Below are 72,089 nucleotides of genomic sequence, written 5' to 3'. Positions count from 1 at the left end.
TAAGCATGTAAAGTGTATATATATAAGACCTTGATCTTGGCAAAATCAGAGTAATCGATGGGCAAATTTTTTGTTTTTCCGCTACCTCTGTTCATCGATTTACTAACACCAATGCCCTAAAAAATTGTTGTGCTATTTTTTTTCCCTAATTTCTGTGTCTTGCAAGACTTGGCTTCGAGGAGGATGATTGGCTCGGGTAAATAGTGAGGTGGTCTTTATTACATGTCCCTGCTACAACAAACAACTACCTCTCACTAAGTCTGTCAACCCCCAAACTTATGGCACATGCACCTTGGTCATCCATCTCAATTTTGCCTTCAGTTAGCTTCTTCTTTCTTATCTTCCAATAAAATTTCCTTTGATAATAATTGCAATGTTTGTCCTATTGCCAAACAAACTCGATTGCCATTTCCTTGAAGCTTTATAACAACTAAGTCTCCATTTGAATCATTGCAATGTGATATTGAGGCTCCTCATAAGGATCCAACTCATTCAAGGGCATTGTTTTTCTCCTTACAATTGTTGATGATTTTAGTAGATGCACATGGGTCTGATGCAATATAAGTCTGAAACTCAAAAAAATCTACAATCTTTCGTTACCTTTGCAAAAAGTCAATTTCATGCATGTTGAAGCTATTCGGGTAGATAATGATTATGAATTTGTTTCAATGAAAAATTATTCCAAAACACATGATGTAGAATAACAACGAACTTGTGTTTACACTCCACAACAAAATGGAGTTGTTGAACGCAAACGTCATCATATCTTCACCATTTCTCGTGCTCTTCTTTTTCAATCCAATCTTCCTCTTATTTTTGGAGGTGAATGTGTTTTAACCACAATTTATCTTATTAACCGTCTTCCCTCACCATTACTATCCAGTAAATCTCTTTTTGCATTGCTCTACCATCGCCCTCCATCTCTTGATCACTTGAGGGTTTTCGATTGCTTATGCCATGCCACCATGTTCATCCTACTCATAAATCTGACCCCCGTGCCAAGCAATGCATTTTTGTTGGATACCCAACTGGCCAGAAAGGATACAAACTTTATGACCCGGTGACACACAAATTTTTGTAAGTCAAGATGTTAAATTTTGTGAAACTACCTTATCTTTCCCTTTATATGCACCCACATATTCTCATAATTCCATATACCCACCTAACTCTCAAATTGTCCCTTTGTCATCCTTCGAAAATCTCACTGAACCATTTTCAAATGCAACAAATCTACAAGAAAAAATCACCCAAACCACCAAACCCACCACAACGGGCAACACTTCTTGTTGTGACGCCTTCGACTAGGTTTCTCTTGCTGCGGTGCCCAACTTGCCATCTTGCGGCACTACTTCAGAAAACTCACAAATTTTTCCACCAACAATTTCTCCTCGCGAGAGCACTAACAAAACATCTCCTAAGACCGACACTCCCCTCTCTAATTCCACAGACTCCATTGATCCTCCCATTCAATCCTTACGCCATTCAACCCATTCTAAGCAACCCCTGACATGGCATAAAGGCTACATTATGTCTTCTCAAGTTAACCATTCAACCTTGACACCAAGATCTGTAAAAGGTACTCGTTATCCTCTTTCTCATTTTCTTTCATATTCACGATTCTCTCATCTACCTATTGTTCTTTTCTAGCTAACATTACAAGTCACAAAGAGCCTAACTTCTATGCTCAAGCTATCCTCGATCCTCATTGGCAAGACGCTATGAAAATTGAATTAGAGGCATTAGAACACAATAACACCTGAAGTATGGTGCCTCTTCCTCCTGGTCCTAAACCCATCGGCTGCAAATGGGTTTACAAGATCAAGTATCATTCAAGTGGTGCTATTGAATGATACAAAGCTCGTCTTGTTGTTGAAGGCTATATTGAAGTTGAAGGTATTAACTATGAGACTTTCTCTCCTACAAGCAAGCTCACTACTCTTCCTTGCCTTCTTATCGTTGTCATTGCTCGCAATTGGTTCATTCATCAACTTGATGTTCAAAATGCCTTTCTCTATAGGGACTTACATAAAATTGTGTATATGGAACCTCCACCTAGTCTTTGCTAATATGGGGAGAACATTGTATGCGACCAACAAAACTCTTTATGGTCTTAAACAAGCATCAAGAAATTGGTTTTCTACCTTTTCAGACTCTATTTAGCAAGCTGATTATCTATAATAAAAGGTCGATTATTCACTTTTCACCAAAGCTAAAGGTACTTCTATTACTACAATCCTCATTTATGTTGATGATATAATTCTCACAGGCAATGATCTTCAAGAAATGGAACGTCTTAAAGGGTTCCTCCTCATACACTTTCGCATGAAAGATCTTGGCAATTTGAAATATTTTCTAGGCATTGAATTTTCTTGATCAAAGAAAGGAATTTTGCATGTTTCAAAGAAAATATGCATTAGATGTGTTAGAGGATTCAAGACTTTTTAGTGCATGCTTTGACAATTTTCCAATGGAACAGAACTTGAAGCTTGCTCTCATGGATGGAGTAATGTTGAATGATCCAACCAAGGACAAAAGATTGGTGTGTAGATTGATCTATCTTACTGTCATGAGACTTGACATAGTATACTTTGTTCGCACATTGAGTCAATTTATGCATGAGCCTAGAAAGCCACATTGGGATGTAGCTCTATGAGTTCTTAGATATGTCAAGAGTATGCCTAGTTAAGGTTTGCTATTTCCTTCTACAAACAAACTTGCTCTTAAAGCGTATTGTGATTCAGATTAGGTAGGTTGCAACATCACAAAAAGATCAATTATGGGGTATTGCATTTTCCCTGGAGATTCTCTCATTTTATGGAAATCCAAGAAGCAAACAAATGTCACAAGATCGTTTGCAGAAGCCGAATACTAAGCCACGGCAAACACTTGTTTGGAGTTGACACGTTTACATTACATTTTACAAGACTTGAGGGTTACATAGTCAACTTCCACACCTTTATTTTGTGACAATCAGGAAACCTTACATATTGCAGAAAACACATTGAAATAGATCGCCACATTGTCCGAGAGAAATTGCAAGCCGAATTGATTCGTCCTTTGTACATGCCTATGCACTTACAGTTAGCGAACATTTTCACAAAAGCTTTGGGAAAGGACCAATTTTTTACATTACGTAACAAGTTGGGATTTCACGATATTCACTCTCAACTTGAACAACTTGAAAGAGGGGTTGGGGGTTGGGGTTTTGATGGTAATAAGACTATTATTTAGTTTCCATTCATTGTATTTATTTGTTTCCTATTCAGTTTAGGGCATATTTCTTTGATATAGGATCACGTCATATTTGGAATATAATTATCAAATTAAGGCATAGGATATTATGCTTATTTTATTTCCTCATGTGCATGATTCTATGTATATTTTGTTACCCAGTATATAGGATTGCTGTTATTAATGCGAATATCACATTACCTTGTATAAACTAGAATTAGGCCTATATATTGTAACACTTTTTCATTATTCAATACATACACAATTTTACAATTCTTCTCTTTTACTTTTCTCTACAATTTAATAAATTAACCCAAAACTGAAACTTCTTAAATTTTCCGTGCTTCAAACAACATAAAATGAGAGTTTTACACTAAAACTTTCAAGTCATTTCAATTCAAAGACCCTTTCAAACAAGTTTTAATTCATAAAACATTAATTATGTATGATAGAATTCAGAATTTTATGTTCCACTTTGATTTTTTTTAGCAAATAGAAGAAAAATAAATGAAGATAAGTGACGAATAGTTGATGAGAAAAACTCAGACAAGAACCCAAGAATTGGGGATTTTCATTAATTGAATTTTGTTACTGATCATGTGATTTTATGTAAAATGGTTCTAAGGCTAAAACACACCGTTTGGATATTATTTTGCTAATATACAAAATAACCCAGGTTACTCCTTAATCATTACATTTCCCCTTAAACTAAACCACTCGTAACTGCTTAATCAAAAATCTGCTCCTTGCTCTTTATTCAACATTTCCCCTGAAACTGTACATTCGTTATACTTTCCTAGCTTCAGTTTTGTCAAAATTTTATCAGTGATAACTTCATCTTTTAGCTTTAACTTGGCACGCCGAACAAAAATTATTTCACAGACATGTTTTAACTCTACTAGAATCAGATATCAGTCACAACCATTAGATAGTTTAGATTTCATCTTCAACTTCTACTCTTTACTTCAACTTCTAACACCAAACATTATCAATATGCTAAAATAACTTCAGCTTCAGCTTCTACTGATGACTTCAACTTCCAACACCAAAACGCTAAACATTATCAATATGCTAAAATACTCAACATGGTTCAAACTTCTAATAGTCTAGTCACAACTTAACATATACTCAGTACGCTTCAACTTTTGTTCTTGACTTCAATATGTTTTGAATTGGAACATAACTAGATATCAGTCACAGCCACCTGATAGTTTAGATGTCACATTCATTTTTTCCCTCAATAAGGTAAATCTGGTGCTAGGAACAACTTTAGTTAATATATCAACTATTTGATATTTTGAAGCTATGTACCGAACATTCAATGCTTTGTTTGTAACAAGCTCCTGCATATCAATTTCAATGTGCTTTATCCTTACATGAAACACAAGATTTGAGGACAAAGCATCAGCACTCATGTTATCACACCAAATTATAGGACAATTATTAATTACAATGCCAAGTTCTTTGAACAGTTTTTTCACCCATACTAAGTGTTCTATACTCAGCCTCTGTTGATGACAAAGCAACAACCTTCTATTTCCTTGAAGACCATTGAACCAGATTACCCCTAAAGAACACATTATAACCACTTGTTGATCTTCTATCAATTGTATCACTTGCCCAATCAGCATCAACAAAAACCTCCAAAGTGAATGGCTTCCTTTTTGTAAAGATAATACCATAATGTAAAGTGCCTTTAACATACCTCATATCCTCTTGTAGGCTGTCCAGTGAGCTATAGTTGGATTTTGTAGAAATTGACTAAATTTGTTAACAGAAAATCCAAGTTTGGTCTGGATAGGGTTAGATATTGTAGACCTCCAATGATGCTTCTGTAAAGTGTAGGTTGATCAAATAGGTCATGGTCTTCTTTCCCAAATCTCACTCCAGTAGCCATAGGTGTTGAAGGTGGTTTAGATTCTCCCATTCCAGCCTTGTGTAGCAACTCTTGTGCACACTTGGTTTGTGTAAGCAACAACCCAAAAGTATTTCTTTGAACTTCAAAACCAAGAAAATATTGCACTTCCCCCAAAGTTTTAAAGCAAAGCAAACTTGTTGTTAAGATCAGTCACTACTTGTGAAATAAGTTGACTGTCATTTCCTGTCATTAGGATGTCATCCACATAGACTAGGAGATACATTACTAGTGAGTCTTTCTTAAAGAAGAATAGGCTGATATTTGAAGTAGGATTGACAAAACCCTAATCTGATAATGCATTTTTCAATTTATCAAACCAAACTCTTGGAGCTTGCTTAAGACCATAAAAGGCCTTATGTAACATGCACACCAATTTTGTATTAGAATAAGAGACAGTAGAGAATCCTTTAAGAAGCAACATGAACACTTTTTCTGATAGCTCCCCATTCAAAAATGCATTATTTATTGTTGTATTGGCTAGTTTTGGTGTACTGCCAAAGACATCATAATTCGAATTGTTGTTGCCTTTACAACTGGAGAGAAAGTGTCAAAGTAGTCTAACCTACGTGTCTGTTGAAAGCCTTTGGCCACCAACCTAGCTTTGTACTTTTGAAGAGTACCATATGAGTTTAGTTTAGTTTTAAATACCCACTTACTTCTAACTACATGCATCCCTTCTTCATAGGGTACTAACTCCCAGGTCTTGTTCCTCAAAAGAGCTTGATACTCATAAGGTACTAACTCCCATAGCTTGTTTCCATTCAGGTATATATAAGGCTTCATTAACTGTTTTGTTTCTCAGAGAATAGTACTAGTGGAAAGTAATGCCTGATAAGTAGATTTAGAACACTCAGTTTTGGATCTAGTCAGCATATGGTGAGAATTAGTAACTTGCTTGGATGAACAAGGAAGCACTACTTCTAAATGAATTCCAGGAAAACGGTGTGTTTTAGTAGTTTCTGCATGATATTCACTCTAGACCAATAGGAGTAGGTTGAGTGGATGAGCTACTATCAAATTTATTGAATTCTAAGGGTAAGGGATTCATAGTATCATTTGGTGAGGCTGCACTGATTGGATGCGAATCTGGTATTCTCGAGATTGGTGACTGAACAAGAGTAACATTAGAGATTAATTTAGTTGGTGATAATGAATGTAGTGTGTTATTTTGTGAGTTTAAGTTGTTAGAGTGTGAACTTTGTATCTGTGAGGTTGGTGACAAGTTAGGAACACTATTTGAGGTTGATATAGAATTAGGAAAACACCAAGGTTTAACAACACCATGTACTGGATTCTCACCATGATCTATAGACTTCCCAAAACCCTGAGATCCAAATCCAAACTTGAATGGAAATCTGTCTCATTGAACTTAACTTGCTGGACAACATACACTTGACTAGAAGATGCTAAACACAAATAGCCTTTATGAGAGAGACTATAACCAAGAAAAGTACACTTTTCTGTATGATAAGGAAGTTTGTATTTTTGGTATGGTCGAAGACACAGGTAGCAACTACGACCAAACACCCTAAGGTTAGTGTAATTTGGCTCCTTATGCAATAAAGTGTAATAGGGTGACTCGAAATCAAAGGGTGAAGAAGGCAACCTATTCAACAGATATGCGGTTGTACTAAATGCTGACCACCAATATTTTAGTGGCATGGCAGCATAGGCCAAAAGAGATAACCCATATCCTATTATTGCCTTATGCTTCCTTTCCACTCTCCCATTCCATTGGTGCAAGTAAGGACAAGAATATCTAAACATTATTCCATTCTCCTGTAGATATCCAAAAAAGGATCTAAATTCTCCACCCCAGTCAGTTTGCAAACATTTCAATCTTGCATCAAATTGTTTCTTCACAAATTTATGAAATTGAACAAAGGTAGTAAGTGCTTTAGATTTGAGTTTCAAGGGATATATCCAGGGATATCGATTAAAATCATCCAAAAAGATGATGTAATATCTACATCCTTCTCTCGACATGATAGGGGCTGGTCCTTATAAGTTAGAATGTACTAATTCTTTTGGAAACTTTGCTTTAGAAGAGGATACAGGAAAACTACACTGCTTCAATTTCCCAAACTGTCAAGCTTCACAAAATGAATCTTTATTGCTACTAATAGAATGTTTTACATGCAACTTATTCAAAACAAACTGAAGAGCTTTAACATTGCGGTGTCCTAGTCTTGCATGCCATAAGAAAAATAAATCTGAGTGAACATTATTGGTTTTAAAAACATCTTTATGAGAAACAGGACTGGAAAATATTAGCTTCATTAGTTGCACAACATAGATCAGATGTGATGAATTATACATAAGAATGAGTGACATTGCTTGATAGTTCCAGCTAGTGAAGACCACCTTTACTCTTGCTTGCAACAAGACAACTTTGCTGCTTTTATCCTTCACCAAGCAATGATCATGATGAAATTAAACTATGACATTATTGTCCTTGGTAGTCTAAGAGATACTCAACAATTTTTTTTTTTGCAATTTTTGGAACACATAGTACGTATATTCTTAAGTTGTAGAATCCTATGTGAATCAAAAGAGGGAACAAGTAACATACTTATGTGGGTTATAGGAATATCACCATTGCCAACTTGTACTTTAGAGCTCCCTAGATAACTTATCTTGAGAACTAGGTTGGAAGCATTTGTTATCATGTGGTTAGATACCCCATAATCCATGTACTAAGATTGGTCATGTACTGTTTCTGGAGTGGCCGTAGCTTTATAAGAAACTCTTGAGTTTAGCAATTCCCCGTTCAGCCTTAATAGTGTTGGCATTAGATGTTACAGCGTTGTTTGCATAAGATGAAAAACTAGGTTGTCGTCTATTTTCTGTAGGCTGGAAAGTAGAAGTGGAGTATTGATTCAAGTGTGGTCCAGACTTGCTAGAGTAATCATGAAAGCTAAGAAGTGAATTACTCAAGCTACTATTAGGTACATAATGGCCAACAAACGAAGCTAGTACATGTTCATTAGGGACTCCTAGAAAATTGGCTTAAGAGGGCACTTGAGGATTAAAAGGTGAGGCTTGTATTGGTTGGTTATAAGCTGAAGGATTAAACCCCTAGAATTCCTTATCGAATTGATGGTAGCATTGTAGGGTCGAATGGCCTGTTTTACCACACACTTGACAGACCAATTGTGGCTTGAAATAGCCTCTGCGCCTTCCTCTACCTATCATCATATTATTGTTAAACTGATGAACACCTGTAGGTAAGAAGTGAAAACTAGTTGGGTAGACAGTCCTATTCAATCAACCTCCTTGGTATCTAATGTTTCCAAAATCAAAATTCCTAACTGGAACTCGTATAGGCATATTAGCTGAGATATTTTGACTTTGCTGGTAATTCATTTCAGGAGATTGAACATTTAAAGCTCTTGATTTCAACAACTATGATGAGTTTTGAAAACCAACTCCTGAGACATTTTGAAAACCACCTCCTGAAAACTATTAAGATACAGGATCAATGGGTCTTTGCTTAGAAGCCATCAGTGTGGAATTCAATTGTTCATGAAAATTCATTAGTGCACTGTTTTGTCTTTCCAGCCTCATTTCATGCTTGTGTAGCATGAATTGAGCTTCTTGAAGGGTAGCATTGCTATTATTAAAAGTCAAGTTAGTCACCACAGTGTCATATACAGGACCTAGACCATCTAATATGTACAACAATTCTTCGTCTCCAATTTTAACTCCACTTGCAGCTAGCTCATCTCCTAACTCTTTCATTGTTAAGACATACTCATTGATACTCAAGGACTCCTTCTTAGTAGTCTACAATAGGTTTCTCAAGTGCAATGTTCTAGCCTTTGAAAAAGACTGGAAATGAAGTTCTAATGTGTTCCAAATCTCATATGAGCTAGTGCATTTAGCAACATGCCTAAATATGAACTTAGATATAGTCGAGAACAACCAACTTACTAATAACTGATCTATCCTCTTCCAAACATGGACTTAAATACCATTTGGATATTATTTTGCTAATATACAAAATAATCCAGGCTACTCCTTAATGATTACATTTTCATACTAAACATTGCTTAACAATACACAATATGTATGTAAGTGAATTCACTATTATATGACATCTTATTACTGCAAAATTAAAATTAAAAATTTGAATTTCTAAATATATATTTTAATAAATAGTGTCTTTGAAAAATGTTATTGTTGTTCACAAAAAATCTAGAAATTGTAGGACAATATCATAACTTGAAAATTCATCAGAAATAGCCTAATTTGAATTTTTCGTTGAAAGAAATTTTGGTAAACTTCTTCATAAGTCTTATGTAACATACAAATACAATCAAAGGCAAATTTCAAATAAAAATTTCCTACTAACTATTTGTCATATAAAAATCTATGAAAATCTTTATTTAGGCATTAATTTCACAATATAAGCATGCCCAATTTATATCAATATATTAGGCCCTCCTATTAAAAGTCCAATAAACTTTAAGACCCATTACAGGCCCAAGTCCACAGTTGTTGTCAACCCAAATTATTTAATAATGAAATGTATTTGGCAATCCTAGAATGATCACATCAAACCCATTAGGATATCTCATTGGACTATATGTTTACCAAGTTTTGATTAAATCAAAATATAATTAATGTTAGCCCACAATTAGGAAATTTTCTAACATAACCAGTATGAAACAAAAGTGGAATCCAAACTAAAAGTCAATCAATAGAGTAGGGCTTGAGTACCACCTACTATTGAAGTTTTATACATTGTACTTGAACTTGCTGATGACATGTAATGGCTAGTATATGAACTTCCTTCAGTTGTATATTTTGCGGATAAGATTACCATTAAGTAGGATATTATTAGCTTTCACGTCTCTATGTATGACTCAAAGTCTAGATCCCTCATGAAGATAAGGTAGGCCTCTTGTTACTCCTAAACATATATCATAACATGGTGACCACAAGGTTCAAACTTCGTTTTCCTACTTCTCAAAAACCAAATAAAAGTTTAAACGGTGATTTACATACCAAAAAATGCTAGGACTCCCAAGAGAAACTTAGTACTACATATATGTTATTTGCATACAAATAATACTTGATCAAGACTATTGTTTTTCAGATAGTCATAAACAAGGATTTGTTGTGCTCTCTTATTACAGTGTCCATGAGCTCCATGAAGTACAAGAAGGTCTACGAAAATCCAACTCAAATACAGTATAACCTCTATAAATTAATAACCTTGGGACCATATAAATTCTATGAATTAAAAGAGGTATTAATTAATCGATAAATTAATAATTTATTAATTTATAGAGTGTATTTATGATTTATAACCTCTATAAATTGTTGCTAACAACACTAAAATCCTGCTACTGATGAAGGTGAGGATGATGCAATAGCTTTGGAGCCTGTTACGTGCAAGGAAGCACTCAAAGCATCAACAACACTTTATAATTTTTTATTGTAATTCAAGAATTCAACTGTAGAACTTCTAGATGCAATGAGAAAAATTAGAGATGAGATCCAACAAGATTTAAATTTCAAGAGAAAACAAGTTAAAATAGAGTCATATTTTAACAAAATATCATAATCAATTAGCAAATTATTTATTTATGATATGAATGAGACCTAGAGTTATGTAAGGTTTTCCATAAAAATATTATTTTATTAATTTATTGAAATTACTATTTTAACAGACTAGCCCAAATCGGACCACAAAAAATTATTATATAATAAAGGTTGTTAATTTATAAAGATTATATTGTATAAGCAAACAGCTATTGAAACTGAAGCTGTTGCGTTCATTAACATCATTATACATTACACATAAACAAATATTCATTAATCTTGTTTGTTTCTTCCAAAATAATACTATTGAATCATAAGTTAGTTAAGTCAATTGACTTCATCAACAAGTCGTTGTTCTTTGTCCCAATTGAGTTCACTAGTCAACTATATGTTTTTCTCATTTTTCCATGGTTTATGATTATTCCACGTTCATCAGTTTCTGGCCAAGCTTGGGAATCTTTGCTTTATAATCTTTTTTATGTTTTTAAGACTTAAATTAAAATTAAATTTTTTATCGGTGCTATTTTTTAAAAATAAAATAGGTAAAAATGTAAGTTTGACACACATGGAAATTTATAAAAGATGGATTCAAAAAGCAAATAAATTCAATGAGTTTCGGGTTGCTATAAAAACAATTACTTTTTTGATAAGCTGCCAACAAAAGAGTATTTAGTAACTCAAATTTACAGTTGATTATGTTAAAATTAGATTGTGAAATAATCTATTTATAAAAGAATTTTAAATTGAAGCAGGTTTTTGCATTGTTTGGAATGCAAAAGTTGTTTTTGAAAAGTCAATTACAAAAATACCCTTCTTATACACAAAATCAACTTAAATAAAACTTAATTTGTTAAAAGAACTATTTAGTAATTTATTTAAAAATATTAACATAATAGGAGGTTGTCAGGTGAAGAGTTGGTGAAGGATGATCAACAGAAGTCAACATTTATAAATACTTATTTTAAATAATAATAAAAAAAAATATTTTGGTATTTTTACTTGTGTTATATACTCTCTTAAGCTTATTATTTCATTTTGGTTGAGTCATAAGTAATTATGGGACAAAACTTTAGCAATCCCAAACTAAATCTGATTCCGTTTAGACGGTAGAAAACGAAATTGAAAAAATTTGATCCAATCGTTAAAGAAGTTTAAAGTCTTTAAATGTAAATTTCACCAAACAGTATATTAACTATGATTTGATATATTTAGAATTACATAATATAATAATCTTGAAAGTGTAATTTGTCTTTAAATATCATGTTCTTTCAAAGAAAAAGAAGATAATTTATGAGACTTTAATTATGTGAGCTGATTTTTTTCAAGAAAGCAACCCACACAGATACACCAGAAAGGGAGAGTGAAAATGAGGCTGTAAAACCTGAAATTTTCTGGGTATTTTGTCTGAAAATAGAACATGAACAGAGGAATTAAAAAGAAAAATATGCAGAAAGTTTTTACTTTATTTCCTGAATTTTTTTTTTTTATTCCGTTTTCGTACTTGTTTTCTATAGGTTTTCTTTTCTTTTTTTCATCGGTTTTACCAAACTAAAATACAACTTCATATATTTCCATAAGATGGTCAAAATGATTTTTGAAGGTGAATTCTACCCAATATGTGTATAACAATTGGTATCTAAACAAACATCGAAATGGGAGTTTCTCATTGATGTTTGGGTAGCTCCTGAGCTGGCCCTCGGTGCGGATGGGGGGCTATGGCCGTCATTGTCGTTTGCTAGGTGACTTGGACTGACCCTCGTGATGGATGGGACGAAACGCTGTGGACATAGAGCGCGAAAGCTTTTGGATTGCACCAACTCAATCAAGTCTCACATTATTAAGCTAAGGCTTGGTAATTGGGCTTATAAACACTTGGGCATCCTTCCTTCTGCAATGGGATTTAAACTAGGTAAATAGGCCATCATGAACATTTGTCGCAAAAACATGGGGATTGGAACAATCCAATTGGATCCACATAGGCCTGGTACCATTCCTTTCGAAACCGGTTTTTAAGGGTTTGTGTTACCCAAAATGTACATAACATTAGTACAATAAGAAATCAAAGAATATATACTGAAGAAACTTCAATAACTCAATTCAATCAAGTAAAATTCATGGAGAAGTCCTTTATTTCCATTTCCTGGTGGGCTTTAGCCCGGTGCTTGTTGAAAGAGCACTAATTCAAAATCAATGCCCTATATTCTTTACTTGAGATTATTTGTCTTACATTTTTAGCATTATGAAAAACACTTTGTGAACTAATATGAAACAAAAGTGTATTGAAACTGAAAGTCAATCAATGAAGCAGGGCTTTAGTACTACTTACTGGTGGACTTCTATTCACTGTATTTAGACTTGCTGATGAGCTGTAATGGCTAATATCTTCACAGCTTTCTTTTGTTGTATTATTACTAAAAAAGGTGGTCACATCACGAAGTGTCCGAGCAAACAAGTAGCGAGGCTTCGAAGTCACTGTACTCACTTCCGTATCACCACAAAGCATTGTAAGGAGTCACTACACTTGACATTGATGGCCTCGATGAGGGCAATGTCTGAGTACACAAAAGAGCTACTCTTGTCAAGCGTTTTACTTCTTCCTCATTGAATTTTGATAATTTGAAGTCCACCCGTTTGAGTTGACAATTGTTCTCATATAGGTACCAAACCTGGGAAGCATAAAATACATAAATTATGATGTTAGTGATTAGATCAGGCGGAAAGATAGATTAGGTAATGACATGGACATGAAATTTGACTCATGTCATATCTTCTAACAGTGACAAATTGGACTCATTTCTACTGCTGGAATTATTCCATTTTTTTTTTCTTCCATGGACTTTAGAATTTATAACTAACATATACCTATTTTCAAGAGAAACGATTCATAGGGTCTGTTTTCTTGATGATGCAAACCAAAAGTACAAGAATAGAAGCCATCTCGGACTCCATAAAGAAGGGAACTAAAGTATAATAGAGCACAGAAATGTCATTCATACCCAATCAAGATACATCTTCTATTCTTCCAACACTACAAGAAAAACTACTTTTTGCAACCAATTTTTTTGTAACTAGGCAAAAATAGTTGTAGATACCCTATATTTAGTAACTAAATTTCAATTAGTTGGCCAAAGGGAATAAAATTCTAGGGCCCATTTATTCTCGCCTTTGACGTCTAAAATTAATATTTTGCGACTAATTTGATTTGTTGCCCAAAATATCACATCAGCGACTAATTTATTTGGTTGCCAAATCTTGCGCAAACACAATTGGCAACTACAACAAAGGATTCTGCAACTAAAATTATGGTTACAGAGAATAATTATTTGCAACTACTGAATAGTTGCTAAATTAGATGCAAATATTTATTAATTACTTTGTAACTATTTTTATTAGTTACAAAATAATGCAATTACCGAAATATCCAAGCTTCTGACAATAATTACAAAGGGCCCATGGTACATTTGGCAACTAATTATTTTGTGCATATTACAAATAGTTGCAAAAACTCATGTATAGCAACTAAAATATATTTAGTCGCTAAAAGTTGATGAATTTTTTTGACCCCAACTTTCCCGGTGAAATGAAAAAATATTATTTTAATTTGTGACTAAAATTATTGTTGCATAACTAGTTAATTAGTTGCAAATTATCTTCTTTTGGCAACTAAGATTTTAGTTACCAAATGTATGGTAAATTTTTAGCGCCCTATGTTTCCGCTTGAAATAAATTGAAATTTTGGATATGTTATTTTGGCAACTAAAGATATAGTTGTTAATAGGATTTTTTTCCAACCAAAAATGTTAGCCACTAAATATTGTTTATTAAAAATAATATATACTACTAGTAACCAAAATCAATTATTGTTTGATTCTACTTTTGCCCCTTATATTACCCCATTGAAGGTAACTTTTTTTTTTTAATTTTTTATTTTTTTATGTCAAACCTCATTCTTTTACGGATGGTATTTTAATTTTATTGTTTGATTTTCAATCCGTTTCTTCACAACATTTGTTTTAATTTGTTTAAGCATATGTTGTTAGTGACGTTCCTAAATGGGTGGCTTTAACTTCGTAATGGGTGAGCAAATTCCGGTGATCGGAAAAAGCAAAGGGAGATTGAGCAAATGGGAGGTGAGTAAAGTTTGATATTTCCCCTTTTTGTTGATTTATGATTCAATTGGTTTAAAGAACTCTCTTTGGATTGTTTTGTCTATGATTTGGTATAAATTCATGAAAACAAAACTAAAATAGGGAGATTGATTTCAATAAATTGATGTGGGTAGAATATACATATGTTCCTAAACAAAATTTGGTTAAAGATGTGATTTTGATATAAGGATTCACTGTACAAAAATCTGACCATCTAGAATTCCAAAAATTGTTTGTATGTTTTGGGTTTTCGTGTGAAGCTAAATTTTGGATATCCTGTTTTAGACTTCTTGAGGAGTGTTTAGAAATTTATTTCACTCAAAAACTCGAAGGATTGAATTTTATATGGATTTTTGAAGTTGCCTTGTGAATTCTGGAATTTTCGTTTTCTGCAGAATATGTATTTTTGGAAAATGATGTGATGCTTATATTCTTATCCAAATTGATTTTTAAGTTCTGGTGAATCCTATATGTGTCTAGTTTAATTTTGGAGAGTTTCATGAGGTTTGGATTAAGAGCTGAATTGTTATGAATTTTTCAAGTCAGTAACCCCAATTCTGGAAACAGGGGACATATTTGAATAAGTTGAAAGAAAATTGTGTTTTAAATAGTTATTGATTCCGGAATGACTTGAGAAAATTATGCAAACAACTTATGTGTCTCTAGAACTCCCTGCTAAAATTATGGCTTAAAATGATGAATGAAATTTTTAAGAAAAATTCGAGAGCAACCAATGTTTGATTATGAGACATGGGGATGGAAAGAGTGTGTTCCTTCAAGAAAGGTCTTTGGAGATTCATCTACAGGGACAAGTTTGGAGAAAGATACATTTGAAAGTCAATGTTCATTTTTGACAGAGCAAGGTTAACTGAATTTTGCAATTTTGCTAAGAGAATGGACTAGATAGATTACTTTTACTTATTATAGACTAATTTGATGAAGTATTATTTTGCGCAAGTGAGTCCACACTTTCAAGGTTCAAAATCCAGTGGTGGAACCTTGTCTAGACCGATAGTAGGGAAAGTGGAGAGGAAGGTTCCAAACGAAGGAGAATATCTGTTAGTGTATGCCCAAGGAACCAATTGTGTCGTCAGTTCCAATGCATTATGTTTTATAAATATATGTTAATGTATATAGTTTGCATATACATTTTATCTTATCAATAGAAGAAAGTGTTCTTATTTCACATGTGGTTTATTGCTTCATTTATATATATATATGTATTACATGTGAAATGTCCGGATGATACAAATCTTTAGAAAATCAAAATCATCAAAGTATTCCCTACATAGGTAATATTAATTAGGCAATAATATTACATAGTAGGCATGCTGAATGCCTCCGTAGAATATCATGTGATGGTATTGGTGTGGGTGATTATAAAAGTTATATCACTAGGGCATTAGCATGGATACGCGGTTAGTGAACTGTTTATCGAATATGGCCATTTATGATGAATCACATGGACATTTAAAATGTAGTCAATGATTTATCATAAGATCGTACTAGTGTATTATTAATCCTTAGACCTAAGATATCACTGTTGGATTCTGCATAAACGCATATGGTTCATATGGTGTATAAACACGAGGCTAATCATGTCATATGTTAATAAGCCGATTTAGCCATGTGTTGTTTATGTGTGAGGACAAGTGATAGTCAAGATGGGATCAGTTGACTTGGTATAGATTGATATCTAGTTCCTAGACAAATGTCAAGATACATTGGAAAGGGGAAATCTCCAGCCAAGGTATATAAAATGTTACATGAAAGGTTGTTTCATGGTGAACGTTCCATATGTATTGAATTAAAATTAAGATAAGGATTTTGACATACTATGAATCCATTCTTAATTGGGATTAGACAGCGGAAAGATTTGATTATACAACGTGTATGATTGTAAAAGGTTTGTTGGAGTATATCTTTATTGTGACTTAGGGTTTATGGAGCATTGCTAGATGCCTACTATAATCAGTAAGAGTTTTATTCATAAAGAGTTATGACAAAACATATCGAAATAGACTGTGATATTGGGCCCACGGCTAGGCCACAGTGAACCTAAGAGGTCACATACAAAAACTAAGGAGAATGGAGAAATAGTAAAAGAGAGTTTATTATCCAAGGTTGGCTAGCACCTACCAAGGGTAATAAAGCTATTTATATTAATCATTTTCTTTATATTAAATTGATTTTATAGGGGGTTGTAATTGTAAACAATTAAGGGTTAAACTGTTATGTAAACAATTTAAGAGTTAAATTGTTAATTGTGACTAAATGTTAATCCAATGTTATAATTTAAAGAAGTTTAACAACTTCATAACAATTATGGAATTGTTTAAGGAAGTCCAAAACAATTATTGAATTGTTTACAAGGATTCCTATACAAAGAACATGATATATCGATTTTTGTGTAGAGAAAAAAATATCTCTAAGAACCCTAAATCTCTCTCTCGGCCAAATTTCTTCTTCTCTTGGTGTGGATACTCTTTTGCTTAATTTCATTTGAAATTAAGAGTCTCCAAGGTTGCTAAGGGCTTAAGGTAACATATTCTACCTTACTTATTTCAATTTGATTGAAATTTTGTTTTAAACTATGACTATACTTGTTATAGTATGATATGCTTGATTCTCCATGCATCAATCTTGCAATATCATCAGCAAAACACACTGCTGAAAGCTTATAATCTGGTGATGAAAATCTTTCAGCTTTTCCATGTCTAGTAACGCTGACCCAGGAGTCAGGATTGCCGCCGCAGTTGCTAGTGGATGACATACTCTAGCACTGTCAGGTAACTCCTCTATATCATGGATTAATGCTGTGCCTGATTGGTGAGTAGTTGCTTCTACACTGTGGCCATGAAATAGAATTTGATACGCAGTGACATCTAAAGCAACTAAGAGGTCTTTTCTTTGTTAAAGCAAGAAACTTGATGTATTTTAATTTTCCAAAGTTTCAGATATAGGGCAAGTGTGGGGTTAAGGCTATGGAGGTGAGGGGCAGCTTGGTTTGGGTTCCCGGATACGTATGGTCTCCTCTCCTTATCCTATATCGTGCATTGAGTCCTCCTCTTACATGAAAGATAGATCTGCCGCCTTTTCTCGAGGAAGCATGAGTTCTAAGGGACCAGGTTTTAGAGTTCCTGGAAATTATGTGAAGGCAATTGCTTGTGGAAGGCGACATAGTATAGTAATCACAGGTATGTGTCTGATGTAACTGGTTACGCTGCAAGTTATACATTCATCCTTTTGAAACATAAGCTAAGTTAATTCAGTGAGGATGATATTGATTACAGTTAGATTTGCAGCTTTAGGTGTTAAAACCTAGGCATTTTTCCTGAACAAGATATTAATTTTAACTTTAAAGTAAAGCACATTTAATTTAGGATTATTTCAAAATGAAATAGACTCAATGTGTGGTTTTTTTTTTTTTATTTTAATCTATCCACTTCATATGCTTCACTTCTAGATGTACTGATGTGGTTATTTCCATAAATAATTTTTGGCCCTATGAGATGCCGGAGCACTGCTTACTTTTGGTTGGGGACTCTATGGACAAGTAAGTTGTGATGGCTTGGTAACTTTGTGTGCTTATTTTTCTCTTTTTCTCTTTTCTGTAAATAATTTCAATATTTTTCTTTTCAAGTTCAAAATTTTTGCCTAGTCATCATGGATGGACCCTTGCATGATGGAGATGCAGTCTGATCTCGTTGTTGATGCCAAATTTCTTTTACTTTTCTCTCTTATGATAATATGGTAGCTGAAATAATGAAAAACATATAGCTTTTATGTCACAATGTTTTGTTAAAATTAATGGAACAAAAGGCAAACCAAAGTCAATTTTCTTCTTTGTCTTCATTTAGTCTTTTGGCAAGGTTGCAATTTGGTAAAGCTCCAACTCGATAGCCATCACCATCTCCAACTGCTGAAGACTCATCCTTATCAGCTACAGCTATTTCAAAAACCTCAACTGGAGACACTTGAGATGCTAACAAAATTGATTGTTAGTTTTTTGTTGCATAAGCAGTAGATATTTTGATATGGGGGTAGGACCATCTTTTTAGGATTGTTTGCATATATCTGTTAGATTGTGTACATGGGGTGGGCATTTTTTTGTTAGTTATGCATAGATAGATAGCTAGTGATGAAAATGTGGGTGCATACTTTTTTTTTGGTTATGCATACTTGATAGTGCATTTTGGATTTTTATTGCTCATCATGCATAAAAATCCATGTATGGAATATATATATAAATATATATATGTATGAAAATATGATATTTGATGTTAGTGTTCTGATTTTTATATTGTGATGGATTATTTTGTTGATGTTGAATGTATAAACTAGGTCAATACAAAATGCTTTTGCCACTAATTATTTTCTCAAAAAAAAAAAAAAAAAAAAAATACATTTGCAACTAATGTTTTAGTAGCAAAAAGTAATTTATCATAATTGAGTTCCACATTCAACATCTAAAATTATTAGAATTAACTATCAAATTTTGGTCACCAAAAGGTACATTCGTCCACTAATAAAATAATCGTGAAAACCTTTTGGATTCCACATTCAGCGTCTAAAATGATTAGAATTAACCACTAAATTTCGGTCACCAAAAGACACATTCGTCCACTAATAAAATAGTCACAAAAACCTTTTGGATTTCATATTTAGCGTCTAAAATTATTAGAATTAACCACCAAAAACTTTGGTCATCAAAAGATACATTCGGCCACTAATAAAATAGTCACGAAAACCTCTTGGATTCCACATTCAGTGTCTAAAAGTATTAGAATTAGCCACCAAGTTTTGGTCACCAAAAGATACATTCGTCCACTAATAAAATAATTGTGAAAACCTTTTACGAAATTACCCTTACACTTCAATGTCTAATTTTCGTGGTATTCGCAACAAATTATTAGACACTAAAAGGTACATTTTGCAACTAATTGATTAGTCGTGATACCATTTTACCACCCTTGAACAATTAGCGTCTAAGCCGGGGGGACTATTTTAACCAGCAATTAGCAACTAATTTGCTAGTAGCCAAGAAAAAAAACTTTCCTTGTCTAACCAACAATTTAGACGCCCATGCTTTCTGCAATAGCGACTTCGCAACTACATGACGACTACAAAATTTAGACATGAAAGAGATTTAGCGTCTAAATTTTACTTTGTGCATCTAATTTTGCTAGACGCCGAAAGGCATTTTTCTTGTAGAGCTTGAATCTAAGGTTGGCCTCCCACTAACAATCTCTAGAACCACAACTCCAAAGGCACAGACATCAGTCATCTCTGTAAGGTATCCACGCAAGGCATACTCCGGTGCAAGATACCTTCCCTGTCAACACAATATAGGCAAAATTCAATTTAGTAAACCAAGAATGTAAACACATAAGATTTAAAAAATTTCAGGAGAAAACTTAAAATATGTATCTTCGAGAAATCCTTACATTGTCCCTGCGACATGAGTGTTTTTGTGGCTCTTCTTATCATCATAAAGTTTGGCTAGACCAAAATCTAATATTTTGGGAATTAGATTAGCGTCGAGCAGAATATTACTAGCCTTCACATCTCTATGTATGATTCGAACCCTCAACTCCTCGTGAAGATAAGCTAGACCTCTTGCTACTCCCAAACAAATATCATAACGGTCGACCATTCAAGTTCCAAACTCCCTTTTCCTGCTCAAAAGAGTCATATTAAAGTTTGAAATATGATTTCTATATTCAATCAAGAATAATGCCAGGACTACCATGAAAAACATAGTACTGACAAATATGATACTCACTTAACAAATAATACTTGATCAAGACTGTTATTTTCCAGATAATACTAAATATCTAATATAATGCAAGGAAATCAACCAAAAGAGGAAAAAGTAAACCAGATAATACTTGATGGCCAAAACCAAAGGTCCATATGCACTCACAAAAGGAACACAGCAAGTCCCTTTCCCAGTCCAAAACAAGTGGATTTCCAAGTAGTGTTAATAAATCTAAGCTGTATTCTCTCTGAATTGCTCTTCTAGGGACTCCACCTGCTACCCTTGTTATGTCCAAGTCCTTTTCAACATGATTTCCCTGGAATAAACAGATTTAAAATTGAAATGAAAACTAGTAACAATTGAAGGAGAAAGATATTGGGAAATTGATGCAATTAAGATCATTCGACATGTTTTTACCTGAGCACAAACCTATGTGATTTATTGTGAGGTTGTTTCAACTAAAATATTCTAAAGACTTAATACATACCTGAACATATATATCAAAAACACGCCTCCCAAATCTTCTCCATCTGATATTGTGATAGGAACCTGAATTCTTAACACTCAACACAACCAAACAGAGTACAATATACCCAAGCAGAGCAATATTTCAACACAGATCAGAGATAATTGAGAAAACATTAATATGAATATACCTCTATATTGATTGATACAAAAATGGATAACAACAATAATGAAGAACAATTATGAAAACAGTATTGAATGTGAAGATAACCTAGCAATTCGAGGAGCTAGAGGCCTCCCTTCCAATATCCCACTAAAATATTCTCTACCCTTTATAATTCCCATCCCTCAGTTTATACTCACAAACGTCACACCAATTTCATTGTAGTTGCCACGTGGATAACCAACTCCCACTTGCAAACATGCCCACTCACACACCCAGCACCCTACTGCCCTTTATGCCCTTTATATTGATAGATTTTACTATTGGGAGGTCTTATCATTACCCTCCCCTTGAAGAACCACCTTGCCCTCAAGGTGGGGAGATGGAAGATTTTCACCCGACACCACACCGCTCCTCCACTCCTTTACCGCCCTCTTCTTCCTTATCTTCTGTCATTCACTAGAAAAGAGCTATTCGCCGTGGATAGAAGTTGTGATCGATCGATGGATTTGGTGTGGTACTCAAGCTTCGATAACTAGAGGCTGTCGCAACACCAAATGGTGCCTTTTCCCAAGTTTGAGGCGCTGGCAAAGAGTTACTAGAATATCTTGGCTGATCGATGAAGGGAAATGGCCTGGGGTTATTTGCAGTCTGATTTAAATTTGATTGGACCCTTGACCCATTTTCCATTGACCCAGTTTCTCTACCCGGCCCAAACCCAGCTGCATTTAAACCTTTGCCTAGTCCATTATCAAATTTCTCAAGCCCACATTCAATTGTATTTTTTCTTCCCTGTTTACCTAGCCCAACTGAAATATTTCCTCTATTAAACCCATATAGCCCAACTGGTTTAACAGTGCTATTAAGCCCAAACTTCATTTCTTCTAAAGCCCAATTGTTCTCTTCTATTTTCTGGGCTAACTACATTAATTGAATTAATAAATTGGACTGGCCCAATTTGACTTCAGCTTTTATCTCTGGTCTAAGCCCGTTTAAGAAGGAAACCCACAATATGTCTTCTTTCTCTTCATGCCATGGAGTAGATAGAGCTTCAAACTTCTGGCGATATTCTTCCACTGTACCAATCTGTCAAATTCCCATCAGCGCATCATATGATCCTTCTTCCTGTGAGCCACTGAACCGATGAAGCAAGGCAAGTTTAAAGGTGTCCTATGTCGTCACCGGAGCTCGCACCTCCATCCTCTGGAACCAATTGATTGCGTCACCCTCCATACAAACGGCCATTGTGACCAACCTTTCATTCTCGACGATCCTGTACACATTGAAATAATGCTCAATCCTAAATAGCCATCCATAAGGATCTTCCCCCGTGAAGAGCGGCATCTCTAATTTTCTGCTGCTAATTTCTTGTCGCAATCGCTCGGTGTTCATCGTTCCTCCATTAACATCTTCCTGGTTTGGTCCTTGATTTCTTGGGATTTCTGTCGACCCATTACCCTCACCCTTCTTGCTTCTTCTTCATCTTTACGCCTCATCCAAGCTAGCATTTCCCTTAAGCATTCTTTGATCATTCCCAAATCTTCCTTCATTGATGTAATTTCTTTCTCCATTTTTGTTTTTACCATTCCCCAACCTTGGCTCTAATACCAATTGATAGGAACCTGGATTCTTAACACTCAACACAACCCAACCCAAACAGAGTACAATATACCCAAACAAAGCAATATTCCAACATAGATCAGAGACAATTGAGAAAGCATTAATATGAATATACCTCTATATTGATTGATACAGAAATGGATAATAACAATAATGAAGAACAATTAAGAAAACAGTATTGAATGTAAAGATAACCTAGCAATTCAAGGAGCTAGGGGCCTCCCTTCCAATATCCCACTAAAATATTCTCTACCCTTTACAATTCATATCCCTCAATTTATACTCACAAACGTCACACCAATTCCATTGTAGTTTCCACATGGATAACCAACTCCCACTTGCAAACATGCCCACTCACACACCCAGCACCCTACTGCCCTTTATGCCCTTTATATTGATAGATTTTACTATTAGGAGGTCTCATCATATTGAAATCGGCTATTTCTACAAACAGGAGAGTCACAGTGTAGTTTCCATTTTCGAGACCTAATCCATAGTATCTTAGAGATGAAGTAGAGATTCGAGCAGTTTGGAAAAGTTCCAAGTCTTGAGTATTTGTGACTAAAGACCGAGAAAAACTGTTATACTGTGGATCACTTCTCCCAATAAAAGTTCCAACATTACTAACTCCCCATCTATTTGTGTCAATCACATAGTATGTAGTTGGACCAAGAGCTTCATTATCGTTCTCATACACAACATCATTATAAGATGTATATTCTAGACCACTACATTGAACCGCGAAGCTAGAATCTGCATACCAGTATAGTCACTTATCAAGATACAGAATTAAGAAAAATGCATGTCTAAAGTTTGATTTATAATATCTATAAAACCTTTCCAAGATATAATCATCCCAAAACAGATCCTTACCTTCTCTTTTGACCTTGCTTATTATTAATGTGTTTAACTTTTGAAACCAAATGCAGAAGTTGTACTTACAGATTGGAGAACCTCGATTGCAAGGAAAACTAAGTTGGAGACAGTTCAACCCATGCGGCAAAACACTGAAGGAAGAGAAGCAACATAGAAATTCTGTTAAACAACAAGAACTAGCATCTAAAGCACCCATTTCTATAAGTTGTCCGTTACTATTCCATTTCACAATTGTAGAAAGTTTCAAGCATTTCAATAATTTGTAAAACCAGAGAATCACCTGCTGTTAGAACTTTCTAGGTAGAAGTTGTTGGAAACTAAGTTACTGCACAGTGCACCAATAACATTCCGAATGTTAGTTTCATCATAGGGTAGATACTAAACTGGAAAGTGAAAATTTAACTAAGAATTATTTCCATCATAGGGTAAATACTAAACTGGAAAGTTAAAATTTAACTAAGAAAATGTAAAATATAGTACAGATGTTACATTACTTTATGTTTAAAAGAAATTAAGGACTTACATTTGTAAATTTATTTCTCTGATCCAAGAAGGAAGGCTTCCGAATAGATTATTGTAAGATACATCTCTGCACGGCAGGTGAGGAATGTTAGCTACAGAACACAGCTGGTAGCGAGTACAAAATTCAGGCCTTATTCAAATCACATTGATTTTTTTCTATAAGCTTTCGACACCATCTAAAACCTCAATTGTAATGACTCCTTTATACTAGGATACTCATAGAAATACATAAAGTAAAAATACATTTATATTAGCAAAAGTAAATGGGCCCAAAATTTTCTTTTATTATATATAAACATTCTTTATACCAAGTAAGGTATCATTTTACAAAAGGTTATCAAAAACAGTGGACAGTGTAGCTATTGATCCTTGCTTGTCGACGTCAATCTGATTCCGTCCTCACCTAGATCCTACAACCACAAAGAAAACAACGGGGTGAGCACAAAAATAATGCTCAGTAAGTAAATCATCTACTCGTCTGTCCCCGTAACTCTCTCTCTTACTTCTTTCCTTACACACTTCTCGTCTCATTTATTTTCTCGTTCTATGTCTCTTTCACACAGCTCTCTTTTATTAATTTTCTATTGTAAGTCACGGCCTCATCTTACTGGAGGCACGGCCGGGTGGAGTTCACAAAGCATCAACCCACTGTACGTGACTCTACTCATTCTCTCTTCATTCTTTCTCATGTTTTTCTCATCCTTTCTCACTTGAATGTCACGGCCTCATCTTACCGGAGGCACGGCTAGGTGGAGTTCACAAAGCATCAACCCACTCTTCATGACTTCCGGCTGGAGTTCACAAAGCACCAACCCATTCTTAGATTTTTCTCATTCTCTTTAGTTTTAGAGTAGCTCGTTCACAAAGTTCTCTACTCTTTCTCAAACTACTTCTCAATGCACAATTAATACATAAGGATGGTTCATGCTTAAAATTTCTTACTTAATGCACTTATGAAATGCACAAATGCAATATTGCATTAAGATAGTCATTCTGCATAGGTCACACTCCAGAAGGCCTAACTTGAGTTATACACATCGGATTGCTACGATTTTGGTCTCGTTTTAAAGTTTAGAGACAGGGATACAACTTTTATGTTTTGGTCTCAACCCAGTTCAATCAGTAAGATGCCTAAAAATCACTTAGAAAGTCACGGCTGTGACAGGATAGTTTTCACTTAGGCATTTCATCAAATAACAATTGTGCCTAAACATACCCTAATTAAATTATCATTCAACTTGTTTCCTAAACCATCCAAAATGAGAGAGAAAACTCTCTTAAATCATCACCATAACCCCACAGCACAAACACTCCCACAATACTTCTCCAATTCTTCCAATTTCATCTCAAACTACATTCTCATCACTTAACAACACTTCTCATAATTGAAGTGTATTCAATAACCACAAAGCAAATATTCATCTCAACTCAATTCTCAATAATATAAGATACTTATACATACATAAATCTCTACTCAATTTCTACTCAAAGGATTTCTCAAATCTCAACTTGGGTTGGATTTACATACCTTATAATGGAGAGATTTCACTAACACTTTTCCTTTCCTTTGATAGCTTGTCTCTTCTCTACAACTTTAATCAATAAAACCATAAGACTTCAATATACATATAAGCAAAACTTCACATCTAAAGTAAGAATCATTACCTTAGGATGCCTTAGATAAACTTTCTACCCCAAACTACTCAAAAAGCCCTCCAAAATTCTTGAAATATTGAAAGAAAAGTTGAGAGGAATTAAGGAATGGGAATGGCGATGGAGAAGAGAAAATGAAGGGTTTTCTAAACCCAAACCCTTATTAGCTCATAATTAACACATGCCTTCCCATTTTGCCCTTGCTCTTTCTTAGAAATTTCATCTATGTCCCTTAGTCAATTACAATAATGCCCTCATTTTTATTGCATTCTCCATGAAATTCTATCTTTTTCACTCCCTAAGTTTTCAACTAATTTTGAGTGAAAAGACCATTTTACCCCTAATGAAAGTTTAAGGGATTTTCTTCACATTTTTCTCAAAATAACTTTAACAAAATTCAACTAAGGGCCAACCAACCAAAAATAACAACATGCAAGCTCAATTGAGAACAAATCAAGAAACGTTCAAGCAATACAACAATAATTTAACTACATACCTCAAGTGGGGCGTTACATCACCTTCCTCATTTTTTCCCAAGAACCCCACAAATCTAAGTAACAAGCTTAGCTAGACATTTTGTATCACGCTTAGCAGACATAAGCAATGCACTTGAAAGTCTAGATTAATCAAAATGCAGGTTTAGCCTTTCGTTTGAGTGACTTTTGCTGCAAACACAAAAAGAACTCCTCCAACTAATCCTGTAACTATTACCTTTCAGTTGATACATTAATTAGTAGAGCATTCCGTTTTTGGTATACTGTAATGACGTTGATGAAAATATGTCAAAATTACTTACATATTGACAAGAGATTGACTTTTTTCTGTTAGGAGGGTACCATTTAAGTTATTATTTCCAAGAAACCTAAGTAAAATAGCAGCAATTCGAGTTTCAACATAATGAGTACACTCTGTGAAGTAAATCACACAACAAAGCAGAAATGGTAGATTACAGGAATGTCAGTGAACCCAAATTGAAAAGCGGGCTGAGAATCTATCCACTTATATTGTTGAAACTTAAATCACTGAAGAAAAGTATTAGAATTACACAATTATAAGATGAAGAAACTTGCTAACATCCAAAAAGTAATGGAGTGAAAAATAAAAAAGAGAAAAGGGAATAAATAACTTATAGATGCATCAAACTCTGGTAGTCGCCAATGTTAGATGGAACTAAATCGGAAATTTTGTTATTCCTTAGTTCTCTGTAGCATATGGAACCAACAGTCTAGATCAAAAAAGGAAGAAGAAGAAAAACACAAAAAGTATATATAAGAGGTAACTGAGCACAAGATTTTTGAACGTTGACTGTATTGCCTTACAAGATAGTTAAAGATTGCATATTCCTTATAAATGCCAAGGACAAGCTCCCATTGTATAAATTGCTTATTCTCCTAGATTTTCATTTCTTATAAGATTAATAGCACTGATTATTGAAAAACTCAAATATAATCAATGAAATATTGTAGGTGAATACTCACAACTCAGTTAGATTAGTCAGACCAGAAAAGATATATATATATATATATATATATATATATTCTTAGTCTCAAACATTATAACTACAGTGTTTGAAACTGAATTCATAATGAAGAAACCTAACACTAAAATAACTTGAGGGTGACAAAGAACAAAATAAAGAAAAAGATTAGAATAGTTTTCTCACAAGATTTTAAGATTTGACCAATTTCCTATAGAATCACGGATCCTCCCTATAAGTTTAGTGTCAGAAGAAAACCTGAGCACAAAAGAAGAATTTTTTTCAAGATCTGATCCTAGCCATTTTTCATCAGCAGAATGTATATCTATATTGGAAAAATTCCAATTAGAAGATTAATAGAATCAAAGAGTTCTTACAATGTTTCCAGGTTCCTCAGATGAGCTAAATTTGAAGGAATCTCACCCCTTACTCCAGTATTGTCTATATATCTGCCAAGGCAAAGAATATTCACAAATTCCATCACAATTCAGTAACTTGTCTCCAAATAAAGCCATCATCAATAGACGAATATGTTATACATGATACTATAATCTCCAATTAAAGCTAAGACTAAAGCCAAGTAAGGTTTTCACCTTTTTCATCCTTGTGCTAACATTATAGAGTAGAAAAAGAAAAATTTGTTGGGCTTGGGCTTCCCTCATGTGAGGATTACCCAAAAGCAGAAAGTCCAAAATAAAAATTGGAAAGAAAAAAAAAAGGTGAGAAGAGTAGGGTCGCTCATTTTTGGAGTGTGTGAGTAGCGAGAAAAAGGGCACTGTTCAGTGTTCACAAATAAAGTTAGCAAAGTGTGAGCGAGGCAACCGCACCAAGTTATTCTGGTGATAATCCAACGATGAACCTTGCTTCGTTTTTGCTCAAATTTAAGAGTGTTGTTGTTGATAGCAAGATCTTCACATCTGACAGCCAGTTTCTTGATAGCCATTTTGTGAAGTTTTGTCTCTAGAAAGACAACCAAATCAAAGAGTTTTGAGTTGTAGAATTTAAGTCATCTATCCTTCTTCAGCCAGACGATCAGATGGTTATCTTTAGTTTGATGTAACAACTGCTGAAAACTAGTACAATGCATGCAATTTAACAATAGAAAATTGGGCCCAAAGTTTTGTTTTCATTACAAATCATGTGTCTTTTATACATAAAGAGTACTATTTACAAAAATGTATTTTAAAAGACAAAATAGGAGAAACAGTGTAGCTATTCCTCATCGCTTGCCGACGCCCCTCCGACCGCATCATCACCTAGAACCTGCATCCACAAAGGAAAATAACGGGGTGAGCACAAAATAATGCTCAGTAAGTAAAACTCTCTATCTGTCTGTCCCCGTATGAATAACTTTTAATTCTTTCCTTATACTATTTCTGATTCTATTTCTGTTTCTAATAACATCATGGCCTCATCTTACCGGAGGTACGGCCGGATGGCGTTCACACAGCACCATCTCACTCTCTATGGCTATCGGGTGGAATTCACACAGTACCAACCCGTTCTTAGTGACTACCGAGTGAGGATCACAAAGGCACCAACTCACTCTCTATGGCTATCGGGTGGAGATCACCTAGCACCTACCCTTCCTCATGAATTTTGGGTAACGATCACCAAGCATTTACCCCTCTAGTCACTATCGGGTGATGGTCACAAAGCATCAACCCGCTTCTACTAACCGTTGGATGATGATCAACAAGCATCAACCCACTTATCTAATAACTAATCGGATAGTGATCACAAAGCATCTACCCTATTTAATTACTCATTGGGTGACGATCACAAAGCGTCGACCCATCTCTCTAAGGGCTATTCGGATGATGATCACCGCATCAGTCCGATTCCCATAACGGTCGGGTGACGATCACAAGCATCATCCCAACTACACTATCTTCTATTCATTCTATTGTGCATTTTTCAATGCTCTCTACCCTTAGAGTAATTTTACCCACTAAGCTCTCTACTCATAGGGTAATTGCATACACCATTTCCTTACACTCTCTCTAGGTCACTTTCCATGTACAACTAGTGCCTATGGATGTTCATCTTCACCAATGCACTTATGAGATGCCAATATGCAATGTTGCAAGAATTAAGGTTCATTACTCACACTCAAACCTCTCTTAGCATTTCATCAAACAACTCATGTGCACTATAAAACTCTATCATAGCCATGATTCTAAAACTTTCCTAGCCATCCAAAATGGGAAAAACCCCTTCACAAAGCCATAATAACCTGTCAAACAAAACACTTCCAAAAGGGTTCCATAACACCCCTTCAAATCCATCTCAACTACCTTGCCAATCCAACAACCCTTTTCTCATATTTGCAATGAATAAACAATCACAAGGCATAGAAATCTCTATTTAATCCTTCATACATGACATATTACATGTACATCACATACATACATCAAGTCTATCAAAACCCTAATCAAGAAGTTTCATAAATCTCAACTTGGTTTGGTTTTACTTACCTTGTTATGGAGAGACTTCACCAACTCTTCCTTTCACTTGGTTTGCTTGACCTTTTTCTCTACTCTTAACCAAAAGAATAAAAACCCTCAAACTTCAAATAAATAATAAACTCCCAAATCACACAACTTAAGTAGAAATCCTTACCTTAGGAAGCCTTAGGTTGATTTCCACCCCAAATCACTTCAAAAGCCCCTTAGAACTCTGGATCAAAAGAAAGAGAAGTTGAGAGGAGTATTGATGAAGATTTGCGTTTGAGAAGAAGAAAATGAGGGGTTTCTTTGATTCTAATTCCTTTTAATGAAATATAAACACACTCATTCCCATTTTGCCCTTATTCTTCTTTGGGAATTCCATCCATGTCCTTTGATTCATTACAAACTCACCCCTATAACAACATATTCTCCATGAAAATTCCTTACAATTAACTCCCCACTTTTCCTGCTAATTAGGGGTAGAAAGGTCAAATTGCCCTTAGGGAAGAAAATATCTAAAACTCAATCAACATTTTATTCAGCCTGTCGCCGCGGCGAAACTGTCCAGCAGCTCCCCCATGGCTTCAACACCTCTTCGCCGCGGCGAAGATTCTTCTTCGCCCCGGCGAAGACTAAAACACTAAACTTCTTCTATTTTCAACCAATTTCAGGGCAAACATTCAACACAACACTAAATCAAACAATATTACCAAAAACCAACTCAAACAAGAGCGAAAGAAGAAACAATAACAACGTACCTCAAGTGGGGCGTTACATTTGATCAACCTAATTTTTTGTCAGCAAGCAAAAGACGTTTGACTCTTCAATCTGGACGGTTGGTTTTTTATTTTAACAATTGAGTTTGAAGTTATACAACCTCTTATGTGTATTTCACTTTGATAAAGCTCTAAATCTGTGTAGAATACCTATTTCACTTCGTTAGAGCTATGATAAAGTTCTAAATTTGAGTGGAATATTTTTGGTGAATTGTAGCGGTTGTAAACACTTCTCATTAATGGATTGGAGAGGTTTTTTAAACGAAAGAATGCATTAACAAAAACCTTTCCTAAAAATGCATTAACAAAAACCTTTCCTACTTAAATGAATATGTGAGGAGCAAAACCCACCAAAAATATTGTACACAAATCTAGAGTTTATCACACCTTTAACATAGTAAAATATATAAATGAGTTACAAAAAGAGAGTAAAATCAAGCTGTATAACTCCAAACTCAGCTGTTAAAATCGAAAACCAACCACCTAGATTGAAGAGCCAAACATCCTCTGTGTGTTGACAAAAAATCAGGTTGCTTACCATCCGATCATCAGGCTGAAGAAAGACAGACTAACTAAAATTCTGCAACTCAAACTCTTTGATTTGGTTAGAGGTAAAACTCCACACAAATGGGTATCAAGAAACTAACCGTCGGATGTGAAGATCTTGCCGTCAATAACAATGCTCTAAAATTTGAACCAAAACGGAGCAAGATTCACCGTTGGATCATCGCCGGAATAACCTAGTGTGGCTGTTTCTCTCACTTCTGCTACTTTTATCACCCTTCTCCATTTTTTTCTCTTTTCAATTTTTGGCTTTCAGGTTTTGGGCCATCCTTCACATGAGGAAAACCCAAGCCCAACAAAATTTTACTAGGAGAACAAAATTGAGAAGTCTATATCAACTTACAATTCTTTTAATTTTATCAAGTTACCCAGCTCAGATGGTAGAGGACCAGAGAAGTTGTTTGGTCCCATACTTTTACAACCCAAAGAATAATATAATATTGCAATGCAATTACACAAGAGAGTTCATTTAGATAAATTATTATACAGTTAGGAAGCGGAGAAACTTTGAACTTACATATATGCTAACTCAGAAAGCATGCCAAGCTCTTTTGGAAGCTGCCCTGACAATGTGTTAATGTAAATGGTCCTGATCAGAATGAGACTAACAATCAGAAGTAGAAAACCTTGTATGAGTTTCAAAATAAAAAATTCAAAGCTTCTTATAGGTGTTTTAATCCAGTTAGATTGCCTATTGATGGAGACAGTGGACCTGACAAAAGATTATCGCTCAAGTCCCTATTAGAAACAGAAGAAATGGGTAAGATTTAATAGAGTAGTACTACACTCGCAAACATTTCTCACTAACTTTCTCACAAACGCGACATTTTAGGTCACAATTGGTCAACTTGTATAGGTCCTACCTGCTTAACAATGGGTCCCACCTGACCAAGCCAATTGTGAGCTGCCATATGGGGTTAATGAGATATATTTGTGATGCTAGTATTATTGGATTTAGTATATAAGAACACGATGTCCAAATCATAGAGTTAACATTATTACACGATAATGTGTTGGGCCGGGTCACTCCTTAGTGGAGAAAAGTCCAAAAAGGGAGGCAAACTTGAATAAACAGCAAATTTTATAAAAGGAAACCAAGAGAGAGAAGAAAATTTGGTTTTTTGGGAAGCTATGACCAGTCTGCATCAGATTTTTCATACATGAATAGTAACCCTATTTTGGTGAAACATATCCGAACTTTTTTCAAAGTTACAATGTAATACTAAGATAGTTATTTTTTTATGATTGTATGTCTCTAGTTCTACCTAGGGAAGTATACTCATTATTCAGTTAATAGTGGAGTTTTTTTATGGTTTTTACTCTTACATTGGAGAGGTTTTCCACATTAAAATAACACAACACCAGCCAATTTTAACATGGAAAACCTCCTTGATGTGAGGAGTAAAAATCACGCGACCCAAGTCCACTGAAAAACTCAGTAATGAGTATACAAAGTTCATCTCTAGCTAGAACTAGAGGCATACATCAACAAGATCATCAAGAACAACAATTTTGGTATTACAGTGGAACTTTGAAAAAAATCAAAGATAAGTCTCACCAAAATGGAGTTACTGTTTACAAACAAAAAATCTGATGTAAGGAATTGTTAGTGTTATTGACAATCCAACCGTTCAGATTGAAGAACCATGAGTTACAAGCATGCTGACAAAATTTCAGTTCAATCCAACCACAAATCAATCACCGATCGGCGGTTTGATGAATCTATCACAGCTTCCCAAAAACCCAGTTTTTCTTCTTCCTCTCTCGTTCTCTCTCCTCTACTTCCCTCTTACAAAAGAATAATGTTACGGACCATGGTTGTCAAATCATGTATTGAAAACCTAATTTTTCAAATCGTGTATCGCGTATCGTATCGTATCGCAGGATACGCCTTTTTCAAAAACATTAATAAAATAATAAAAAATTTCTAAAAATTAATATCATCTCCATGATTAATTAATAAATTTTGTGGTATTATTGGTTTTAAATCATGGTATTACATAATCAAAATTAATCACAAAATTAAGAATCTATATCATTTCCTCTCAACCATTCATATCATTTACAAGATCAATGTCAATATCTATAACTCTACTGGTTTTATTATTATCATACAAAATAGGCAACACATCTTCCTTTTCACTTTCTCCATGCAAAATTGGTAAATTTGGGTAGGTTTTAGTAAACCGGGTTGGGTGACCTAGATTTGACTTGAAATTTTTTTTGGACCTTTAACCCAAATTAATAAAATCGTATCAATTTGTATTGATATTTTTAAGGATATAAACAGATACGTATCATATTGTAGGATACATATCAACGTATCGAAATGTTTAAGATATACTCTCTGATACGTATCGTTAGTGACTTGTATCGAATCGTATCATAAGATACGTATCGCGTATCGTAGGATACTAACAACCATGTTACGGACACCATGTTACGGACACCAAAGACTTCATTTAACAGCAACCAAAGGCTTCATTTTATTCTAGTTTGGGCCTCACTTTTTGGGCTTTTCCCCACTAAGGAGTGACCCGGCCTAACATAATGAAGTAAAAGTTTTTAATAAATATTGTCTAAAACAATACACAATTGAAATATGAGCAGTGATCTATTGGCTGGATAGAATTAAGGCAAAAAAATAGCTCAAAGGAAAATTGTGTAATCACATGTAAATATTATAAAATATGAATATAATCTAAAATAATATAATTGAAAGACCAAAAGGAAGTTCCAAGGAAGAGGGTGTTTAACACCATGTATACACTATTGGTAATAGGAGATAAATTTCACTTCTAACACCCTCCAGCTAGCGCAAAGGAGGGGATTCATTTCCAATCTAATTCTACATCTAAATGTAAAATTTTATTTATTTATTTGGGTTTTGTAAATGAAATATTTATTTTTATGTGCTATTCCTAGCACATGAACGATTTTGTAGAATTTTATTTGATAAAATTTTTTGAAAGTATTCTATTCAATTTCACGTGGAACTGGCATTTTGGGGTTGAAATCCTATCAAATTTCATCAAAAATATTTCCAAAAAATTGAAGTTAAAGTTTCTCTGAAGTTGGGCCGAAATAGAGTAGGTCCAAAAAGAAATACAGATGTTAAGTTTCCGGGCTTCAAGTCACTGTTCTCACTTCAATATCTCCACAAAGCATAGCAACTACACCAGACATCGATGGCCTTAACGAGGCAAAGTCTTGAGTACATAAAAAAGTCCGAGTATATTTAATTCTTCCTCATTGTATTTTGATAATTTGGAGCTCACTAGTTGGGTGATTGTTCTCGTATAGGTGTCAGGCTTGGGAAGCATGAAGTATAAGAATTATGATATGAGTGATTGGATCACCGTGTAAAAAAGGTATTGGCATGCACATCAAATTTGACTCATCTCATACATTCTAAAAGCCAAGAACCCACAGGCACACTTCTCAAAGAAGGTGGGGTGGCTGTGTCTCCTCAAGATAACCAACACGGAAATGCGATGTTGCAGTAGAAAATCCTCCAAGATTCTTTTTCTTAGCACCAAGCAGGGATCTTAGCTAATTCTGAAAGACCGCCTGCAGTTCCCATAAGTTTAGCTGCAACACCACTTCCAACAATTGCAGAAAGATTTGGAGCAATATATCCCGTATTCTGCTTTCTACAAAATCCAGGATTTTCTGCTTCGCTCACATGACTCAATCGTCATTTGGAGGACCTTCTCAGGAAGTGGCCTACCACTTATGGTTGAAGCTGTAACTGAAACCACCATAATAAAAGCTGAGGGGAAAAGCCCCTTCAGATCAACAACGGTCATTACCAATCTCTTTCACAAGACGGGCATAATCAATAGGGTGATGGACAAGTAATTCAAGCTCTGGAAATTTCAACCGATTATTGTCACGAATGATAACAATTTCATTCTTAACATCCACTGATATTGCATATTTCTATCCACAATCAACAGGTATTCTGGATCATCTTCTAATATTACTCCATGATCCTCAAGTGCATGTTCAACTTTCTGCATTACATCAGTATGTCTTTGAGTTTTCTGCAATTTTGAAACATTTTACAGGTCATCATAGTTTAGAGCTTCTACATCTTCCAGCAGATCACCGTCGACCGTATCTTCCATGTTTGCGTCGTCTAGGAAATCGGCAAGAGTAGCCATAACAACAAAAATTTACTTTATCACTTCGGGGATCTTCTTTTGAACTGCTGAAGGCTATTATGTTATGTCATTGAATGAATAAGGAGATTAGCTAGGTTGTATATATAGTCTCTAAACTATAATATTATTATCATTAGAACAATCACATTTACATTTGATAAAAGGCTTGGCAGTAGAGGAGTCGATGGCGGCTCCACTGCATGGTTCTCCACATTTATATACTCAAAACACATATTATAATATCCAAAGTGAGACCACTCTTTTATATTAATTGTACAAAGGGATTTAATAAAAAATTTACACTCAAAAGACTTTTCAACTCCATCTCTCTTGAAGCTTCTTGCAAGTTGTAATTTCATTAAATGCTTATGACGGTAAATGGTTTCTTGGAGGCCAAGTGGTCTTCTACAGAGTACAGACTTCCAAGAAAAGAGGGAGGCGGCGGTGATACTCAACGCATGCAAATTGTCTAATCCGAATGTTTGCAATTTATATAATTCAAACTGCAACAACTGTTAAACATTAAAAATCTCGCAGTTATCAGAAGAGTGAGAAGAAATGGAATTTCCCTTTCTTTGCTTCTTATAAGAATCAAAAAAACCTCCATAACTTTTCTTTGCAGATTTCAACACAAACTGAGAACCCAGAAAAAGCTGACGCAACAATGATATTACAAAGAATCGAATTCCATTATCTAAAACATAAGATTAACCCGTTTGGATATTAACCCCTTTTATAGTATTTTTGCTACCTAGCCCTTGGTCCCCGTTGACAATTCTTTGTTCCAATATTATCTACTTGAGTTTATTTGTGTTACATTTCTTTTAGCATTACGAATAACACCTGTGCTGAACAAATATGAAATAAAAGTGGAATCAAGACTGAAAGTCAATCAATGGAGCAGGGCTTGAGCACCACTTATTGGTGGAGTTGTATCCTGATTACTTAAACTTGCTGATGAGATGTAATGGCTAGTATAATCACTGCTTTCTTCAGCTGTATCATCATCACTAACAAAACTGGTCACATCATCAAATGTCCATTCAGTCAAGTATCCTGGCTTGGAATTCACTGTACTCACTTCAATATCTCCACAAAGCATAGCAACTACACGAGACATCGATGGCCTCGATGAGGGCAATGTTTGAGTACATAAGAGAGCTACTCCTATCAGGCGTTTTACTTCTTCCTCATTGAATTTTGATAATGTGGAGTCCACCAGTTCGAGTTGGTGATTGTTCTCGTATAGGTGCCAAGCCTGAGAAGCATCAAACATAGGAATTATGATGTTAGTAATTGGATCAGGATAGGAGGAATGAAAGAAAAGGAATTGACATGGGCATCAAATTTGACTCATGACATATATGCTAAAAGTGACAAACTGGACTCATTTCAACTACTCGAATTATTCTTTTCTTTTTTTTTTTCCAGAGACTTTAGAATTCACAATTAACATATACCTAACTTTTCACAAGACTGGCAATAATAAAATGTTCATTGACGTTGTTTCCATGCTGATGCAAACCAAAACACAAGGCTAGAAACCATTTAATAGACTCCAATGAAAGAAGGAGAATGATGTAATAGAGTTCATTCATACCCAATCAAGAAGATACATCTTCTCTTCTTCCAAGCTTGAATCTGAGTTTGGCCTCCCAATAACCACCTCTAGAGCCACTACTCCAAAGGCAAACACATCAGTCTTCTCTGTAAGATGTCCACGTATGGCATATTCAGGTGCTAGATATCCACTATGTCAATGCAAAAGAAACAAAATTCATTACAGTATATCCAATGAATGTAAGCATTATAACTTATTAACAAATTTAAGAAGGAAATGAATATATGAGTCTACAAAAAATCTTAAATTGTCCCTGCCACACGGGTGCTTATGTGTGTCTTCTTATCATCATAAAGTTTAGCCAAACCAAAATCTGATATTTTAGGGATAAGATTACCATCAAGTAGAATATTACTGGCCTTCACATCTCTATGTATGATTCGAAGCCTCGATTCTTCATGAAGATAAGCTAGACCTCTTGCTACTCCCAAACAAATATCATAACGAGTTGACCAATCAAGATCCAAACTTTCTTTTCCTGCTCAAAAAAGTCATATAAAAGTTATGAATTCTGATTTCCATACCCAATAATGCTAATACTCCCAAGAAAAACATAGTATTGATGTATATGCTAATCACATACCAAATAATGCTTGATCAAGACTATTGTTTTCCAGATATTCATAAACAAGGATTCGTTGTGCTCCCTCGTAACAACATCCATAAAGTTTTACTAGGTTCCGGTGCTGCACAGCTGATATAGTAGCAATTTCTGCTACAAATTGGCTCTTCCCTTGGTGGGATGCTACAGACAGTTGCTTCACAGCAATAACTCTTCCATCACAAAGTGTTCCCTATTGAGTGAAAATTTCAAGTTGAATTGGTGAGAAAAATCAGTAAACACTTGACCTACTTATGCTTATTATTGACCAGATACCACATCTTGTCTTCATATAATGGACCAATGAGAACAAAAAGTAATGCTGACACCTGTATTTAGTTCTGGGAAAATAATTAATCTTAGTGCACTGCAATGTGCTCAGCACTTGTTTTGCATCAATTAGGACAATGACTTTACCTTATAAACTGGTCCAAATCCTCCCTCTCCAAGCTTATTTGCAGGAATGAAGCCTTCTGTAGCAGTCCTTAGTTCAGCATAATTGAAAGTGTATGGTCTAACATCTATCCCTAGAAGCTCTGAAAATTCACCAACAAATATAGCTTACTATCGCAAACCTGTTTATTAATCAAATACATTTGAGGGTATTTTGTCAAGTAGAAAGATCTTTCAAATTACCGTCATCATCATCAGACTGTGGCCTTTTTCTTCTTCGAACAATGAAGAAAACTGCAAGAACTGATAGAAATACAACCCCAACCCCAACAACCATCCCCACAATTAGGCCTGTTTTATTCTTCTGAGTTTTTAGACTTGGAGGTCTTACAGTAGGCTCGAAATCTGTATCAAAGCTCAGCAGTTAACTCAACATCTTATATAATGCTGGGAAATCAACCAAAAGAGGAAAAAGGAAAATAAGGATGTTTCCATTTATTTAACCTGGGGTAGCACTGATGGCCGAAATTGAAGGTCCATATGTACCATCATTAGGAATACAGCAAGTCCCTTTCCCAGCCCAAAACAAGTGGATATAAATAGTTTTCAGATACCTGAGCGTATATTGTCTCTGAACTGCTGTTCTAAGGACTCCATTTGCTACCCTTTTATGTCAAATCCTTTTAACGCGATTTTCCTGGAAATGCACAACAAAATTGAAACAAAAACCAGTAACGTTGAAGGAAAATGATATTGGGAAACAGAAAAATTTAAGGTCATTCGTCATGCTTTAACCAAGGCTAAACCTATGTGATGTATGGGGAGGCTGTTTCACCTAAAAAACTGAATATGAAACACAAACCTGAACATATATATCGAAAACAGCCCTCCATAACTTTTCCATCCTGTAGTACGAAATCAGCTATTTTTGCAAACTTGAGAGTCACGGTGTAGTTTCCATTTTCAAGGCCTAAACCATAGTATCTTAGAGATGAAGCAGAAATTCGAGCTGTTTGGAAACAGTTCGATGTCTTGAGTATTTGTGATTCTAGATGTAGAAGAGCTGTTATACATTGGACTTTTGCTCCGCTAAATACTCCAACATTACTTACTCCCCAGCTGTTTTGTCGTCACATAGTATTTAGCTGGACCAAGAGTCTCATTATCCCTCTCATACACAATATCATTATAAGATTTAATTTCTCGACCACCACAATTAACTGGAAGCTAGAATCTGCATACCAAAATCAAGTACAAAATTAAGATACTGTGTCTAAAAGTATGATCTATAATATCTATGGAACTCTTCCCGGATGAACTCATCCCACATAGACCATTGCCTTTTGTTTCACCTTAGTACTATTACTGTGTTAATTCTGGAAATCACAATATGACAAAATGCAGTTGTACTTACAGATTGGAGAACCTCGGTAGCAAGGAAAATTGCGGGGAGACAGTTCATTCATGGCAAAGCACTGACAGAAGGGGAGGATAGATTATATTAGACAGCAGGAACTAGAGCGCTAAGGCACCCATTTCTATAGTTGTCCATTATTATTCATTTTTCTATTGTATAGAAAGTTCAAGCATTTCAATAATACTAGAACAAGGATCACCTGCTGTTAGAACTTTCTAGGGTGAAGTTGTTGGCAACTAAGTTACTGCACATTGCACCAATAAAATTCGAATGCTAGTTTCATCATAGTGTAAATACAAAAAAATGTGAACAAGTACAGATTTTACAGAAATTATGTTTAACAGAATTTAAGGACTACAGTTGTAAACTTTTATGCGACCAAGAAGGAAGGCTTCCAGATAGATTATTAAGATACATCTCTGCAAGCATCAGGTGAGGAGACTGTGATTACATAATGCAGCTACTGGCAAGTATAAAATTCAGGATTATTCAAATCACACTGGTGCTATATATAAGCTTTTGAAACCATCTAAAACCTCAACTTCCCCATGTTTTTGCAAACACCACAAGTCCAAGTTACAAGCTTAGATGGTCATGTTAGTTTACATTTAGCAAGAAGAAGCTTGCACTTGAAATTGATTAATCAAAAGCAGTTTAGTCTTTCTTCAAGCGATTTTTGCATCAAACTGGGGTCCCAGAAAAACTTGTCCTGAACTATTACTTTTTCGTTGATCATTACAGTAAGCAGTCCATTTTTGGTATATTAGTGAAATGAGATTGATGTATATGTTAAAAGTACTTACATATTGAGAGAAATTACTTTTCTCTGCAGGGAGGATACCATTACTTATTATTTCCAAGAAACCTGAGTACAAAAGCAGCATTACATGTTTCAGTATAACGAGAACATTCTGGGAAGTAAATGACAGAACAAAGCAGAATTGGTGGATTCAGACTGAGTTAGCGAACTCAAATTGAAAAGCAAGCTGGGAATCTGTCCACTAGATTGTTGAAACTCAGATCCCTAAAGAAAAACATTAGAATTACACAATTATAAGATGAATAAACAGCTAACAACCAAAAGGTAAAGGAGGGAAAATAAAAAGGTGAAAAGAAATAAATTACAGATGCACCAAACTCTGGTAATCGCCAATGTAAGATGGAATTGAATCCAAATTTTGTATTCCTTAGTTCTCTGCAGTATATAAAACAAACAGTCAAATCAAGAAAGAAGGGGAAGAAAAGCACAAAAATAAATGAGGTAATTCAACACAAGAATATTAGAACTTTACAGTGTTGCCTTACAAGGTAGTTAAAGATTTCATATTCCTTATGAATGCAATACGATGAGCTCCCTTGGATAGGTCGCTTATTCTCCTACATTTTCATTTTTCACAGATTGTTAGCATTGATTATTGGAAATGAAACTGATCAATGAAATGTTGCAGGGAACACTCACAATTCAGTAGATTAGTCGAGACTGGAAAAGGATGATGGTATCGACCCTTCAAATGAGTTTCCTTGAAACTCCTACATTAACATATAAAAAAAGAAAGGAAAGAAAATTGTGAACTGTATTGGCATAGCATTCAAAGTAGGACCTTCAAGTACCTGAATACATATTCTCAATCTCAAACATTATAATTACAGTGTTTCAAACTGAATTCATAGTGAAGAAGTTTGAGCTAAAGTAACTTAAGCATCAAACTAAAGAATAAATAAATTAAATAGTTTTCTCACAAGGTTTTAAGATTTGACCAATTTCCTATAAAGTCAGGATCCTTCCTGTAGTTAATGTCAAAGCCCACCTGAGCACAATAAAAGAATTTGTTTAAGATCTGATCCAAAGAATTTTTCATCAGCAGAATGTATATCTATTTTAGAAATTTTCCAATTAGCTGATTACATAATCAAAAAGTCTTACACTGACTCCAGGTTCCTTAGATTAGCAAAGGTTGAAGGAATCTCACCACTCACTCCAGAACTGTCCATATATCTGCCAGACAAAGAATATTATAAAATCTATACAATTCAATAACTTGTCTAATAAAGCCACCACCAACTAAACGAATTACCCAACACAAGATAGTAAAATCTCAATAATAAAGCCAGGTGGGGTTTTCACGTTTTGCATTCTTGTCCACAACATTATAGAGTAGGATAAATGCTCAATATAGAAAAATTTTGCATTGAAAATGAAACCGAAAAGTCTCTAAAACTTACAATGTCTTTAATTTTGTCAAATTACCAAGCTCAGAGGGCAGAGGACAGAGAAGCTGTTTGTTCCCATATAAGTTGCTCTAATTTTGACAAATTACCAAGCTCAGGTGGCACAGGACCAGAGAAATGTTTGTTCCAACCTCTACATACCCATAAATTTAATTCTTCAGTAATAAAATCGTTAGCAATAACAACAGAGCTCATTTAGATGAATATTAAAAGGTTAAAAGGGGATAAACTTTAAACTTACAATACTATTAACTCAGGAAGCGTGCCAAGCTCTTTTGGAAGTTGCCCAGATAATGATTAATGCCAAAGTTTATCAGAATGGAATCTTAACATCAGAAAAAGAAAAAAAAATGTACGAGTTTCAAAATCAAAACTTTATATTAGCTGCTTACAGGTATTTAATTGCAGTTAGATTGCTGCAGATGGAGACAGTGGACCGGACAAGAGATTTAGTCCCACGTTCCTATAGAAAAGAAAAAACAGGAAGATAAATATTTATGAACACAAATGATTTTATGACATGATACAAATACAGTGTCGTGTCGAAAGAGTTCAAAGATATTAAATAAAATGAGCAAATGACTGTTTTCACCCGAGGTTTGACAAATCAAAGTTAATCCTCTCTGGTTGCATTTATTCCATATTCCACCCTTAAACTAAGGCAGTTTCCTTTATTTAACAGTTAAAGGTTAAATGGCCATTTACTTTTTTTATTTTCTGCAAATCTCTCATGCCCACTGCCGCTTCTTTTTCTTCTACCTCATTCTTCTTCTTCTTTAACACACTCAAAATGTGCCCAGATTCAAAGATTAAACCTTTTGCTTCATCACTTTTTCTTCTGAGTGGGTATTTTATGGACATTCTTCTCTTCTTCTTTGGCTAAAATATGCCTAGACTTCATTTTATGCCAAAACCATCTCTCACCCACTGCTGCCTCTTCTTCTACCCATTCTTTTGCATACAAATGCACCCATTTTCCTAATTCAAGGCCCCAAGTCGCGAAATTGGAGGAAGAACACTAACCAAAGTCACATAATTGACGCACATCTCCCATTTGCATCTCGTGAAACATCTCTATCGCCTCCTAAATTTCCCATTTTGCATACCAGATATCATAGCATTCCACGAAACCACTTCTTTGAGGCATTTTCAAACAGTCCTAGAAGCTCTAAAATTTCCAATTCAACAAACCATCAATCATCACATTCCACAAAACTACATTACCTTCTTGCCTCCTCTTATCTCCCACTAACTACTACCATTACCAAATTCAACAAGTTTTTATAGAACAAAAATATGAGCATCATCATTTCGCACACATAACAACATTCTAACAGATTGCTGACAATAAACTCATCATAAAAATCCAAATTTCACAATTAACCCATGAACCTGTTTTCCTTCTAAAAGCCCCCATTTTAGCGCAGGCTTTTAACACAGAAGGAAATGTATACTTATAGGTAACACAAACCCATCACAAATCATTTGATAAAATAACAAGGCATGTACTCATGTAGAGCTCATCATCATACTCTCACTGACGGCGTTATAGAGGTTTATAAGAAAAGCAGTTGGGTTCACGCATTGGGAAAACCTTACGCGCGTAGTCTAAGTCACGGTAGTCGGAGAGAGAGCAGAAGCGAAGAATCTCGGCGGTGGCAACTGGGTCGTGGATTTGGGCAGTCTTGATAAAGTGGGCGTGACTGTTAGATGTCTCATGTTCTTGCATTTTGTGATTTCTGGGAAGAGTGAAGATGGGTGTTTTGATTTGTGGGAAGAGTGAAGATGGGTGTTGGGTTAAAAGAAGAGAAGAATGGGTAGAAGAAAAGAAGAGGCGGCAGTGGGTGAGAGAGATGGTTTTTTGCAGAAAATGAAGTCTGGGCACATTTTAGCCAAAGAAGAAGAAGAAAAATTCCCAAAAATACCCACTCAGAAGAAAAGGTAAATGAAGAAGAAGAACAGGTTTAATCTCTGAGTCTGGGCACGTTTTGAGTAAAGAGGAAGATTGAAGAAGAATGGGTAGAAAAATAGAAAAAATATCTTAATAACTATGCTCTAAAATAATACACAATTGAATACTGGAAACATACACGATTGGTGAGGAAATTTAACTCCATAGTCATCTGGGATCACACCATCAACTTGCAGTGAGTAAACTTGCCTGTAATTTAAGAAAATGAAACTTAAGCAACAATGAAATGAGAAAGGTCTTTAGTACCCACTGAATAAAAAAAAACATGTAAATAGGTGTTTTTCAAAAAAGTGTAGTTTGATATGGATGTACAGAACTCGCTACGGCTCTACCCAGTTCGCAAAATTGTATCTTTTTCTACTTACATCTCGATAATGTGGCAAAGAGTCTTATTATGTAAAACAATCACATTGTGAAGGGGTTAACCGGCGGTACCAATGCTGAGGAGTCGTCGATGGGGGCTCCACTGCATGGCTCTCCACTTATATTCCATTGATTTTGATTGCAGATATTCCCCATTTTTCATATAATGCGTTCAGTGCTTTATATGGTATTAGAAGAAGAACATAAATAAGCAAGAAAAACATCTATAATCAAAATGAATATAGAAATTAGAAGCGGACCTTCATTAGGAGCTGTAGTAGCTTGAGCTGAGTTTGAGCTACATGAAGGACAAGAACCTCCAAGAGAATGCAAATCACATACAAACAAACAAATACTAAATGAAGCTGGTGCTTTCATCAACATTATAATACATACATAAACCATATCAATCTTGTTTGTTTATTCAAAAACAATATCGTTACTGATTTGCTTAATTAGATCTCTACCTCAAGTCTAAATGATAAGTCTAATCCTGTGAAGACTAGTCTTGTTCGGCGACTACTCATTAGAATATTAACAAAAGCTAGCTCTTGGTCCAGTTGACTGCACTTTGTCAACCTATGTTTTCCTTTTTTTCCTGTTTATGATTGTTCTACGTTAAACAGATTTATAGGCTGCTGAAGGGGTAAGCAAAAGCAAGCTAGGAAATTATTTCCAATTGATTCTACTTTTTCAATGGAAATTCATATATTTTTACATAAAATTAATATAAATAAGGATATAGGATTAAGTTTACTTTTTTCAATAATTCTTTCTATTCTTCCCTCTAAAATTTTCTAAATTACCGCGTTTGTTGTTTATATCTAATGAAAAATAACACCAGTCCTATAAAAAAAATTGCCAGGAACTGGTTCTGATCACATTAAAACATTAATTAATGGGTTAGGAGATAATTAACTGTAAAGAAATGGAAGTGTGCGTTAATACTGAGTTCATAAGCTGTCATCATAGGTGTAGACGTAAAAATCTACCTGTACGGAAGGGGAGTCTGATCCGTGAGATTGAGGCCACTAGCGATCTGCTGTACCTGCACACGTAGAGAAACACAGTGAAGCGAACGGAAACATCGGGTGGTGTTTGCCGTAGCCACTCCGACGCTCAAGTCGCAAGGCGGAAAGGGCTAATATAGTGAGAGCTAGGGAGTGAGAGATTACCGGAAGTCTAGTCGGGGACTGTGACTACGGTGGTGAAGTGAAGCTCTCAAGTGAGAGCTTCGGGTGTGAAGGTGTAATGTCCTTTGTGAGAGGGCTGGCCTCTGCTTATATAGTGGTCGTCTGGTCTCCCAATCCTGGTAGAAGTAGGAGTCCTAGTATGACTCTGATGCAAACCCTAGAAGAATCAGGGCCGTGGTGAGCTGTCTTACCAATGTCCGGATAGGAAGGTGATTCTAATTAGGAGAGCAACTCTGAGTAGGAAAGTGATCAGGAATAGGAAGGCGACCTTGAATAGGAGGTTGATTTGGAGTAGGAAAGTACTCTGAGGGGGTTGTGGGCTCTGGATTCACCCATGGACCTAGGAAATGGACTGGGATTAAGAGGCTCGCGCCCACGTGGTTTGGGCCGACTATACCTCGTGTCAAATAGGACTAATCTGGCTTGGGCCTCTGTAGGACTAGGCCTGGTCTTTCTTCACTAGTGGTCCTACTTCCCTATTTGGGCCAAGGACGATTTTTGGCCCTAACAGTTTGTCCCCCACTCTCTGAGTTGAGAGTATCTTAAGTCAGAGAGTAGGCTGCGTTCAAGGCGAGCTCGGTCTTCCCTCATGGACGAACGATCATTGGAGTGAATGATTTGACCGTCGCAGGTGATCCTTGATTGGACGTCGTTCGGTATCCACTCCTGACCCACAGTATGCCATCATTGCGATGTGCCTGATCGGTTTGACGGGCCGAAGAGCAGAGAACTAGATCTGGTCGTTCGGTACATCCGCGCGACTAGCATGGAGACCGTTAGAGGAGGCGTTCACTCGTCATGCCGGATCGGACAGTTTCAGGAAGTTTACTAAAAAGTTTCACTCGGTCGGGATGTTGGGAAGACCAAGTGGGTGAGGCATCTCAGCTACACGTTGTCCACTCATTCTCCATGGACGAATGAGATGTAGCTTCCGTACGGGGCCATGGTTTCCCAGGTGGTCCGGATCACTACCACGTGTATGGTGACGATCGATCCGTCGTTTCGAGAGCGGGAAAACGAAGAGAACCCCTGACAACTGGCCAATCACAAACTGCCACGTGTTTGCATTTTCTTTACAAAATTGAGGAACAGACTGTTCATCTTCCATTCGCGTTTGTTTTGTGTTTTCATCCAAAAAAATTCTCTCCCCTTTTTCTTCTTTTTTGTCCCAGTTTCTTGAGCGACGATGGTCTTTTCTACAATCATCCAAGGTAACCATTTTTTCTCTTTAGGCCGATTTGCTGTTCTGTTTTTGGTTTCTTTGTTGTTGAAACTTTTGGAGGTAGGATGAAGGTTTTTTGAACTTTTGAGTGGGTTTAAACTGGGTTTCCAAGTGTTTTGGTGTTAGGATTTGAAGAATAGGCATAGATTTGAATTTTCTGGTGGATATCCGGGAAGAATCCGGCAATTTCAAGTATTCTCTAGGTTTTTTGGTCGAGATCGGGAAGACAAAGTCGTGTTTAGTATTGGTTCGGTCGGTCTGTCTTACCGAGTGGTGAGAGGGTGTGTGGCGTGGACTGAATAGGCGATCGGTCATCCAGGGCGAGTAGGAGTTTTTAGGTTGGTGGGTTGGTGAGCAGGGCGAGTAGGTAACTTGGTTTGAGCTTGGAGGTGGGTCAGTCACCTGGGGCGAGCGAATTGGTGCTCTGCTGAACTTGGTACTAGGGTCAGTCGGTTGGAGGGGTCGACCAAGGGTAGGGTGCGATCTGGTTATCGGGCAGGTCGACTGGTAGTGAGCCTCTTCCTTCGGTCGGTGAACAAGGATGAGTAGACTGTAGAGTTGTCTTGGGGGTCGGTCGCCCGGGGCGAGCGAGTGAATACTCGGGGGATTGATTAGGCGTTACCGGGGGTAAGCCAAGGAAGATTTAGGTCGAGGGCCGAGTCGGTCGACCGGGAAGGTCGACCACAGTTGGGGAACTCGTTTCTAGGTGATAGACCGGTGCTGTGGGGCGAGTGGCAATTCTGTTTCTAATATTGTGCGGTCGGTATCCCCGGTCGGGTGGCTACTTCATACTTGGCATTTTTGGCAGTTAGGAGCGAGGCTTGGGTCGATCTGTTGGGTTGGGTGACCAAGGCAACTTGTCGGATTCTAACACGGTTAGTTCGAGCGGGGTTACAGCAGACCCAGGGGATGAGTATGAGCGTGCCCCTACTATAGTGATGATGCCTGAAGGGAGCGTCCCGGTGGGCGTGCCGACTGGAGTTAGTGTAGCCGCTTCAGGGGCGAGTCAGGCTAGGCCGAGTGGCTCGGGCAGGCATGGTAGGAGTGGGGAAGACTCCGGAGGGGCCAGCAGTCCATCTTCGTCTGGTAGTAGCTCCGAGGAAGAGCCGAGCCAGCAGGGCAGTGGGATTCTAACCAGGGATTATCCGCCCGTGTTGAAGGATAGTGACGTGTGGCGCATCCGTACATTGTATCATATCCCTGGTTCGATCAAAATCCGGACTCCGCGGTCGTATGAGCGGGTTGATTGGGAAGCTGAGGGTTGGGTCTGTGTTTATGAGAAATGGTTTCATGACGGGTTGAGGTTGCTTGTGCCTCGCCTCGTCTGGGAGGTGCTGAACCACTTCATGATTGCCCCTTCCCAGTTATGCCGAACGCTTGGAGATTGCTGATGGCCCTGGAGGATCTGTGTGTTCGGCACCAAATTGTGCTCAGGTTGCACGAGCTGCTGTACTCATACTTCCTGAAGGAGAACGATAAGGAGAAGGGCCGATATTTGCTGAACTTGAGGCACGGCCGATCTCACCTGGTGACCGACCTGCGGTCCAATGATAAGAACTGGAAAGATTGCTACTTCTTCTTAAGGGGTCAGGCCGTTTACGGAGAGAGGGGCCCGGGCGAGATCTCGATCGGCTGGCGAGCCATTGGTGAGAACTTAGTCGTTTCTTTCGTACTTTTGATTACTAAATCTTGATTGTGTTTTTTGTTTGCAGAGCTTGATTTCAATCGTGTTGGGCAGAGCGGGGACGGCTTGGACGTAGCTACCCAGAGGGTGTTAGCCATCCCACTAGAGCAGAGGGATTGGCAAGTAGTGCTAGCAAAGTCCAACCTAAGGACCAGCATTCTTTGGGCCGGAGTAGAGGCTATACAGAGAGGTACTCCCTTCCCCTCGCTGAAGCAGACATGGGATGTGCTTCTTAGCCGATACTGTAACCATATCATTTTTTGTGAGTCCAAGCTGAACCCACTAACAGTTGGAGAATTTGCACTTGCAGAATCGTTGATGAAGAAGTTGATCGTTCCAAGCGCGAGTGAATCTATCGCCCGGCGCCGAGAGAAGAAGAGGAGGGAGTCCTTGGCCAGGGAGGATAGGAGGGTAGAAGATGTGTTGGCAACATCGCCGAGTCAACAGCCTTCAGTAGGAGCCGGGTCATCCCAGGCTGCCGTTGTGGATGAGGAGGCTAGGACTATTACTATCACGATTCCGGCTACTGCGTCGACTTATTCCAACGCGACATCTATGAGTAGGTTGGTCGACTCTTTCTTGTTCCCGGCGGACGAGGCACGCCTAAACCAAATGGGTGCAGTTGCTGCCGCCGATTGGGGTGTATCCCGCGCCGTTCAGGTATGGCAGTACTTGTTCATTTTTCCTGTTTTTGGCTTTCTTCTCATTGCTGAGTTTTGTTGTGCAAGTACTCACTAGCAGTCTTCATCTGAGGAAGTCTATCATGGCGTAGGAGAAGCGGATACAGGATGTATCCAAGGCCAACACTGGTTTACGGCAGAGGGAGGCAGCATCCCGGAAGGCTGAGCAGGAGAGTCAGCAGCGCCTCAGGGATAGTGAGGCCGAGGTCGAGAGGTTACGGCGCGAATTGGTCGAGAGGACCGCGGAGGTTGAGTCCCTCAGGGAGCAGTGCATCTCCATTGCTGATGACGCCATCATTAAGGCCCGAGGTGAGCTCATGCTGGAGTTCAAAGAAGGGCAGACCTGTCATTGGGATCCGGATGAAGACATTCTACTCATGCAGGAGTTGTTGGAGGAAGGAACTGGTCATCCGAGGGGGTAGGACGAGGAGCAGGCACCTGACCTTAGTCAGTCGGGGTAGTCGGGTGTTGGGGACATGAGCGACCAGGCTGCGGGGCTGAGCACTAGTTGTGCGGACATGGCGACTGATTTGGTGATGGAGGATGAGGCTCGTGCTGAGGATGCTTAGCGCGCTCTTGTTTTTGTATTTTGGGGCCTGCGATGCCCTTTTGTCTGGTGTCTGTGCCGATTTTTTGTATTCTGAATTGGGGCGCTTGATGCCATATATACCACATTTGACTGTCCTGATTTCTAGTATTGTCTCCTTAGATGAATGAACTGTTCTTTTAGTTCTCTTCTTGTGGGTGCGTTATGTTTGTGTATGTTACCTCAGCGTGGCCCAATGGCTAAGGCATGCAGGCCTTATGTTGGGCTGGGTTGATGCTTTGTTTGTCAATGGTGTAGGAATCATTCATTCGGTCTGGCCGACCGAGTGTGTAGTCCCCTGGATGAATGACGTTGCATCTTCAGTTCAGTTTTTGGGTCGAATGGGGCCAGTCCTAAGGTGCCAAGTCTTGGATTGGACAGGGCCGATCTGAAGGTGTCATCATGAGTCGAACGGGGTCGATTCACGGGTGTGAGTAATTCATCGACCGGGGTTGATTTGAAAGGTGTCCGTATGTATCGGGCAGGGCCGATTGAAGGTGTCCGCACGTTTTATCGGGCGAGGCCGATTGAAGGTGTCCGTACGTTTTATCAGGCAGGGCCGATTGAAGGTGTCCGTACATTCATCGGGTTGGGCCGATTTGAAGGTGTCCGTACGTTCATCGGGCAGGGCCAATTTGAAGGTGTCCATACGTTCATCGGGCAGGGCCGATTTGAAGGTGTCCATAGTTCATCAGGCAGGGCCGATTTGAAGGTGTCCGTACGTTCATCGAGCAGGGCCGATTTGAAGGTGTCTATAAGTTTATCGGGCAGGGCCAATTTAAAGGTGTCCATACGTTCATCGGACAGGGCCGATTTGAAGGTGTCCGTACGTTCATCGGGTAGGGCCGATTTGAAGGTGTCCGTACGTTTATCGGGCAGGGCCGATTTGAAGGTGTCCGTACGTTTATCGGGCAGGGCCAATTTGAAGGTGTAAGCAATTCGTCGACCGGGGTCGATTTGAAGATGAGAACTTCTGAATAATACTTCATTAAATATCTGGTCATGAGGCTGACTGTCTAAGAGGAGGTGGATAGGCCCACTCATCCTTTGTTTAACAATGAAAAGAAATGAAAAACAAATCCTAAAAAAAAGATAGGGTTCACCTAGGAGTAGTAGCGTTTGAGGTGAACGGCATTCCAACTGTTGTTGATGTCTTTGCCCTTGGGGGTCTGGAGTTTGTAGGCGCCCTTCCCTGCTTCTTTGATTATCTTGTAGGGGCCTTCCCAGGTGGGGCCGAGTTTGCCAAAGTTAATTTCCTTGGTGTTTTGGAAGACCCTACGAAGGACCCAGTCGCCTATCTTGAAAGTACGGATCCTCACATTGCGGTTATAATGCCGGGCGGCCTATTGCTAGTAGACTGCATTACGGATGCTCGCCTGTTCCCGTAGCTCGTCCATAATGTCTAGGTTCTGGCAAAGGTTTTGACTGTTTGATTTCTTGTCCGCCCATTGGAGCCTGGTGGACGGAACTGATACTTCAGCTGGAATGACTGCTTCAGGACCGTATGTCAGGGAAAAAGGGGTTTTGTCAGTTGATGATCGAGCCGTGGTTCGATATGACCAGAGGACTCTGGGTAGCTCGTCTGCCCATGCGCCCTTAGCTTTCTGCAATCGCTTCTTCAATGTCTGTATGATGGTCTTGTTTGATGACTTGGCCTGGCAATTAGACTGGGGGTTGCGGGGTGTTGAGAAGCTCAACTTTATTCCCCACATGTCACAGAAATCCCTGAAGCCTGAACTAATGAACTGGGATCCATTATCGGTGACAATCTCCTTCGGTATTCCGAACCGACAGATTACATTCTTCTAGATGAAGGCTTTTACCTCTCGATCTCTGACTTGTACGAAGGCTTCGGCTTCAATCCACTTGGTGAAGTAGTCTGTCATCGCCAACATGAAGACTCGTTGCCCCGGTGCAGTAGGTAGCTTTCCCACGATGTCCATTCCCTACTTCATGAATGGCTAAGGTGTGAGAATGGAATGGAGTCGTTCTGGTGGGAGGTGTGAGATATGGGCAAACCTTTGACAGATGTCGCACTTCTTCGCGTAAGCGGTCGAATCGGTGCGTATGGTCGGCCAGTAGTATCCAGCGGTGATCACCCAGTGAGCAAGACTGCGCCCCCCTGCATGGCTGCTGCATTCGCCTTCATGGAGTTCGGTTAGAACACTTTGGGCCTCTTCTGGGCTTATGCATTTGAGATAGGGGCCCGAGAATGACTTTCTGAGGAGTTGGCCCTCATGTAGGGTGAATCTGGAGGCTCTTGCTTTCATTCAGCGTACTTCGTTCTTGCCAGCCGGGAGCTCATCGTCTGCCAGGTATCTTATTATCGAGGTCATCCAATAGTCAACTTGTTCAACGCCCATGGCTTCTACGGGAGACTTGTTTGGTGGCGGTTCCTTCCAGTTGGCCGGCCACTGCATGAATAAGAGGGGAATAGACGACTGGGAAGAACATGGGAGTGCCGAGCCAAGGTTGGCGAGGGCGAGGGCGTCCGCATGGTAGTTCTCAGCTCTAGGGATTTGTATGATTGAGAACTCTTCGAATTGGGCCTGCAGCTCTTTGAGCATGCTCAAGTAGGATGCTATCTTCGAGTCACGTGCTTGATACGTGCCTTGTAGTTGGTTGACCAGAGTTGGGAATCGGATTTCACTTCCAGCCTTTTTGCTCCCATTTCTCTGGCCAAGGAAAGTCCGGCTAGGAGGGCCTCATATTCGGCTTCGTTATTCGTGCACTTAAACCCACACCGGACTGCTCGCTGGACTATGTCTCCCTCTAGTGCGATCAGTACTATCCCAAGTCTGCTCCCATTCACATTACTCGATCCATCCATTAGGAGAGTCCACTTCGAGGGTGGTGCACAGTTCATGCATAGTAGTTTCCTTTCTGCTTGGGTGGTGGTGCTTGGGGTGAAGTTAGCAATGAAGTCCGCTAGTGCCTGGGACTTGACAGCGATGCGTGGTTGGTAGGATACGTCGAACTCGCTGAGCTCTATCGCCCATTGCATGAGTCGGCCTGACAGTTCTGGTTTGTGCAATATTTTCTTAAGTGGGAAGGAGGTGATCACAACTATAGGGTGGCACCGGAAATACGGTCTGAGCTTCTTGGATGCATGGATGAGGGCGAGGGCAAGCTTTTCCAGTTGGCTGTATCGAGTTTCTGCGTCGAGGAGCGACTTGCTAATGTAGTAGACCGATGACTGCTTTGTTTCTTCTTCCCAAACTAGCACCGCTGATATGGCTGTCTTTGAGACTGCTAGGTAAGTGTAGAGCTTCTCCCCGTCTATAGGTTTGGAAAGAAGCGGGGGGGTGGTCAAATACCTCTTCAGCTGTTGTAGGGCTTCTTCGCACGAGGGGATCCAATCGAACTTGTTAGATTTTTTGAGGGCATGGAAGAACATGTGGCACTTATCAGCCGACCTAGAGATGAAGCGGCTCAGGGCGGCCACTTGTCCCGCAAGGCGTTGGACGTCTTTGATGCACGTCGGGGATGGTATGCCGAGGATCGCTTTGATCTGGTCGGGGTTGGCTTCTATCCCTCGCTGAGTGACCATATAGCCCAAGAATTTACCTGATGAGATGCCGAATGAGCATTTGGTTGGGTTCAGCTTCATGTTGTATTTTCACAGAACGGCGAACGCCTGGCTGAGGTGTTCGAGGTGTTGTTCGGCAATCAGGGACTTGACGAGCATGTCGTCGATGTAAACCTCCATAGTCTCTCCTAAGTAGTCAGAGAACATCTTGTTAACCAGTCGTTGGTAGGTGGCCTCGGTGTTCTTGAGTCCGAACGACATTACTTTGTAACAGTAGGTCCCTCTCTCTGTGATGAAGGCTGTCTTTTCCTGGTCGTCCGGGTGCATCAGGATCTGGTTATATCCAGAGAAGGCGTCCACGAAGCTAAGGAGCTCGTGGCCTACAGTCGCATCTACCATCATGTCGATGTGTGGGAGCGGGAAAGAGTCCTTGGGGCAGGCCTTATTCAAGTCAGTGAAGTCGATACAGACTCTCCATTTCTCGTTCTTTTTCTTTACTACCACGACGTTCGCCAGCCAGTCGGGGTAGTGGACTTCTCTGATCATGCCATTGCTTAAGAGTGTGTCAATCTCTTCGTTGACGATTCGGTTCCGTTCTAGTGCAAACTTCCTTCTCCTCTGCTTTACTGGTGGGTGACCCGGATTTACCTTTAGCTGATGGACCATTGCTTCCGGACTGATTCTGGTCATGTCTGTGTGGGACCAGGCAAAGCAGTCTTGGTTTTGTCTAAGGAACTCTATCAGTTTCTCTCTTGTCTCGAGCTCGAGGCGGGAACCTATGTGGGTCTTTCTCTCGGGGTCGTCCGGGTGTATCTGTACTTCATCCAACTCCTCTATTGAGGGCTGATTTGGCTCGGTTGGAGGGGTTGGATGAGACTGTAATTGCTATGAGGAGTTGCCCTTGCTCTTGAAGGCGTTCTTGTAGCAGTCTCTGGAAGCTTTGGGGTCGCCCTTGATCTCTCGTACCCCCCACTTGGTTGGAAACCTGATCGTTTGGTGGAAAGTAGATGGGACTGCCCGCATGTCGTGGATCTAGGGTCACCCCAAGATGGCGTTGTAGGGGGATGGGCAGTCGATCACTAGGAAGACTGACTGTTTATTTACTCCGCTGGCATAAATAGGAAGGATGATCTCCCTGATAGTGTATTTCTGCTCCGAGCTGAATCCAACCAGCAGTGTAGGTCATCTGTTGATATTTGCTTCTTCCAGCCCCATTGCTTTTACTGCTTCAAGGAATGGGATATTTGCTAACGAACTCCATCTACGAACACCCTTTTCACTAGGATGTTGGATATTTGCAGGGAGAGGACTAAAGCATCGTGATGAGGAACGGCCAGGGTGACTGGTTCGTCATCTTCGAACTGAATTACTTAATGAGAGTATGACCTCGAAACCGGATGGATGGACTGGACTGGACTTCATGGTGGTTGTTGGTTCTAGCATACCTCTTGGCTGATGAGTAACTTACCCCACTGATTTCTGATCCTCCGGAGATGAGCGAGCAGAAACCCTTCGGTGTGGGTTCTCGCGGAGGGGGCGATGGTTCTTTGGAGCCCTTCTGGCTAATGGTGTTCTTCCCCTTGTCAGTGAGTAGATCACGGAGATGTCCCCTCTTCAGAAGTGCGGCAACCTCGAGCCGCAAGGCGATACAGTCTGTGGTGTTGTGCCTATGATCGTTGTGGAACTCGCACCACTTAGTTGTGTCTCTCCTTGCCTCGAGATTGAGCTTACCAGGCCACTTGACGGTAGACCCCATTCCTTTCATTATCGCTACGACCTGGGTTGGTTCGACGTTGAGGTTGTACTCTGGTATTTTGTGCTGGTTTTATCCAAAATGCATGTTATCATTTCTCGCGGGTTGGCGATCATAAGGTTTTCTGGTTCTGCCCATATTGCGTGCTAGAGGTTGGTAACGATGTTCTACCGGTCTAGGCTCTGGCTTCATGTCGCTCTGCCTTGGTTCATATCTGGAATGAGCAGCTCGGTTCATCTCATCTTCCTCCCATCTTATCTGGATGACGGCTCAAGCTAGAGCGTCTTCCATTGTGGTGCAACCCAGCTTTGTAAGTTCTTTGTATAGTTCTCCATCTGGGAGGAGGCCTTTTCTGAAAGCGTCCACAGCAGTCTCGGGGTTACATGAGGGAATAAAGATCTTCTCTTTGTTGAATCTGCTAACATACTCTCTTAATGGCTCTCCCCTTCGTTGGTATATTTGGTACAAGTCGGCCGACAACTTCTCTAGCTTCTTGCTGCTGGTGAACTGTTCCACAAAGGTGTCGGTAAGCTAAGCGAATGAATCAATAGATCCGTTCGGGAGGTTCGTGTACCATTGGAGCGCCGGGCCGGACAAACTAGAACCGAAACTTTTGCACATGCAAGCCTCTCTAAGCGGTCGGGGTATGGAGACAGTGAACATGCGCTGCTTATACGAGGCTATGTGGTCATCCGGGTCGGTGGTACCATCATATGGTTTCATGTTGGGGATGGTGAATTTCTGGGGCATGTCGGCCAGGGCGATCCCATCCACAAAGGGTGAATCGGCGTAACAATTTGGTCTGCTCTTCTTAGTTGGGATTGGCAGTCTTGGAATGCGTCTCATTACTGCCTCAACGTCGGCCAGTCTCTTGGCCAGTAATTGTTCCATAGGGGAAGGGGATACTATCGGGTCATCCCGTCTTACCGGGTCTGGTACATTTCGTTGGGTCATCCCTCGGGGGGTAGTCTGATAAATCATTCCGTCTTGCGCTCCTTGGTAGCATGGGTCTTCATTCATCCCTTCTGGTTGGATGACTCCCACTGTCACTGTTCTATTATTCTTCCCTACATGAATGGTCAGGGAAGTCGTCTGGTAGTCATTTGGTCCGTCAGGATGGATGGACTCAAGTGTTGGAGTTGGTTTGGTTTGGCCGTTCAACCCGCGAGGGTGAGCCGAGCCGGATGGGGTTTGTGTTTGGGTTGACTGGAGGTGAAGTGGGATGGTGGGGATGGGTTGATCCTGCAGATGCGAGCTCTCTGTTGCTAGATCGTTTTGATCATGAGGCTGGGATGGGTCGATTGGACAGCGCGCTGTTAACATATCTTTATCTCCGTTATTCAGGATGGAGTAGTCTAGCGCCAGTGCGTTTAACTGACGCGGCCCTTTACCAGAATCCGAGGGCCGATGCTCAGGTGTGGAGAGAGGTTGCATGGATGGGATAATGGTGCGGAACCGATTGAGGGGTGCTTGGTCGGGTAGAAACTCGAGATCGTAGAATCGACTTACTTTCTCCTTTAGCGATTGGTTCTCGACCTTGATAGAGGTGTTTTCAACTTCCAGCGTGGCCACCTTGTCCAAGTTTTGTTGCATGAGAGCAGTCAAAGCCTCCAGTCTGGCCTCGAGGCCGGAGTTAACGTTATCGGGGTTGTCAGCCATGGAATGCTCCTCCACGTAGCAAGTTTCGTCGAGCCTAATGATTGCTAGAGGCCCCACGGTGGGTTCCAAACTGTAGACATAAAAATCTACCTGTACGAAAGGGGGGTCTGATACCGTGAGGTTGAGGCCACTAGCGATCTGCTATACCTGCACACGTAGAGAAACACACGTGAAGCAAACGGGAAACACCGGGGTGGTGTTTGCCGTAGGCACTCCAACGCTCAAGTCAGCAAGGCTGAAAGGCTAATATAGTGAGGGCTAGTGAGTGAGAGATTACCGGAAGTCTAGTCGGGGACTATGACTACGGTGGTGAAGCGAAGCTCTCAAGTAAGAGCTTCGGGAGTGAAGGTGTAATGTCCTTTGTGAGAGGGTTGGCCTCTGCTTATATAGTGGTCGTCTGGTCTCCCAATCCTGGTAGAAGTAGGAGTCCTAGTATGACTCTGATGCAAACCCTAGAAGAATCAGGGCCGTGGTGAGCTGTCTTACCAGTGTCCGGATAGGAAGGTGACTCTGATTAAGAGAGCAACTCTGAGTAGGAAAGTGATCAGGAATAGAAAGGCGACCTTGAATAGGAGGTTGATTTGGAGTAGGAAAGTACTCTGAGGGGGTTGTGGGCTCTGGATTCGCCCATGGACCTAGGAAATGGACTAGGATTAAGAGGCTCGCGCCCACGTGGTTTGGGTCGACTATACCTTGTGTCAAATAGGACTAATCTGGCTTGGGCCTCTGTAGGACTGGGCCTGGTCTTTCTTCACTAATGGTCCTATTTCCCTATTTGGGCCAATGACGATTTTTGGCCCTAACATAAGGTTAATTAATTAGTTGAAATCTTGACAAGTACAAAATTTTTGATTTGATCGATGATGAGTATTATTAATATAAGAGGGTACGTTGCATTGAGCACATCCAAATTGCATTAGTGGCTCTCCCTAGTGGCCTAGTGTCTCTGTATAACAATTAAATTAAGGGGGCGTTCACCACCTGAAGGTATCTACGAGATAAACTGGGATGCAAGTGTGAGAAAAGAAGACTGCACAATTGGTGTTGGAATTGCAATTCAAGACTGGNAGATCTCAAAGATGACATGAGTCGTTTGTTTATTCACTGAAACTGCCGCCATCCAGATTTGGGCTTCCGGGTCTTTCTGTGTAGGTGCCTCTTTTTTGTGTTTGTAAATTTGCATGTTTTGGGGAATAATATATAGGTAAGTTCGTAAAAAACGTCAAACAAGAGGGGTTTGATTGAAATTTGACCAACCCTTAAAATTTTCTAAGGAAATGATTATTTGCACTTAAAAAAAAAATACCCTCGATGCACCCACCTATTTTATTGAATGGACACATTAATATATCTTTTTTTAATATAAAATTTCAAATATATATTTATAAAATTTCAAATATATATATATATTTGTCATGAAAGACTTTTTAAATTACTTAAATGTCATGAATTTGTCAGAAAATTCTTACTCATAACTTTTATCCTAATATTTATGTATACTCAAATACAAGTCAGGGGGCGTTTGGATCATATAATGTTTTTTTATCTTAGTAATAAGATTACCGGGTAGAAAGATTACCTTATAGATTACCGGGTTTAAATTATTATTGTGCTTGGTTCAATTGGGATGTATTAATAATTAATGTGCTTGATTGACAGTAATAACAAATGTCCTTAAATACCCTTTTATTATAATGCCCTTGCAATGATTACTTGTATTACTAATTAATTTGTTTGGTTTGCTGTAACAGTAGATGTCTTGATTACATTTTACTAAAATGCCCTTTAGATGATTATTGTGTGTAAATAATTAACATGTTTGGTTAATAAAAGAAATTATCAATTAACACAATATTTTTTCTTGTATTTTAGCCAAGTATTTTATTGTTAAGTTATTTATTGAGAAATTTACACAGACTATTGAAACTCCAAAAAAAAAAACCTATTGTATTTTCTGTTGGATATACATTCAACACCTGATCCTGGTATTGCAACAAATATAGTTGGCATCTCCGAATTTAAAACTCTATCTAAAACTCTTATTTTTGTATTACCATAAATTATAATTCATACATGTTTATTTCTACTTTAATTCAATTGAATCCAGGTCAATTTTTATTTTTCAAGGCAACTGAAAAATAAACTTTTTTTTTTTTGGTTTAGACCATGCTAGGAATTTAGAAACAATTTTGCATATTTGAGGAAATCTGTTAACTTTTTCCACTTATCCTGGGCCGAAACTATGTGTGAAAATTGTGAGAATTATTGGTGCATTTATCATATCACATATTTCGGAGTACCTGTGCATTTACATTATGCTGAATCCAAGTAATGTTCCAATAAATTAACTAGAAGCTGAATAATGATGCTCTGTAAACCTGTGAACCAATAATAATACATAATTTTGCACTTCACAACAGTAAACATAAACACCACCATTTTTTACATGAAATCCATTTTACATCCGCAACTAATTATAAATACTCAATACACAATAAATATACATAAATGAATAAAATGCAGGCTATGCTACTGAACTTCACACAACAGTTTGTCACAAAAGGCTATAAATTCAGCTTGTGTAAAACAATCATGCGTCATTTGTGGACAATAAAAATCAACAACAATAACCCACATATTATAATTGAATAAAGACTAAACAAATCAACCTGATAATTTAAAAGACTGCAGTACTTACAAAGTAAGGATACCCATCATTGATTGAAAAATCTTCTGGGGCAGCTTCCACAAACTTCATTATATAATACAATACGAAATATCTGCAATCCATCTGGTTCCGTTGTTGAGGGACCTAGTGAGTGCATTTATCGGTCACAACAAATACATGAAATACTAAACATATCAACCACTAATTACCATCAACCAAGACAATATGCTGTTTTATCACCTGAGGCACTAGCAAAGGCAATTTGTCAACCAATGCTGGATGCTGGGGCATTGTTCCTGATTCATAAATATCCCTCACAAACCTGCATAATTAAGCTTGGACAATTTGAAACCCATCCCAGTACCACATCTCCAACAATACAATTTCATCATGTGCTAAAATGTGCTTGCAAATAATTGTGAAAAAATCAAAGTTTACAGTCGAATCAGAGGTTGCACCGTCTTTCCCTTTTTTGATCCAAGCGAATCAAGCAGCACCATGCATCGAGTTTTAATTTCCAAGTTTACATCTCCACCAAAGTTGCATAAAATCAGTAAACTCCAATGATCCCTGTCAGCATAATTGTTGCATATTATCAATGTCAACTCTTAAGCAACCAAAATCAACTGATGTCCGTGTTTGGTAAGTATAAAACCAATGCGTACAGCCACAATATGAAAAAACTCACCACAGGACTACAGGAATGAACACATATTTCCTTGAGAATATGTTCAATTCGTGAATCCACTTTAGCACCTTCCTTTTGTACACTTCTTCTGTGTACAGAAAAAACCACATGCAGTCCAGGGTGATGAAATTGCGCAAGTTGTCTACTTTCAAACTCCTCCACAAGTTCCTGCAGATCAGTACATATGCAGTCTCATCATATGAGGTAAACATATTATGTAAATATGACGTTAACATGTCAATTGTAAAACAGTTTTGTACCTTATGTGCAGGTCAAACATACTGCTGCTTAACATGCCCCCTCCCCTTTTGTTTGCCAATCGCCTACTTGCCCTTCGTTGATTTGTGGCACCTACATATGTTCATCATTCATTTACATTAGCAAACCACATTATATGCATCTTTCATAACTGAAAGCATTAGTCGGTTTAAGAGTTGCAAGGCTGGGTACCTTTGCATTTGTTGCCCGTTAAGGCTAAAGGCATCTCCTCATTTTCTTCATGTACGGAATGACTGGTCTCGCCTACACCTGCACATCAATCAATTATGAGCTATGTTAATAAGCATTATTCCCAACCATACAACAAATTGAGTTCATAACTATCCAATCGTAATACCTTTCACATTGCTATCAGTACAAACTGTGTGGCTCTCTTGACATTGTTCATGTACTTTTGTGCTTTCAGTCGTCACAACTGGGCAACGTGGTGGTCCTCCCATCGTTCCTGCAAACCAACCCACAAAACAAAGCACATCAAAGAGGGAAAGAAAACATAAATTCTTGAAATGACAGTTTATAAATGCTAGAATACCTTCACCGTACTTTCCTGGGGACCTAAATGTTAGTTTCCATAAGTAAATGAAAATGCCACATTCAACATACTAAGACAACAAACATTAAACACACATACATGTACACATCCTTTTATTCTTCACTACCAAAGTTATAAAGTTTTTTACACTCCATATTAGTGATTCATATCTTCCCGTAGTAACTGCAATCATAGACCATTACCATCTAATTACTAGACATACCTGGTTTCACAAAAAAATAACAAAAGACATCATCCTGTATGCTGTTAGACTATAGGCAAAATACAACTACGGGAATACAACCACTGTGTCAGATATCTAATAACCCTGTGCACAAAAAATAAAACCCTTTACAAGACTTCACTAGAAATCAAATGTTGGTCGGTACTCATTACTTGCTCCAAGCTGCATCTTCACAAATTATGTCTGCATGTGCATTGGTAACCCAAACAAGATATCTATCTTGTGAGGTTCCTTGCAAATCTCAGTGGTCGCTGTCAACATCTTAGTGACTGTGAATCCATCCAATTGAGAAATGATGGAATACACCTGCCTTTTACGGTCTTTCTCTTGGGTTTCCTTCTTGAAGTAGTCAACAACACCCTTGAGCTCTACTCGGGTCCCATCCAAGGCAGATTCAAACTTGTTCAATGTGGTGTGCTAGTCTGTTGCTTTTCTGGAATCTTTTTTCCTCCTCTTACTGCTGACCGCAACTCTGCTTTGACTGGCAGCGACCCCCTGACTAGTAGAATCAACTACATCATCCTTGGGCGGGGCACTGGTGTGTCCCTCGACATCGACCTGTAGATCGACATCGATGTCCATCTGTTCATCATTGTTCTCGGCACTGTCATTATCTAAATCCTCAATAGCATCAGCTACTATCTCTGCACCAGCTCCATTGGCCCTGTCTTTACCGTAGATTGTGACAAAGGAATCATAGTGCACCCACGGTTTGTGTCGCAGTGCTCTTGCAAAAGGATGCTCTACAAAAATGTTAATCATCATAAGATATGCGACATCTATGTCAGTACATATAAACGTGCAGTTTAGAATTTAAAATTTACACAAATAAACGAACACAAGCATACTTATGAGGACCCAGTCATCAAAGACATCCTTGGTACATGTAATGCATTTCTCCTCATTATTCCACTCGAAGCCGCTACCTTTCTCCATCATCTCGTTGATTGCATTATATTGCCTCCTCAACATCTTCAACCTCGAGTTGATATGTGGTTGTGCTTTCAGACCGCAATGAGGAAGCTTTTCCCACATCATTTTTTCGACCTCAGTTAGGTAACCGCACTTAAACCCCCACTCAATTCTCCAAAGTGGCTGCTCTTTCAGCTCCAGCAAACACTCCACCAACACAGCGTCCTCCTTGTCCACTGCCGCTTACTTCCCTTACCCTTTGCCCTACCCTTTCTGCCCCTTTTCATAGGCACAGGGTCGTCATGCATGCTGATGCTCCTGTCGGACTCCTAGGACCGCGATGCTAACCTGTCCATATTGCTGAAACAAAACAAAAAAAACCACGATTACTGATATTGTACAAAAAAAATCAGGTTACAAATATTTGTTTATACACAGTGTCCGATCAACTGATATGCATGAGTTGAATAATTTTATGTTAATCAGGAAGAATAATACATGAACAGGAAGATTTAACAATCAAGCATCCACATTACGACAATGTAAGTCAATGTACAAGTCCCCTAACAAAGGCAAATTAGTGTTTGGGTTCATTCATACATGGCAAATCAGAAAAGACATAAATTTAAAAAGTCACAACAATACACATAAACTAAACAAAAGCACAATCATTCATTCCGCGCAGCCATCCAAGTATTGAACATTTCAGCCGCCAAATTATCTCTAAAGGCAGTCCACACGGCACTAGGCTCAAGTGCCTGATCAATTCACCTTCGTCATCCTCTTCCCCTTCATCGTTCACCTCTTCCTGAAGCTCCGTTTCAACCAGGTCAATGGGCAACTCAGACCTTATGAAATTGTGCAAAAGACAACATGCAGTAATGATTCTACATTGAGTTTTGACGGGGTAGTAAGATGTGTCCTTCAATATTCCCTATCGAGCTTTTAGGATGCCAAAACATCACTCAATACAATTTCTTGCTTGAGAGTGTTTCATGTTGAAAAATTCTTATGGTGATGCCGGTTGGTGACCTTATCGCCAGTCATTCAAATGATATCGTTGTCCTCGATAAGGGGCCAAAAACCCTTCCCCGTTAGTGTATCCAACATCGCACAAATAGTAATGTCCTAAAATAAAAAATTTCAAGTCAATAACAATTACTAAGTGCACTATTATGCTAGACCCTAACATTAAAAATACAATTTTTTTTGTTATATTACCTTGGGGGACCTTTAATCCATTTCTCCTAGTAATGGCATCCCTAAGAACTCTACCATCTGCAACGGAACCTTCCCACCCAACGAGGACATATATAAACTGCATGTCAGGTGTGCATACACCAAGGACATTAGTTGTGATTTCATTTTTCCTTGATCGATACCTAGGTATATCGGCAGCCGGCACGTGAACCTTTATGTATATTCCATCTAAGGCTCCCAAACAGCTCTAACATAGAACAACAACAACAATATTTTAGAGAAAACAATAACTCTGATTTTAATAAGGTACTGAACTACATGTGCATCGTAAACCTAGTGATTACACTGTACCTTGAACCATTTCCACCGCTCATCGGTTGAGTTCTTGGGAATGGCCTCTGGATTTTTAAACAACAGGGTATACAACCTTAACACAGCGTTCAAGATTAAGTGAAAATTGCGGCTTACTGCCTCAGTGGATCTACGCATTTGACGTTTCATTACTCTAGTCTTTTGGTTATGGGCAAGGATGTGAAGAAAGGTCCCAACTAATTCTTCTACGAATGAATGACGAGTTGATTTTAAGTTGCCATGTATAGTAAGTAAATTACATAATTGTGAAATACAACCCTATTCATCCTACAGCTCTCAAAACATAACTCATCACTTTGGAAAAGCATTGTGTGTAAATTGAGCGATCTAACCTTAAACCTAGACGCAGACTCACTGGCATATGATATAGCAACCCTACGTCTACCCCGTATATTAAGTGCATTAGCTAACCCAAGAAGGACGAGCATGGTATACATGGTTTCCAACATGTCCAAATGGAAGACTAGAAGGGCAACCAAGTGCATCTTTTGCCTGACTATTGAACGGGCCATAGCTGTTTCACATAATTCATAGGTCAAAGCATAATGAAGTCAATCAACCATGTACAACAAATTCGAAATTGACTGTGAGGGGTACATTCACAAATGATAGCATATGTTTTTACAGATACTCTTCAGCAAATTAAGTAATTTCCTTCCTTATCATATCAGAGAAAGTGCAGACAGAACGGGTTGAAATAGAAGATAAAGAAAAAGTTGGACAGGATACATTCTCTCATGCATTAAATTAAAAGCCAACAATTATAGCATAACAATGTATTAAGGTCATGTAACATCCAAAAAAGTTAATTCCATTACAAATAATTACTACTTGGTGACAAAGTATTTTTCAAGCAGTCGGTTTTCGCTATCAAAACAAACAGGAGATGTAAACTAAACAAAATATGAAGTCCAACAGTGTCTGAACAGGATGAAATATTCCCATAAAAAATTTCAGGACCCATCTCTAATTGTTCTTAACCATTTAACTTCACACCTAGTTTACTCAAAACGGCAAACATAAATCAGTGAAACCAAAAAAGATCACTACGTTAGACCTCAAAATCTTTCACACAATTTTGTACACCATGTATAGACACATAGAGATCCAATTGACCAATATTCCTATCACTCCATAACCCATAAACTAAGGTATTCCTGTACCAAACATATAAACTGTAAAGAATTACAAGACACACCCCACTATACTAATAAGCTGCCTTAAACTAGACTACACTAACTAGATTAGTACAGTATACTAATATGCTCCCTTAAACTAGACAATACTGAAGCATATCAGTCAACTTATACTAATATGCTCCCGTAAACTAGACTATATACCAGATTTATAAAATTAAAGACAGCAGCATATTATCTTCATTATTTGTACTTTGTCATTCAAATCTTAATACCACAACAGCAAAGGATAGCCATTTACAGTCTCAACAGCATAATAGATCAAGCAACAACTTGGAATCTCAAGAGCAAGCAGCAACAGAGCATAAAAGACAGCAATTTAGAACCTCAACAAAAAACAGCCTTAAAATCTCAGCAACAGAACAACCAAAACATCCTTAAAATCTTAGCAACGGAACAGCAAAAACATCGTTAAAAATTGAGGAACACAACTGTAAAAACACCCTTAACATCTTAGCAATAGAATAGCCAAAACATCCTTAAAATCTTAGCAACAGAATAGTAAAAACATCATTACAAACTGAGGAACAAAACTGTAAAAACATCCTTAAAATCTTAGCAACAGAACAGCCAAAACATCCTTAAAATCTTAGCAACAGAACAGCAAAAACATCGTTAAAAACTGAGGAACAGAACTGTAAAAACACCCTTAAAATCTTAGCAACAGAAGACCCAAAACACCCTTCATGTGAAAGCTGGTTCATCCTCCAATAGCATTTTTTCTCAAGTAAAGATTGATGATTATTTTCACATGTTCTGTCCTTTGGCTGATTTCTAATTTTTTAAAATCTTATACGTTCTCCATGTTGCTTTTATAACTCAAATACCAATTATTGATTTATAGAATAGAAAATTATAATGTTCTTTTTGAACAAGTAAGGTACAGAGGAGCTATAGTATAGGACATGTTTCTTAGTCTTCTCCTATTAATACCTTATTCTTATAAAAATCTAATCTTTTTAACACAATTTGAAGATGACATTCTGATATGAATAGTTTGCTATAAAAATGTAATCTTGTAAAAGACTACTCATAAGGTGAGACTGTTTAAAATCACACATTCTGCTCCTTTAAGATAAAGATTAAAAAAAAAAAAAAGGTTGAATAAACAAATATTTATATGATGTATTATTCAAAAGTTGAATTGTCATTGTCATTGTCAATACTGAAAACAACAAACAGAGGGTGTTTCTAGGTTTGTTTATACTATACTTTCCAACCATTTAGGGGATTTAGAGAATGTCATAGGTTTAGATATAATTTGATGTTTTCCTCTTCTTTTTAACTTTTATTACTCTTGTCGATTGTATATTCGAAAGTGCTTCTATAGTTCTCTGCAGTGTAAACATCACCCTCATTTATTTGAATTTTAACTCTTTAAATCACATTCTTATGTGTTTAAATAATAATTTGTCAAATTTTATCGAATGCTTATCATCTACTACAGTTATGAAGGCACTTATTATCTCCTTTACAATATAGGAGCTTATTATCTCGTTTCTAAATGAGCTCTAGATATGAGTTTTATCTAATCACTAATTAGGAGTTGTTTATCCAGGATGAAAACAAAATCATTTGCTGCTCTAGGTGTAATTTCTTCATGACGTAGTATCTAGAATTTGCATAACTGCCTCAACACTCCCAATGATTCGTTTATCTATCAAAATGAATGACCAACGATAGACGAAAAATTTCAAAGTACTTAAAAGCAATTGAAACAAATAACAGTACATTCAAAGAAAAGAGGGCAAACAACGAAAAATTTCAAAGTTAGGGTTTACTTAAAAGCAATCGAAACAAATAACGGTACATTCAAAAAAAAGAGGGCAAACAACGAAAAATTTCAAAGTTAGGGTTTACTTAAAAGCAATCGAAACAAATAACGATACATTCAAAGAAAAGAGGGCAAACCACATACCGGAATTAGCGAACGGACTAACGAACAAGATCGTCGAGCAATTTTTCTCCACCGACGGTGAAAGAGTTTAGTGCAGAGATCTGAGAAAGAAATCGTGCCTCCTGTGCGTTTTAGGAAAAAAAAACAATTTCTTTTATCTTGTAGTTTTATTGAAGTTAAAGGGCATATTGGTCACAATATGCAAAAATCTTAGGATAATATGGGTACACAAATTAGCATGGCATTTCTGAAATAAATGATAAAAATCTAGGCAGTTTCGTCTGGAAATAAAAAATATGAGGACAAATACGTCTATTTATGTAAATTGGCTATTTTGTAATTATTAATAAACCAAAGGATATTTTCGTCCGAATAAAATACTGTTTAGGGGCAAGATTGGACAGAAATTATGATTAACCGGAAACGTTTTAATAACAACCCCCATGAGGTACAAAGATTCTCGGCAAGTTACCCCCTTTAAGCACTGTTTGTCATATTTTGTTCCCAGTAAATTTTTTTACAAAATTGCCAAACACAGTAATCTGCTAAATTTAACAAGTATTACCCTTATTAAAAAATTTAAATCCGATCCAAACGGGCCCTCAAAGATAATATTCTTAACCACTTCTCCAATCCTATTTATACATGCAAAATCCCAAATTTGCATGATTTTTTAATAATATAAAAATGGAAAAAAAATCTTTTTATTTAAAGAATAAAAAGATTGGGCTAAGTTGGGTATTTTCAAAGCTTGGGCTGTTTGTTTTGGGATAGATGAGCCCAGTTCAAAACTAAGCTTCCTATTTTCCAAATTTCAATTTCCTAATAAAAAAACACAAACAAAAGAGGAAGATTTAACTTTTAAGAGCTCAAAACAATACAAATTCAATATAAATGGAGGCCGAACGACTTATGCATACCCAAGATTTGTCGAAACGATAAGTTGGTACCCAAAAGGTTTTGAAACGACAAATAAGTACCTTCCGTCATATTCTGTTAGTGATTTTCGTTAGATAATAGTGAAAAGACTAAAATGCCCTTGAAAGTTTAATTTTTAGTTTTTTATAAATTTAAAAATTTCTAAAAAACCCCCTAGGTTTGCTAATTTGACTAAACACCCCAATATATAAAAATTTTATAAAATAACAAAAACACCCCTGCCACCCGCAGTGCCAGATTCTGGCCACCACCGTCGGAATCTGGCCGGAAAATTGAGTTACGACACAGACCCATTGGATCTGTGTCGTAACGCGTAGATCTTTCATTTTCCGGCAAGATTCGTGGCTGATCTGGCCGGAAAACGCTAGATCTACGGCCAGATTTGGCCGTCGAGACCGGAAACTTGCCAGAAAATTGTGTTACGACACAGACCCATCGGATCTGTGTCGTAACACATCGATTTGGCATTTTCCGGCTAGATCCGTGGAGGATCTGGCCGGAAAAAGCCAGATCTGGCCGTCGAGGCCGAAAAAGGCCAAACATAGATCTGGCCTTTTCCGCCCAGATCCGTGTCCGGCCAGATCCGGAAAAGGCCAGATCGGTGTGTTATGACACAGATCCGACGGGTCTGTGTCGTAACACAATTTTCCGACCAGATTCCGGCGGTGGTGGCCGGAATCTGGCACTGTGGGTGGCAGGGGTGTATTTGTTATTTTATAAAAATTTTATATATTGGGGTATTTAGTCAAATTAGCAAACCTATGAGGTTTTTTAGAAATTTTTAAATTTATAAAAAACTAAAAATTAAACTTTCAGGGGCATTTTAGTCTTTTCACTATTATCTAACGAAAATCATTAACAGAACATAACAGAAGATACCTATTTGTCGTTTCAAAACCTTTTAGGTACCAACTTATCGTTTCGACAAACGTTGGGTATGTATAAGTCGTTCTCCCTGTAAATGGATGGAAAAGCGAAAGAAATTAGATATTAATCCGAATTCTCTTTTCACTTTGACCATGTATACTTGTTTTTATGCAGAACCCCTCTAAATTTTTTTTAATTTATTAAATAAGTGAGGCATAAGTTAATTAAAATAAAATAAAATTAAGGCTGCCCACTTGAATCTTCTAAACTACGTACAGATTATGTTATTTACGTAACTATAATTTAAATGGGCATCATTTTTCTAGTATTAAAAATTCTAGAACGAGTCTCTCTCCCACCACCGGCCTCCATTAATTATAAAGTCCTAAAATTTTAGAACATTCAAGGATTTTGATTATTTTTCAACGCCTGCAATTTGAGGTCATTATACGTACATCCATACGTCACAAATAACTCTCTTATTTTGATTCCCAATCAATCAAAGCCATTGAAAGAGTGTAGTAGATTTAATGCATTTGTCAGTCTAGCTCAATACCAAAATATTTCCGAACCGTCGAGGTTTCTAAGCTTAGCTAGATTACCTAAACGACAGTCAGTATCTTTAGTTACTTGTCATCCTTTTGATTTTTCATGGTACGACAATGAAGATTATTCCAAAATAAATACCCATTAGGGCTGCCCAAACACGTTTTGGAGCCCAAAAAACGACTGTGCTTTACCAAATGTCAATGACAATTGGCTAGTATCCAAAACTTAGCCAAAAGAGTATAAGGGTATAAAATCTACGTACATTTCAAATTAATTCATATATAATTCAAATATATATAAAATTCAAATCATACTAATTGGCATGGACTGTCACTATAAAGACAAAATATTATATTATTTTGTCCAAGAGAATTTGTTGGAAATTTTATTATTTTAGCGTTAATTAATGTCAACTAATAGGATTATTATTTTAAAAAAAGGGTTAAGTTATTGGAACAAAACTTTTTGACACAATTTCATCCCATAAATTCTTATCTATTGATTTAAGACAATACAACCAAATATAAACTGAAGTTGGAGATAATTATTTTTATTAGATATGATGAAGATAAACTTTTATTATTATTATTATTATTATTATTGTCAATACGAAAATTCATACCAACTAGAGATATCTAGCTGGCCTCGAAAAGGACCAGGTAAGATATATGCATGGCTGGTAACAAGCAAGATCACTAAAAACGGCGTAATAAAGTAAAAAACAAAAAAGAGATTTTAGACTGTATAGAAACCAAACCTACATCCCTTGTTATGTTATTATTGAGGGATGTTACAAGATCATATGAGGTTACAAAGGGAAGTTTGCGAGATAAATGAAAGACATTCGATTCTCGCGACCTATTCTCTATAAACACTTTCTAAAATAGGTCAGTGTATTTTTCTCTTGAACTTTACTCACACTAGAATCGTCCCTTGAAAAGGAGGTTGTGGGCTCGTTTTATGTTTGGCTTATCTGACAGTGATTGAAAATGGGTGTTACAGGGTTGTTTGCACACATAATCCTTTTAATTAGGATCTGAGTTAGTAATTTGCATGCTTGTAACAAGCCAAGTCATGCTAATGGTAGCTTAACCCATGCTTTTGATAGTAATCACCTTGTGAGAGAAAGCAACTACTTATGAGACGATTTGTGGGAGGATCCAAGCCATCAGCCTTCGACACACCTTAAGGATGCATGACGTAAATCTGACCACCAAGAAATTAGGCACAACAATTATTATTATTGGTATATATATATAGTTGAACCTCTCTATAGTCATAATATTGAGACCAACTAAATTTATTACTATGAGGAGGTTATAACTTAATAGAGGTATAGTTATAAGAATTATTGTTTTCATTAAAAAATTATTGTTTTAATTTCTTATTTTATAATTCATGCTTTAGTAGTATTAGGATTTCAATTCATTATTTTAGTAGAATTAGGATGGTATGGAAATGAATATCAAAGAGTCATTACAAAATTGAGTGATCAAATTCGACAACTTTACTACACTAATCAAATGAATATTAATATATATTCCTTAATTATCCAAATGAGCAACAAGTCGTGTATGCTTTAACTAAAAAAGAAATTATTACTAGAATTAGACAAGAAGATGAAAGAGATAATCATGAGGATGAATATAGTATGGAAATACCAAAGGTTTCATGCTAAGAAGCTCCAAATATGCAGTTAGAAATATTTTGGTTTCAACAAGAAAGTGTCCATGTTGGCGACTTATTATGTACCCGCAAGATAAAAGATATAGTAACAACTCTAAAGCATAAATCATTGTTTTAAACAACTTTAGATAAATATTTTATTTCATCTTAAATAGTTAATGTAACATAACATTTTTTTTTTTTTATAATATACATACAATTATTACTATGTAGAGACAAGTTCCTTAAGACATAACTCAGAAAAATTATAACTTATTACAATGTAAAATTTATTCTTATTTATAACTGGCCTAAGTTGGGACCATAATTTTTTATAACTACATGGAGGTTATTCTTATATAGTATCATTATACAGATATTCTACTATATATATTGATTTTAACTTGTTAAAAGCCTATTTATGGAATATTTAAGAAAACCTTCCATACCATCATGAAAGACTTTTTCAATTACTTAAATGTCATGAATTTGTCATAAAAATCTTACTTGTAACTTTTATCCTAATATTTATGTATACATATTGATTTTAATTTGTTAAAAGCCTATTTATGGAATATTTAAGAAAGCCTTCCATACGTACCATCATGAAAGACTTTTTCAATTACTTAAATGTCATGAATTTGTCAGAAAAATCTTACTTATAACTTTTATCCTAATATTTATGTATACTCAAATACAAGTCAAAGATAATATTTTTAACCACTTCTCCAATCCTATTTATACATGCAAAATAATTTAATTAATTAAAATGATCTCCCATTTGAACTTGTCTCAAACTTTCTCTTCCCATTCTGCTGGCCGTCGTAGAAGCATTTATTTGTCTATTAATTAATCATCTCTTTAATTTCATGTTTTTTTTTTTTTGTTAATCTTTTCTAGAAGGCATGGACAATGAGAGAAAAACTATGAATACACTTTGTCAAGACTCCCAACTCAACAACAAATTGGAAAGAAATCAATAAACACACTCTCCACTACTTTGTCTCCTTCTCTGTCTCCTATATTTTTATTTTATTTTTATTTATGATTATATATTATAATAATTATATTAAATCTTTAAAACATCCACACCTAGTATTTATTATAATATGAAAATTCTTGTATTATTCTTAAACTATAATCACCGTTAGCAATAAATCTTTCTTTCTGTTTTACTATAAAAATGTCCTGCAAAGTTCATCTTCGTCTCTCATTTCTGAAAAAACAATCACTATGGGAGCTCTTGAAAAACCCGACCATCACCATCATCATATCCACGACCCGCAAGAAGAAGAGGAAGAAGCTCTTTCTCTCTGTGACTTTCTCTCGACGAAACAATGGCAACAATTTTCAAGAAACGACAACAAGAAGCCACAGTAATTATCTATACTCGACGAACATCTTCATCTTCATCACCGAGCCCGGCGACCCCGATCTTCGGTTCCAGCAATTCAGCTCCGAAATGCGCGCCGCTGAAGATATAATTTTCTGCGGAAAAATCATCCCATTAAAATTAATGAACAAAATCCTCTGTTATCATCATCATCATCAACAACAACAGCAATTCTCATCGAAAGGTTTCACAAGTGTCGATTTATGAACACAGACACGGCGATTTTTGCGGAGATCGGAATTCTTTCTGAGTTACAGAGCTCTCATTCTAAGAGTAAAATCTTGAGAAGCAGTCGATCACTCGACTACAGAAGTTGTACCGCGTTTCGAGTCGAAGACCTCGCCAGACTTCGATATGGAGCGGAATTCATCCGTCAGAAGCGTCGGAAAATCGGATAATGTTAATAAAATTCGGGCGGTGAAGCCGTGGTGGTACTTGTTAATGTT

General features: G+C 37.4%; 1 protein-coding gene and 1 long non-coding RNA gene across 2 annotated transcripts; both read right to left on the bottom strand.

Moving 5' to 3' along the window:
* Positions 1-26,734: 26,734 nt before the first annotated feature.
* On the bottom strand, positions 26,735-40,561 carry LOC116113504. Its single transcript, XR_004125422.1, has 4 exons — positions 40,498-40,561; positions 40,329-40,396; positions 35,757-35,759; positions 26,735-26,769 (listed from the first exon to the last, which is right to left on the bottom strand). It is a non-coding gene; the product is annotated as an uncharacterized LOC116113504 (long non-coding RNA).
* Positions 35,941-38,631, bottom strand: LOC116113502 (probable LRR receptor-like serine/threonine-protein kinase At1g56140). Its single transcript, XM_031399655.1, has 7 exons — positions 38,460-38,631; positions 38,199-38,360; positions 37,980-38,098; positions 37,545-37,755; positions 37,208-37,439; positions 36,941-37,091; positions 35,941-36,598 (listed from the first exon to the last, which is right to left on the bottom strand). Exons 2-7 carry the CDS (start codon positions 38,290-38,292, stop codon positions 36,233-36,235), a joined length of 1,173 nt encoding a protein of 390 aa, XP_031255515.1. The 5' UTR covers positions 38,293-38,360; positions 38,460-38,631; the 3' UTR covers positions 35,941-36,232.
* Positions 40,562-72,089: the final 31,528 nt, after the last annotated feature.

Source organism: Pistacia vera, unplaced genomic scaffold (assembly GCF_008641045.1).
Source record: "Pistacia vera cultivar Batoury unplaced genomic scaffold, PisVer_v2 Contig68, whole genome shotgun sequence".
In the NCBI taxonomy this organism is placed as follows: Eukaryota; Viridiplantae; Streptophyta; class Magnoliopsida; order Sapindales; family Anacardiaceae; genus Pistacia; species Pistacia vera.
This window is presented reverse-complemented; position numbering and strand designations above follow the sequence as displayed.

Coding starts and splice junctions, on each gene's coding strand:
- LOC116113502 (XM_031399655.1), bottom strand. CDS start 38,292: ATGGTTGTTGGGGTTGGGGTTGTATTTCTATCAGTTCTTGCAGTTTTC. Junction 37,440..37,544: donor TCTTGATCAAGCATTATTTG/GTATGTGATTAG, acceptor TTTTTTGAGCAG/GAAAAGAAAGTTTGGATCTT. Junction 36,599..36,940: donor AGATGTATCTTCTTGATTGG/GTATGAATGAAC, acceptor GATGCTTCTCAG/GCTTGGCACCTATACGAGAA.